This window comes from Giraffa tippelskirchi, chromosome 5, assembly GCF_054371585.1.
Source record: "Giraffa tippelskirchi isolate mGirTip1 chromosome 5, T2T-mGirTip1v1.2.pri, whole genome shotgun sequence".
NCBI classification, from domain to species: domain Eukaryota; kingdom Metazoa; phylum Chordata; class Mammalia; order Artiodactyla; family Giraffidae; genus Giraffa; species Giraffa tippelskirchi.
Window position 1 is genome coordinate 173,284,211 of NC_137279.1, and position 72,089 is coordinate 173,356,299.

A 72,089-nucleotide genomic window follows, 5' to 3' on the forward strand; every position below is an offset into this window, starting at 1 on the left:
CCAACTCTGCGACCCCATGAACCGCAGCACACCAGGCCTCCTTGTCCATCACCAACTCCCGGAGTCCACCCAAACCCATGTCCATTGAGTCGATGATGCCATCCAACCATCTCATCCTCTGTCGGCCCCTTCTCCTCTTGCCCTCAATCTTTCCCAGCATCAGGGTCTTTTCCAATGAGTCAGCTCTTTGCATCAGGTGGCCAAAGTATTGGAGTTTCAGCTTCAACATCAGTCCTTCCAATGAACACCCAGGACTGATCTCCTTTAGGATGGACTGGTTGGATCTCCTTGCAGTCCAAGGGACTCACAGGAGTCTTCTCCAACACCACAGTTCAAAAGCATCAATTCTTCTGCACTCAGCTTTCTTTATAGTCCAACTCTCACATCCATACATGACTACTGAAAACAACATAGCCTTGACTAGCCAGACCTTTATTGGCAAAGTAATGTCTCTGCTTTTAAATATGCTGTCTAGGTTGGTCATAACTTTCCTTCCAAGGAGTAAGTGTCTTTTAATTTCATGGCTGCAATCACCATCTGCAGTGATTTTGGAGCCCAGAAAAATAAAGTCAACCACTGTTTCCACTGTTCCCCATCTATCTGCCATGAAGTGATGGGACCAGATGCCATGATCTTAGTTTTCTGAATGTTGAGCTTTAAGCCAAGTTTTTCACTCTCCTCTTTCACTTTCATCCAGAGGCTCTTTAGTTCTTCTTCACTTTCTGCCATAAGGGTGGTGTCATCTGAATATCTGAGGTTATTGATATTTCTCCCAGCAGTCTTGATTCCAGCTTATGCTTCCTCCAGCCCCGCGTTTCTCATGATGTACTCTGCATGTAAGTTAAATAAGCAGGGTGACAATATACAGCCTTGACGTACTCCTTTTCCTATTTGGAACCAGTCTGTTGTTCCATGTCCAGTTCTAACTGTTGCTTCCTGGCCTGCATACAGGTTTCTTAAGAGGGAAGTTAGGTGGTCTGGTATGCCCATCTCTTTCAGAATTTTCCACAGTTTATTGTGAGCCATATAGTCAAAGGCTTTGGCATAGTCAATAAAACAGAGGTAGATGTTTTTCTGGAACTCTCTTGCTTTTTTCATGATCCATCGGATGTTGGCAATTTGATCTCTGGTTCCTCTGCCTTTCCTAAAACCAGCTTGAACATCTGGAAGTTCATGGTTCACATATTGCTGAAGCCTGGCTTGGAGAATTTTAAGCATTACTTTACTAGCGTGTGAGATGAGTGCAATTGTGCAGTAGTTTGAGCATTGTTTGGCATTGCCTTTCTTTGGGATTGGAATGAAAACTGACCTTTTCCAGTCCTATGGCCACTGCTGAGTTTTCCAAATTTGCTGGCATATTGAGTGCAGCCCTTTCACAGCGTTATCTTTCAGGATTTGAAATAGCTCAACTGGAATTCCATCACCTCCACTAGCTTTGTTCGTAGTGATGCTTCCTAAGGCCCGCTTGAAATCACATTCCAGGATGTCTGGCTCTAGGTGAGTGATCACACCATCATAATTATCTGGGACATGAAGATCTTTTATGTACAGTTCTTCTGTGTATTCTTGCCACCTCTTCTTAATATCTTCTGCTTCTCTTAGGTCCATACCATTTCTGTCCTTTATTGAGCCCATCTTTGCATGAAATGTTCCCTTGGTATCTCTAATTTTCTTGAAGAGATCTCTAGTCTTTCCCATTCTATTGTTTTCCTCTATTTCTTGCATTGATTGCTGAGGAAGGCTTTCTTATCTCTCCTTGCTATTCTTTGGAACTCTGCATTCAGATGGGAATATCTTTCCTTTTCTCCTTTGCTTTTCGCTTCCCTTCTTTCACAGCTATTTGTAAGGCCTCCTCAGACAGCCATTTTGCTTTTTTGCATTTCTTTTTCTTGGGGATGATCTTGATCCCTGTCTCCTGTACAATGTCACTAACCTCCATCCATAGTTCATCAGACACTCTGTCTGTCAGATCTAGTCCCTTAAATCTATTTCTCACTTCCACTGTGTGGAAAATAGATGGGGAAACAGTGGCTGACTTTGTTTTTTTGGGCTCCAAAATCACTGCAGATGGTGACTCTAGCCATGAAATTAAAAGATGCTTGCTCCTTGGAAGAAAAGCTATGACCAACCTAGACAGCGTATTAAAAAGCAGAGACATTACTTTGCCAACAACGGTCTGTCTAGTCAAGGCTATGGTTTTTCCCTGGTTGCTCAGCTAGGAAAGAATCTGCCTGTAATTCGGGAAACCTGGGTTCTACCCCTGTGTTGGAAAGATCCCCTGGAGAAGGAATTGGCAATCCACTCCAGTTTTCTTGCCTAGAGAATCCCCATGGACAGAGGAGCCTGGCAGGCTACAGTCTATCGGGTCTCAAAGAGTTGGACACGACTGAGTGACTAAGCACAGCCCATGGTTTTGCCAGTAATAATGTGTGGATGTAACAGTTGGACTATAAGGAAAGCTGAGCACTGAAGAATTGATGCTTTTGAACTGTGGTGTTGGAGAAGACTCTTGAGAGTCCCTTGGACTGCAAGGAGATCCAACCAGTCCATCCTAAAGGAGATCAGTCCTGAATATTCATTGGAAGGACTCATACTGAAGCTGAAACTCCAATACTCTGGCCACCTGATGTGAAAAACTGACTCACTGGAAAAGACCCTGATGCTGGGAAAGATTGAAGGCAGAAGGAGAAGGGGATGACAGAGGATGAGAGGGTTGGATGGCATCACTGACTCGAGGAGTTTGAGTAAACTCTGGGAGTTGATGATGGACAGGGAAGCCTGGCGTGCTGCAGTCCATGGTGTTGCAAAAAGCCAGACATGATTGAGTGACTGAACTGAACTGATTATCCCTTCACAGTAAATAACTGCCTTTGTCATATACAAATTGACAAGGAATCAAATTATTTATTACTCTTTTCCTTTGTCTTGGGTTCCCAGTAGACTGAGCTAGTAATTTGTACACAGTTCGTGTGTGTGCACTCAGTTGTGTCAGACTCTTTGTGATCCCATACACTGTAGCATGTCAGACTCCTCTGTCCATGGGATTTTCCCAGCAAGAATACTGAAGTGAGTTGCCGTGCCCTCCTCCAGGGGAATTTCCCGACCCAGGGATCAAACCCGTGGCTGGCAGGCGGGTTCTTAACCACTGAGCCACCTGGGAATCCTTGTGCAAAGTTCAAGGGGTGGCAATTTGAATGCTCAAGTCATTCAGATCCTGGCCCCTCCACCTCCCTATCTCTGTGGGAGGTTGTGGATGAGCACAGCCTGGACTTAGACTGTGTGGTGGCCCTGAACACTGGTTCACAGCCAAGGATCGTACTCTTTCTCTCCCAGACCCTGCAGGTCTATGCTTTCCTTCTCACCCTCATTCAGGTTAACTCTAAGTGTAAATGAGAGTGGGATTTTTTGAAGGTCTAACCTCAAATATGCGCTGGTGTTTTACAAGGCAAAGACTTTATAATGTTGCTACTTTAATGATTTCCAGTAACAAATTGTTTGTGATATATATCACAACTCAATGACTAGCTTGACTTTATGAATGAATGAAAGTGGGGTACAGGGTGGTTAAACGACACTGTGTCAGTAAACTAATCACATACCTTTTACTTCCCAAAAGGATATGTGTTTCTGTTGATGAGGTATCATCGTGGAACATTGGCAACTTTATAAGTGGGAAAATATTTTTCTTTTCTTTGTTTTATTTTTAAATATTTATTTATCTACTTGGCTGCCCTGAGTCTTAGCTATGGTACATGGTATCTTCTGTCTTTGTTTGCAGCATGCAGGATCTTTAGTTGAGGCATATGAACTCTTAATTGTGGCATGTGGGATCTAGTTCCCTGACCAGGGATCAAACCTGGGGTCCCTGCCTTGAGAGGGCAGTCTTAGCCACTGGACCACCAGGGAAGTCCCAAAGTATTTTTCTTTTAAAAGCACAGGAATTTTTTTTCTGTTTTCTCTTTCCTAACCTATGGATGATTGTTCTAACCATGCCCTCTACTGTGAATATCTTCTGTTCCCTCCTATCCTTGCTGACTATTTTAGATGCCACTGGGTGGAGTTTGGGACAGTCATACCTGAGGGTCTTCCCATATGGCAGGGTTGTGGTGAAGAGTCCAAATATTGAGAAACAGAGGCATTCCTGAGTAAACAGGAGGAAAAGTAGCTAAGATTCTGACCTGAAGAGCCGACTCATTGGAAAATACCCTGATGCTGGGAAAGATTGAAGGCAGAAGGAGAAGGGGATGACAGAGGATGAGATGATTGGATGGTATCACCAACTCAATGGACATGAATCTGAGCAAACTTTGGGAGACAGTAAAGGACAGAGAAGCCTGGCATGCTGCAGTCCATGGGGTCCCAAATAGTTGGACATGTCTGAGGACTGAACAACAATGATTCGTGACATTGAGCATCTTTTCATGTGTCTGTAAGCCCTCTGTATGTCTTCTTTGGAAGAATGCCTATTCAGGTCCTCTGCCCATTTATAAATTGGATTTTTTAAAATACTGAGTTGTATGAGTTCTTTATAGACTGTGGATATTAACCCCTTAGTAGACATCATTTGCAAAAATCTTCCATTCAGTATGCTTTTCGTTTTGTTGATGGTTTCCTTCCCTGTGCAAAATCTTTTTAGTTTGATGCAGTCTCATTTATTTATTTTGGCTTCTTTTTCCTTTACATGAGGAGACAGATCCAAAAAAATATTGCTAAGACCCATGGCAAAGAGCTCACTGCCTCTAGTGTTCTTCTAGGGATTTTATGGCTTGTAGTCTTCCTTTTAAGTCTTTAATTCATTTTGAGTTTATTTTTGTATATGGTATGAGAAAAGTTATCTAGTTTCATCCTTTTACATGTAGCTATCCAGCAAATGTATATATTGTTAAAGAAATTTTGAGTTGTACCAGTGGGTGAGTTTTATCAAGGAGGAAGTTTTTTGTTCGATATTCTCACACATGACTGTCAGTGATAGCTACCTAAGGATGAAATGACTTGCCTCCTGAATGAATGGGTACCTCCACTACTAGACATATCCATCTGCTAAGGTTCTCCCAGATATTAGGGCAAAGGAATGGCTCTCAATAGGGTCCAGAAATGGGCTGAGGAAGTCCACCGGTGTCACAAGATCATAGACAAACTCTTTTACTGGTGGTTGGAAAATATACATATTTCTGGGGGAAGATTTGCTATTTTCTTCAAATTTGTAAAATGATCAGTGATGCACCAAAGGTAAATAATAAAAACATGACACTTGATATGATTTACAACTAACTCTGTTGGGTGTACTGTCCTTTACAGAAAAACTTCAAGATTAGCGTTTTAGAAGTTGAGCAGTTTATTGCTTGTGTGCCATCTCTTGAGGGGGACAAGAAGAGAGAGTGATAGCATTTTGTTCAGGTTTATGTGACTCCTTCAAGATACTTGCCCACATCACCTATTTCTGACTTGAGACTGAATACTTATAGATTTACCTGTATGGCCTGCTGAATGGTGACCTTTAATTACTAAACTCTAAATGCTATGACACTCTTCATGGTCTCAGCACTATCCCTAATACAGGTTCTATTTTAAAAAGATCTGTCTTAGCCCATAGACAGTAGGCTATTTGTGGCTGAGATGACTCAGTGTCCCTTCAACATCTTTTCTCCACTCTTACAGAAATATCAGTAGTTTTAGCTGAGCACATGGTCCCAGTGAAAGACCATATTTCCTGGTCTCCTTTTCAGCTAAAGGAGGAAGTCGGTTATGAGCAGAGCTGTGAGCAGAAGGAACGTAAATTTCCAGCTAATGTCTTCAAAAGGAAAGGTGCATGCCTTCCCATTCCATCTTATGACCTCTCACTTGCTCAAAGGCAGATGCGGTGGCAGGAGCTGGCAACTATCTCAGATCATTAACTGAAAGCCACCTGTTGAAGATGGAGAACAAGAAGACTGGATGCCTTGACGGTCTTGTAGAGGAAACCATGCTACCAACTCTGGACCACTTGCCTCCCTGAGACTTCAATGTGAGAGAGAAAGAAATTTCTATCTGGTTTAGGTCCCTCTATTTGGGGATCTTCTTGTTAGAGTGGGTTATTATTGATGTGATCAGTGCTTTCTTTCCATTTACTGTCCACTCATATTGTCAAGATTAGTTTGCTTTTACTTGGCAGGGATCATGTTTCAGGGCCATTTAAACTGTCCAGCTACTTGCCATAATTTTGCTGCTATGAGGCACATGAGGAAAAGGAAGGCTAACTTCCATTACCATCTTTCAGGTTTCAACTTGTATGTCACCTTCACAAAGAAGATTTTCTAGACAACCTCATCCAAGGTAAATTCCCCTTAAAAATAAATACCATATGATATCACTTATATGTGAAATCTAAAATGTGGCACAAATGAACCTGTCTACTAAACAGAAACAGACTCACAGACATAGAAATCAGACTTGTGGTTGCCAAGGGGAAGAGAGGGGACGAGAGAGATGGACTGAGAGTTTGGGTTGGGTAAATGCAAGCTATTACATTTAGAATGCATAAACAACAAGGTCCTACTGTATAGCACAGGGAATTATATCCAACCTCCTGGGATAACCTAACTGTCATCCCTTAACATCGCCCCTACACAGCTTGAAGGGGTGTCCCTGGTAGCTCAGCTGGTAAAGAATCCATCTGAGATGCAGGATACCCTGGTTTGATTCCTGGGTTGGGAAGATCGCTGAAGAAAGGATAGGCTACCCACTCGAGTATTCTTGGTCTTCCCTGGTGGCTCAGCTGGTAAAGAATACGCTTGCAATGCGGGAGACCTGGGTTCAATCCCTGGGTTGGGAAGATCCCCTGGAGAAAGGAAAGGCTACCCACCCCGGTATTCATGCCTCGAGAATTCCATGAACTGTAGAGTCCATGGGGTCACAAATAGTTGGACATGCCTGAGCAACTTTCATTTCATTTTCCTGGGATGAACCTGGGAAAAGAATTTTAAAAATAATGTATATATGTGTAAAGCTGATACAGCAGAGATTGGCACAACACTGTAAATCAACTATACTTAAGTCAAAAAAATTAAGCTCCACTGGATTACTGTCTAGCTCATCCCACTCATTTCTTTCATGGCACTCAGTATTACTACAATTTGTATTTATCTATTTGGTATCCATTTTCCACTTTAGAATAGAAGCTCCATGAAGGCAGGGAGCATGTCTATTAATCCACTGAGTATCTAATATGTATCAAATATTTGGCACTTACACATCAAATAAGTGGTGAATCTCAAAATCAATAAGAAGTTCCTGTTCAGGCTTCACAAGAGTTGTTAGCATCAGGAAACTATGTAGAATATCTTGATAATATTCCAAAGAAAAACCTTCTTATCCCAGACTCAAATCCCATAAACCATAAAGAAAAGTTTACATATGTTACTCCATGAAAATTTAAAAGTCCCATATGATAAAAGACACCATAAATACAGTTTTCAGAAAGTAAAAGAATGGGGGAAAAATTACAAAGAAAAGTTATAATCAAGGATTATTATCCACAATATGTAAAGAACTTACATGAATCAATAAGAAAAAGATAACTTCACAGAAAAATAAACATAGATGACATATACATCACAGAGAACTAAACAAAGGTAAACATAAGTGGCCAATAAGCATGTTTTTGAAAACTAAAAATAACGTCTCCAATAGTAGGAAAAGAGCTAAAAAAATTATAGTATATTCACATTACAGAATTTCATGAAGTCATGATTAGAAATCAGATGTATTTTTATTGAGTGAAAAAAGCAAGAACAATATGGATATGATCCCATAGATAAGAATACATACATACATATGCATATATGAAATGTACAGGAAAAAATCTGAAAGAATGCATCCCAAACTATTCTGTTTTCATGAAAAGCAGTAGGATTGGGCAGGGAGGTGTGGCTATGTGAAATGGGATTTTTACTTCTTACTCCATAGCTTTTCTAGTGTTGTCAATCTTTCACCATGAGCATACATTCATCTATCATGAGTGCAATTCTGAAAAAGATTTAAAAACAGCAGAAAATATATGGAAGCCACTTACAGAAGTCTTGATATTTCACATTAGTAATCACCAGAATCAAACAGAAAAGATGAGAAAACCTCTGAATCATACAGAAACAGATCTAGGTGACACCCTATGTCACCATACTTTGATTACTCTCTGTTTTCCTGGACCATGAGCTGTGATTTATCTAATCATCATCTCCCAGGCTCTAACATTAGGGCAGTTTCTTCAGGTGCAAGTAGATGCCCTTTGTGGGTTTGATGAAAACATGGGGAATGAAGACAAGAGGCTTGGTGGGCTCCACTGTCATCCTGTAGCGGAGCAGAATCAAGGCAACGACCACCTTCATCTCCAACATGGCAAAATTCTGCCCGATGCAGTTCCTGCCGACACCGAGAACAAGAGAGACCTGAAGAACTGATACTTCTTCTGACTCTTTAAGAAGATACTAGAAACACAAATCTGATGTTCACAATACACTTTCATGTGAAATTCCATACCAACTTTTGGACTTTGGACTTCCCGTGTTCCCTGTAAGAATGTGAGCTGGAAGGTTCAAGTTGACGCCCTTCGGAAACAAGGTGGCACTTGGAGCTGCTCACAGAATTGTTCCTCCCCCACCCCCCACCCGCCGTGAAGCTCTAATGTATCATAAAACATGATGACCATAGCTGGTAACACACTGTATTGTAGAACTGAAACTTGCTAAGAAAGAAGAACTTAAATGTCCTCTCACACACAAAAAAGGACAGGTATGTGAGGTGAAGAATATGTTAAGGAACTACATGGGAAGGAATTTTCTCACAGCGTATATCAAATCATCTTGATGCATATTTCAAGTGTCTTACAATTTAAGATTCTAATATAAAGATGAAATAAAAGATGAAATAATTGTTTTTCTGAAAAAGAATCATCTCATCTTTACTGGGAGCGAACCTGCATTGAACCCATGAGCAACAGCTTGCCTTGCTGTTTAGCCTTCTGAGCCATGGCTGTATAGGATGCCATAGCAAAGGGTGTTGTCCTTCGTGAAACTAATTGACCCTTTCAGTGGCTCAAACAGGCACTGAGATCTACCTCACGGTCAGATGAGAAGATAAGTTTCCATAGAAGAACTTACAGAGCTGGGGGGCTGAAGAGAGAAGGCTGTTCCCAAGTAAACATTTTTGTGTTTTTAAAAACTTCAAATAGTCCTCACCTTGGTCCAGTTGAGAATGGTAAGTAGGCATGGGAGTGTCTTTTATTATTTTCCTGGGAGAACCTCAAGGGGTCAAAGACCTGAAATGAGAGGGTAACCCCATGACCATCCCCAAAACACCATTAACACATTTCTGAAGCTACTGCTTAGCACTGATCAACAGAAATATCCATGCACCACATATGTAATTTCAAATGCTCTGGTATTCACATTTTTACAAGGGGTAATGAATTTTATAATATAATTTATTTCACAGAAAATATGATCATTCCAACATGAATTCATATACATAATTACTTCCAGAAAATATTTCCTATTTTTTGTACTACAGCTGCAAAATTTTACTTTCCCAGCACATCTCAGTTCTAACCAGCCACATTTCAAGTGCTCCACACCATATGTGGTTAATGGCTACCACCCTGGGCAGCACACCTCTAGACCTGCTGACCTTGTCTGGTGATTAGTCTGCTACCCAGACTAGGCAAGAGGAAAGCAGAAATACCATGGCCGGTGGTAGTATTTTCACTTTGAAGGCACTTAGAAGTCAAGCCAAGATGACCTATGTGATCAGTTGTCCAACTTTCCATTACACATAACAGGTTTGAAACTAGCAGCATATAAAAAAGGAAGTATCTGCACACGTTGTGTTTAGAGTTTCAAGAGACTCGGGTACGCTACAAACCTTCTTTTTGCCTCTTCAGATCCTTTCTCCTCCCTTTCCCACCTTGCTCTGGGCTCCAAACTGACCCACAGGGTTTCCTGTTGGGTTTGACCAATAAAAGGCATTGAAAGGAAACCTGGAGAGTGGGACAGTCATACCTGTGGGTTTTCCCAGACGGCAGGGTTGTGGTGGAGACCCCAGATACTGAGAAAAACGGTCATTCCTGAGAAAGGAAGGAAATAAGAGATTGCAGAAAAAGGAGCAAGTTGTGAGCTCCTTTCATACTGCTCTTCAGTAACACTTTCCTTTTTGAAGGGAAAGACTTAGTTCCTGGCAGAGTTCTGTGGGCTGTAGCTGATGCCAGCACTGAAGGACCCATAAAAAGATGGGGTTCGGTAGCACCTTAGTTTTCAAATCAATGATCTATTTAATACCTGATTCTATCTTAAGGCGCTCTTGGTATCATGTCAAAATGACAGCCTATGTTTATGTTTTCCGCTATCCTTAGAAATTGTTTCTATATCTATTCATGGACTATAAAGTATCCAGGCACAGCAGCTTAGGTACATTTAGGAACAGGATTGCACTTCCACTGTGCAGATCCAATGACAAGTTTCTGTTGGTGCAGGTCATACACAGAGGTAGGGAATTTTGGCAAATGTTCATGTAGTATGAAGATTTTAAAAAAGAAGAAACAAAAATAAACAAAATTTAAAAAACAAAAAAGGAAAAAAGATAGAGGTGAGATAATTTGAGGATTCTTTGGTTATCAGAAATAATTCTAGATCTGTAAAGTAATTCTAGATCTGTCAACAAAGGGACAGTAAGTGACAGGCTGTTGGTACTGATACAAGCAATCCTGTTGGCTTGTTCCTAAGGGCAAGAGTTAATTGAACAAGGAAGCGGAGTAAGTGGAGGGTGTCTCATGTGATCTCTCTGCCTCCCACCTGCCCTGCTCAGATACTTGTGTTGTTCTGAAGAGCACTGGGCTCCAGACGTGGAACCTCTGAGCAAGTTCTCGCTCTGCTCAATGCACTTCGGGATCCCCCAGTGGGTTTTTGGCTACACCAAAAGTATCTGAAAGTGCTCTGTAAATTGCAAAACACATATAACCGTCTGCTAAGAGCATGTTCCAAGGTGAAAAAGATGAGATAATCTATTTGAAGGCTCTATGTAAACTTTAAGTGCTGCATACTAGTAATACCATAGTATTACTAGGGTAATACTACCATGATGATGAAGGCAAAGACCTTCTTTGGTTCTTCTAGATAAAGATAAAAGTGTTCATCTCCGGTGAAGTGTTGCCTGGTCTCAAATGCAGCCAAGCCACAATCATCTTAGAAACAATGTGCCATAATGGAAGAAACCCTGAGTTGGGATTCTGGTGATATAGGTTCTGTTCATAGCTTTGCTTCAAATGACTATGTGCCCTTGGGAAACTCTCAGAAACCCATATCTGGTCAAGGCATTACCCACCGAGAACTTAACAGGTGCCCAACCCTAAGCCAGCTATCCTGAGGTTTGTCTTTTGACTCTTCCAAGAGTTGAGAATCCCTCTGGTCTTTTTCACTGTGGTCCCCAGGATTCAACGGTCTTTAGAAACTGCTTAGGAAAAGAATGCAAAGACCTGCAGGCAAAGAGCATCCATCTGGAAAGGTAATGGGCTTGCTGAGTACTCTGGAAATGGACACGGCTGGAGGTGCCAAGCGGAGTGACTCCTTAATGCACATTGTGGTGTATGACATCTCACTCAGTTGGTCCCTGTGAGTACAAGAGAGGGAACACAGGGAACTCAGACTCTATATTCGGTTTGTAAATACTGACATATTTTTCTATTCAACCTTTGCTCCTGGTCAAAGTTGTTTTACCTGTTGGTTTATGTAACAGAATGTTAAAAAGGAACACTTTCTGCCTCAGGATCAGCTGAGGTCCCAGAGGACAAGGACCATACAGGTGCCACAGATCCTCACTGTGAATGTGGAGAAAAGGGAGGGAACCTCCTACACTGTAGGTGGGAATGCAAACTGGCGTAGCCACTGTGGCAAACAGTATGGAGGTTCCTCAAAGAACTGAAAACAGAGCTACCATACGACCTTGCAATCTCACCCCTGGGTATATGTCTGAAGAAAACTCTTATTTGAAAAGATACATGCACCCCAGTGTTCATAGCAGCATTATTTACAAGAGCCAAGATATGGAAGCAATCTAAATATCCATCAATAGATGAATGGATAAAGAAGATGTGCGATATACGCACAATGGAATACTGCTCAGTCATAAAAAGAATGAAACAATGTCATTTGCAGCAACATGGATAAATCTAGAGATTATCGTGCTAAGTGAAGTAAGTCAGAAAGAGGAAGACAAATAGTATATGATATCACTTACATGTGAAATTTAAAATATGATATAAATGAACTTATTTGTAAAACAGAAACAGACTCACAGCCAAAGAAAACAAATTTATGATTGTGCGTGCTAAGTCGCTTCAGTCGTGTCCCATTCTTTGCAACCCTGTGGACTGTGACCCAACAGGCTCCTCTGTCCAAGGGATTCTCCAGGCAAGAACACTGGAGTGGGTTGCTATGCCCACCTCCAGGGCATCTTCCTGACACAGGGGTCAAACCCGCATCTCTTTACCTCTCCTGCACTGCCAGGTGGGTTCTTTACCACTAGCACCATCAAAGAAAACAAAGTTACAGTTACCACAGGGGTTAAGTGAGGGGAAGAATATTAAAAAGTACAATCACTTTGTTGTACACCAGAAACTAACACATTATAAATTAACTCTACTTGAAAAAAACCCAAATATCCTCATAATAAAGTGAATCACTAAACTACTGGTAAAGGATTTGCTGAGAAGATTTCTGAAAACATCTTGCAACACTTAGCTCATCATATAAATCAAGGAATGGCTAAGGAATGAAGAGAGGAGGCCTCCAAGTTTTGAGAGGGAAAAAAGATCCTTTCAAAGAACCGCTGGAATGCTAGAGTGCTGTGGAGAACGCTGGAGAGGGTGTTCCCTTCATATTTAGCAAAGAGGGGATTAAAGAAGTTCACAGTAGATGTTCTGACATGTGCTCCTTAGAGGCTGGGAAGAACAGAACTAATAGGAAAGGCCGGGACTCACAACAGACAGAGAGGCAGGGAAAGGAGCAGGGACAAAGCAAGAACCCTACAGTGAGTCCTATGGGCCAGTGAACCAGCAAGGAGAGCTTCTGAATCAGCTTGAAGGACACTCTAAGGACAAGAATTTCTTTGCCCCATGAATCATCATCATAAAGTCCCAATGAGAGAATCTCCAAAAACCTCACTGAGAGTAAAAGGAAGCACCAAGTTTAAAGGGCAAGATGGTAACAGTATCAGGTGCCTTCTCCTCATCCTTTCTCCCTCCTGGGACCATTTCTGGAAGGGTCGGTAAGCAGAGGCCAACCACAACACCCTCTTTATTTTCTTGGGCTCTAAAATCACTGCAAAGGGTGACTGCAGCCATGAAATTAAAAGACGCTTGCTCCTTGGAAGGAAAGTTATGACCAACCGAGACAGCATATTAAAAAGCAGAGACATTACTTTGCCAACAAAGGTCCGTCTAATCAAAGCTATGGTTTTTCCAGTAGTCATGTAGGGATGTGACAGTTGGACTATAAAGAAAGCTGAGGGCCAAAGAATTGACGCTTTTGAACTATGATGTTGGAGAAGACTCTTAAAAGTCCCTTGGACTGCAAGGAGATCCAACCAGTCCATCCTAATGGAAATCAGTATTGAATATTCATTGGAAGGACTCATGCTGAAGCTGAAACTCCAATACTCTGGCCACCTGATGCAAAGAACTGACTCATTGGAAAAGACCCTGATGCTGGGAAAGATGGAAGGCAGGTGGAGAAGGGGACGACAGAGGATGAGATGGTTGGATGGCATCACTGACTCAATGGACATGAGTTTCAGCAAGCTCCGGGAATTGGTGATGGACAGGGAGGCCTGGCATGCTGCAGTCCATGGGGTCACAAAGAGTCAGACACGACTGAGCGACTGAACTGAACTGAACTGACTGACAACTACTTCACCCACCTCTGGCTTCCAGACCCAGAGAAGTACTGAGCTGGATAGATGGAGATGCTCCAAGTGGATAACAATTTGAAGTTTTTATTATTACACTGGACCAGACAGCTTAATTATTGAAATGAGACTGCTCTTGTGATTTAAATGGATGGGAACACTGTGAGATTCACTCACAGTTTCACCCCAGTGATGAAAAGTACTTGCCCACACAAGTTTGAAGTATCAGTGGGAGTAAATTTTTTATTTGATCATAGATAGTCAGGTTGGTTCAGTAAAATGACAGTGTACATTTGGTCTTTTTTGCTTCAGGTGTTTTTACTTGTTTTTCAGATTATTTATTTTGAATGCAGGCTTTGGCCATTCGTTAATGTGAAATTTTAATTTTGAACTCTTTCCTCCTCGAGCTCAGAATAAGAAGAGGAATTCTGCTTAGCCTAGCACTTTTCATACTTAAGAAAAATAATGTCCATCTCAGCCCTGGTGCAAAAAGATGAGAGGCCTATTAACCCAATGCAGAAATAGGTTGACAAGGAGGCAAATGGAGATGTTGAACAACTTTCTAACTTTTTCAGAAATTTGCTCTTTGCAGTGTGGTTTTATTAGAATTATAAATTTTGGACTGTTCCGTACAAATTTCATTAAATGTAACAAAAGGCCATTTTTTATTCTCTATAATATGGTTGCAATTTCTCTCATTAAAATAAATGGTGGCAAACAGCTCTACTGGAGTTTGTTTTATCACCTGGAAAAGGTTTCCTTATAGTTTTCACATTTCACATAGGCCAACAAGAATAAGAAAGTCAATATTTCAGTTGTGTATATACATCTACCCTAATCGAGGTTAAAATATCTGATTTATACTGGGAAGTGATAAACACTGTTTTCAAATTCAGTGAATGAATAAAAATTTACTAGTCAATACTGCATCTTGTGCTATATAGATTAGACTTCTGACTTATGGTATGAAATGACTAGCATTTCATTATAAAAAGTGAGATCCCTGCTATACCTATATAAATTCATATTTTCCTTTACAAATGTTCTAATTGAGCTGACTTTTGCATTTGAAACATGGTGTTTTCCCTCTAGTCACTGGGTTGGGTTGTTAGCATCTCTTTCTTTGACAACAAAACAAATACAATGGCTGCATTTTCCTTGCAAACAGTATGTCTAAGGAGCAAATCTATAACCTGGGCTTCACTAACAGAAACATGTGCTCAAAGTCTAGTCAAATGGAGTCGAAGTTTTCCACCTGACTAACTCCTGCCCATCCTGTAAGAGGCAGCTTAAGTGTCAGATCTCCCAATAAGTTTTCCTTAGCCTCCCATGCCAGATTAGGTGCTGGTCTTCTAAATCTCTGTGGTCACTAATGTATATCTCTCTCCTTACCCTCACCATGTTATACTGCAATCAACTATATGGGGATCAGACTTCCCTGGTGGTGCTGTGGATAAGCATCTGCCTGCCAATTCAGAGGACACAGGTTTGATCCTTGGTTCAGGAAGATTCCATATGCCATGGACATGGAAGATTCCATAAGTCCATGTGCATCACCACGACTGAGCCAGCTCTCTAGAGCCTGTGAGCAGCAACTACCAAAGTCAGCACAGGTCAATGAAGAATAGCCCCTGCTAGCTTCTACAGAAAGTCCATGAATAGCAAAGAAGACCTAGCGTAACCAAAAATAAATAAATAAATTTTGTTAAAGTTAAAAGAAATATATATATGGGGACCAGTCTTCTGTACTAGAGTATGAGCTCATTGAAGGCAGAACCAACATCAAATCTGGCACCTTTTTATAGTGCCTCAGTACTTAAAGCTTCCCTGATAGCTCAGCTGGTAAAGAATCTGCCTGCAATGTGGGAAACCTGCGTTCGATCCCTGGGCTGGGAAGATCCCCTGGAGAAGAGAACAGCTACCCACTCCAGTATTCTGGCCTGAAGAATTCCATGGACTTCATAGTCCATGGGGTCGCAAAGAGTCGACCACGACTGAGTGACTTTCAGTTTCACTTTCAGCACTTAAATGGTACACACTGTACTTGAGTTTAGCAAATATGGACTGAGTATGTTTATTACTTTGTTCTAAGTCCAAAGTCCATCCTGAGAAGTGAACAAGGGGATGGGAGAGAACGTCTCAATGAGGCTTAGAAATACAGATTTCACTCAGGTCATTCAGAAGCACAGCCTCACTTGAGTCCTACCATCCAAGCTGTGGATGCAAATCTAGGGAGATCATATCCCCATTTCCAAAGCACCAGGGCCTGAGTGAAAGAAAGAAATAGGACCTTTTACACATATACTGACTAAAAAGACAATGAAATAGAAAACTTACGGATAAGTGAGTGCAAAAGATCAAGGGATAATTTTGGGCCCTCTAGAGAAAGAGAACAATAGTAGCCTGCCTCTTCTACTCATATATATATATATGTGTACGTATGTATGTATATCAAACACTATTATCACCAAGAGGAAAGAATAAAGCAAAATCCCAGGAGGAAAACAAGGAGGAAATGTTTATGGATGCAGATCTTACCAGGTAATGGAAGACCCATCCCCCAGGATGGATCTGATCTCCTCCCGGCATCTCTCCTGATGCTCAGGGTACAGAGCTAGGTGGTAGAGGAGCCAGGAAGTGCCTGCTGCCACAGAGTCACGCCCTGCCATCATGAATGTGTTCACTTCGGACCATAGGTCTGAATCTGTGAAGCTATCATTTTCAGCCTAGAAAGAATAGTAGAGATATTTTTATGCAGTGTCAGTTTACAGATGTTTGAAGCCCCAATCAAAACAATGGTTTTAGGGGGAAAAAATGGCTATCAAATAAGAGTTTTCATTTTTATTCAGTTTAACAAATATATACTTTGAGTCATGATTTGCCCAGAGCATAAAGGAGAACCAAAGACAGATAAGAAAAGCAGGCCCTGCAATGAGTTCCTGCAATCATTTTGTCAGATTTATCCAGACTTTTCAGTATCTCTTCCTCATTGTTTTATCAGCTTAGCCTGTGATTCACTTTCCCATGTTTCCCTGAGCTATCATGTATCTTTATGATAATCACCAAATCCTTCTGAATTTGTAAAAAATTTAGTCTTATCTGATTCCCTCTGGTGACAGAATTGTAGAATTCAGTTCTTAATCTCAAACTGTACAGCGCCAACCATCAATTCAAAAGTACTGTTAAATTTAGTTGATCAATTTTGCTTGTGTCTTCCCTCCTCCCACGCATCTAACTACCCACACAATCAACTAGATACATGAGTAGGCTCAGAATTGGAAAGACTTACCTGAGCAGAAAGGACAATATCCAGGAGGTCCCGGTACTTCCTCTTCTGAGGGTTAGCCTGATTATTCTCATCCTTGAGGGAATTCCTTCTCTCCTTGACTATCTTGTCTAGGGTAGAATAAATATTCCCCATTACCAAAGTGACAGAAAAGTCAATCAAAGTAAAATAAATCACAGAAGAAGCCATGATCCCCTGGATAGTTTCAAATCTTGCCTAATTTCCTGAAGTTAGAGTGAGTACACTACATTTACATAGACTTAATTTATGCAGGGGGGCTTCCTTGGTGGCTCAGATGGTAAAGAATCCACCTGCAATGCAGGAGACCCAGGTTCGATCCCTGGGTCAGGAAGATCCCCCTGGAGAAGGGAACGGCTACCCACTCCAGTATTCTTGCCTGGAGAATCTCATAGACAGAGGAGCCTGGTGGGCTACAGTCCATGGGGTCACAAAGAGTCGGACATGACTGAGTAACACTTAATTTATGCAGATGTGTATTTTCCCATCAGGTGACAACTTTTGTTCAAAGTTCCAAAGACAAACAGAACAGACGAAAATATACTTTATATAACTAAGTAGGCAATGTAATTAAAATAATTAAAAATGTAGGTGCAAGTAACCAATCATTCTTTTCTTTCTCAGTCTGATCTCTCATTTTCAAGGAAAAGTTATCACATGAAATGGAATGAAAAGAAAAAGACCAGCAAAGAAATGCCAACCTATATATGACTGAAGGGGCTGAAAGGAAAAAAGTATGGAACAGAATGTTTAAAATTATAATCCAAGAAAACTTTCTGGAAATAAGAGAAAAATTAAATCTACATATTAAAGGGCTCATACTATTCCTGGAAAAGTTGGAATAGAGTAACCAATTCCAATATATATTATATCTTAATAAAACTACTTGACATTAAAGGCAGAGAAAAGGAAATTCTCAGAGATTCTAGACAAAAATATCAACTGACTTTTAATGATGACGAATTAAGCTAGCATCATACTTCTCAAGAACAATAAAAAAAATCAAGGCAAGGTTAGAGTAATTAGGGAAAATCTCAAGGAAACAAAGTGTGAGGCAAAATTTTTATCCAGCAAAACTATCCTTCATGTATCAAGTCTACCAAAAAACCGTTATAAACTTATATGAACTCAGAAAATGCTTTGCTCATGAAGCCCATCTTGAGGAATCTATAGTGGATGAGTTTCATCCAACTAAGAAATTACTGGAAAAACTGTATTAAAATAACTGAGGTGGGCCTTTCAAAGATTTAATTCTAGATATCAGAATAAAATAAGGATAAAGATGTGGGCAGAAGAGTAACACATAAGCATTAAAAGTGAAAATAATGCTGCTAAAAATAGGAGGAGTAGGGAGGGAAAAAGGTTACTTAAAACTCAACATTCAAAAAACTAAGATCATAGCATCCAGTCCCATCACTTCATGGCAAAGAGATGGAGAAATAATGGAAACAGTGACAGACTTTATTTTCTTGAGCTCCAAAATCAATGAAGATGGTGACTGCAGCCATGAAACTGAAATACACTTGCTCCTTGGAAGAAAAGCTATGACAAACCTAGACAGCATGTTAAAAAGCAGAGACATTACTTTGCCAACAAAGGCCCATCTAGTCAAAGCTATGGTTTTTCCAGTAGTCATGTATGGATGTGAGAATTGGACCATAAAGAAGGCTGAGTGCCAAAGAATTGATGTTTTTGAACTGTGGTGTTGGAGAAGACTCTTGAGAGTCCCTTGGACTGCAAGGAGATTCAACCAACCCATCCTAAAGGAAATCAATCCTGAATATTCACTGGAAGGACTGATGCTGAACCTGAAGCTCCAATACTTTGGCCACCTGATGCGAAGAGCCAACTCATTAGAAAAGACCCTGATGTTGGGAAAGGGTGAAGACAAGAGGAGAAGGGATGACAGAGGACAAGATGGTTGGATGGCATCACCGACTCAGTGCACAAGAATTTGAGCAGGCTCAGGGAGATGGTGAAGGACAGGGAAGCCTGGTGTGCTGGAGTCCGTGGAGTCCATGTGCAATGAGTCGGACACGACTGAGTGACTGAACAACAAATAGCAACAATCACTTTAAACATCAATGGTTTACTACACCAATTAAAAGACAAAGAAGGTCAGAATGCACCTAAAAAACAAGATCCAACTGTATGTTGTCTGCAAGTCCACCTTAAATAGATAAAGATACACATAGATTAAAAGTAAAGGGATAGAGAAAGATATACCATGCTAACTAATCAAAAGAAAGTTGGAGAAGCAATATTAGTTTCAAACAGAAGAGATTTCAGAGAAAAGAAAATATTAGGGATAAAGAAGAGCATTACATCATGATAAAGGGGTCAATTATCCAAGAAGACAATGATCTTTAATGTGCATGTGCCTAACAAAGGAGTCTCAAAATGCGTGAGGCAAAAAGTAATAGGACTCAAGAAGAAATAAATAAATCTACTATCATAGTTAGAGACTTCAATATCCCTCTATCATAATGGACAGATCCAGCAGGCAGAAAACAAGCAAGGATATAGTTGAACTGAACAACATCAACAATCAACTGGATCTGTTTGACGACTATAGAATATCTTATTCAACATGAGAACACTGACCAACATAGACCATATTTGGGGCCATAAACCATAATCTAGACTTTAAAAAATAGAACTCATAGGATGTATGCTTTCAAACCACAATGAAATAGAAATCAGTAATGGAAAGATAATCGGAAAACTCCAAATTATTTGGCAAGTAAACCACACACTTCTAAATAACACACAAATCACAGAAGTAGTCTCAAGAGCAACTTAAAAAATATTTTAAATTAATGAAAATTCAAATACAACTAATCACATTTGTGAGATGCAGTGAAAGCAGTGCTTAAAGGGAAATTTATAGCATTGAAAGAATTATAAGAAAAGAAGAAAGATGTAAAATCAATAATCTAAGCTTCTCCCTTGGGAAACAGAAAAAGAAGAAAAAAATTAAGTCCAAATTAATTAAAGGAAAAGAAATAATAAATATCTGAGCAGAAAGCAATAAAATTGAAATAAGAAATACAGAGACAAAATCAATGAAACCAAAAGTTGGTTCTTAGAAAAGATCAATAAAGTTGATAAATCTCTAGCCAGATTAACTAAGGAAAAAAGAGAAAAGATAAAATTGCTACTATTAGATATAAGAGGAACCATCACTTCTTATACTATGGATATTAAAAAGAGAACAAACAAATATTATGAACAACTCCATGCTTACAAATTTGATAACCTAGTTGAAATGGGTCAATTTCCTGAAAGACACAATCTACCAAAAGTCAAAAGAGAAATAGCTAATCTGAATAGACCTCTATCTATAGAACAGTTTAAGTCAATAATTAATAACCTTCCAAACCAGAACGGACCAGACCTAGCTGATTTTCTTGGTGATTTCTACCAAATATTTGGGAAAGAAATCCTTCCAATTCTCTACAATCTCTTCCAGAAAAATAGATGCAGAGGGAGTACTTCCTGACTTATTTTATGAAACCAGCCATTATTCTCACTCCTAAACTGAGACCGGCCTGGGACCTGGGACCCTTTGCTGCAGTGCTGAAAAGCTTGTACCTGGACACATCTCTTCTTAAGCTACAAAAAAGCTATGTGGGACTAAAAATTATTGTGTGCCTGTGCAGTTAGGGCAAACTCTGGACCAAAAGATATAAAAAAGACAAAACAAAACCAAAACCTATCTGCCATTTCTGAAGGACCTGGAGCAACAACTGGGTGTTAGGAGCAAAAGCAGGGTGTTCTGCAGGGGCCCCTGCACTCAACAACACAAAGGACAGGCAAACCACCTAAATCACCCTCCCATCCAGACCCCTGGACACACTCCTATCATCACCCCATGTAAGAAATAAGCTCAGCCACCCACCTTGGGGACCAAGCAAGGGAGCTTGTCACTTGTTTCTGCTCCCTCCGGGAGCCCCAGTGAAGGCTTGACTGAATTGCTTGTCTGGGTTCTAGTCAATTTCTATTGATTGAGGAAGACCAAGAACCCCGGTGGGTATCAAAACCAAATAAAGATGTTACAGTAAAGGGAATATTTTGGAGGATAATTTGGTGGATTCTTACAAAACTAAACTTATCCTTACCGTGAGATCTCTAATCATCCTCCTTGGTATTTACCCAAAGGAGCTGAATACTGAAGTTCATACAAAAACCTGTGCACAAATGTTTATAGAAGCTTTATTCAAAATTGTCAAAACTTTGCTTTTTGAAAGCAACTAAGATGTCTTTCAATAGGTAAACAAACTGTGATACACTCATAAGTGAAAGTGCAAGTTGCTCAGTCGTGTCCGACTCTTTGTACCCCATGGACTTAACAGTCTATGGAATTCTCCAGGCCAGAATACTGGAGTGGGGAGCCTTTCCCTTCTCCAGGTATCTTCCTAACCTGGGGATTGAACCCAGGTCTCCCACATTACAGGCGGATTCTTTATCAGGTGAGCCATAAGGGAAGCCCTCATAGAATAAAATATAATTGAACAATAAAAATAAATGCACTATCAAGCCATGAAAACACATGGAAGATCTTTAAATGCATATTGCTAAGTGAAAGAACCAATCTAAAAAGGTTACATACAGTATGATTCCAGTTAATGACATGGAAGAGGCCAAACTATAGACAGTAAAAAAAATTAGTGGTTGCCAGGGGTGTGGCACAAAGAAAGGAGGGATAAGTAGGTGGAGCACAGGGGAGTTTTAAGGGCAGTGAAACTATGCTGTATGATACTGTAATGGTGGAAACATATCATTCCATATTTGTCAAAATCCAGAGAGTGTACACATACAGAATGAACCCAAAACTATGGACTTCAGTTAATAATAATGGCTCGAGGGCTTCCCTGCTGGCCCAGTGGTTAAGAATCTGCCTTGCAACACAGGGGACACCATTGGTCCAGAAAAATCCTACATGCCAGAGGCCAACTAAGCCCATGTGTCACAACCACTGACCCTGTGCTCTGGAGACCACCAGCCACAGCTATTGAGCCTACGTGCCACAACTACTGAAGCCCAGGTGCCTAGATCCTGTGTTTCTCAACAAGAGAAGCCACTGCAATGAGAAGCCCAGGAAGCACAAGTAGAGGGTAGCCCCTGCTGGCCACAACTAGAGAAAGCCCGTGTGCAGCAGTGAAGACTCAGTGCAGCCAAAAGTAAATAAGTAAAATAAATAAAATAAATAAATACATATGTAAAATAATAATGGCTCACCCATTATAAGAAATACACTATATTTATGCAAGATGTTAATAAGGGAAAGTATGTATATAGGAGGTGGTGAAGAAGTAGCAATATACGGGAACTCTGTGCTTTCTGCTCAATTTTTCTATAAGCCTAAAACCCCCTGAAAAATACTTTATTAATTAAAAAAAATACTACAAAGTCTCCTTAATTGATGCAGTGTGATTTAGCACGCAACTAGATAGATCAATGGATAGAAAAGTAAGTGAAGAAATAGGTCCAAGTACATATGAAGAAATAGGTCCAAGTACATTAGAATATGATAAAAGTGGTTACCTCAAAGTGACTGGAAAAGACGGAACTTTTTAATAAATGGTGATGGGACAATTGGATAATCATTTGTAAATATTAGAGGAACTCTGTCAAGAGCCCTACTATCATCAAGTGGGTATATGTCAGGGATGCAGCTGAACATCCTACAATGCACTGGACAGCTCCTCACTGTCTGCATAACAAAGACTTAGCTATGGCCCCAAATGTCATTAGTGCCACAGTTGAGGTATTCTGGAATAGGGGGAGGCTTTTGACTATCACTCAAAATCTAGATGCAGTAAAAGAAAATATGGATAAATTTGACTAGTGGAAAATTTTGAAATTTGAAAAGTTTTTATTTTTGACCATTTCCTCCTAACGTTCTGCATTTTGTTTTTTCATCATAATTATGGAATAGCAAGAGAATGTGAAAAATTTTTTTCACTAAGTTCTGTGTAGATGCCTCCAAATCCACTCGTCTCCTCCAATATTTAAATATTAATATTTTTGGTGTGGGCCATGATACAACCAGGTTTGATAACTACTGCTATACAGAAAGCCCATTTGTATCTTAGATGACTTCTAATCTGCTTATCTGTATGTCCTTATAATATCTATATTTGTGTGTGTCCATATGTATGCATGTGTAGGTGTGTCTTGCAAGTTTCTTGGAACAAATGTATTTTTTTTTATATATATATAAATTTATTTATTTTAGTTGGGGGCTAATTACTTTACAATATTGTAATAGTTTTTGCCATACATTGACATGAATCAGCCATGGGTTTACATGTGTTCCCCTTCCTGGACCCCCCACCCACCTCCCTCCCCATCCCATCCCTCTGGGTCATCCCATTGCCCCGGCCCTGAGCCCTTGTCTCATGCATCGAACATGGAATGGTGTTCTGTTTCACATATGATAATATACATGTTTCAATGCTATTCTCCCAGAACGTCCCACCCTCACCTTCTCCCTCAGAGTCCATAAAATTGTTCTATGCATCTGTGTCTCTTATTCTGTCTCGCATATAGGGTTATCGTTACCATCTTTCAAATTCCATATATATGCATTAGTATACTGTATTGTTGTTTTTTTGGGAACAAATGTATTTTATATTTAACATTTATTGAGTTCCAGGCACTGTCTTAAGTGCTTTACATATATTAACATATTTAATCATCATCACAAAACAATGAGATAGGTTTTTTTTTAATCTTCATTTTACAGATAACCCTGAGACACAGCAGTAACTTGCCCAAAGTCATACTGCTACTCAGTGGTGGAGCTGAGGAAGGATTAATTAATGGCCTGATATTCTCTGTTTTGGTGTTCATGAAAAGTAGTATTGAATTGCTTAACAACTTAATCAATTTCAACTTTTATGTTTATGTTTTGCTAAAACTATTTATTTTTGAATGAAGCTTCTTTTATTTTTTTATTGAGGTAAGAATACTTAACAAGATCTACCTACTTAAATGTTTAAATGCACAATATTGTTCACTATAGGTACTATGTTGTACAGCAGATCTTTAGAACTTATTCATCTTGCATAACTACTTTATACGCATTGAAGTGTCCCCCAGGGGGTCTTTTTCTTGAATGTATGTCCATGTTTACTCTGTTCCTCCATTTATTCCTATGTTGCCTGAATATTTTTAGCTTGTCATTACTATGACAATCACTATGCAAAAAGCCATGCCATGTATGCTATAAAATGTTAAATGCCCACTTGCTATGTTATATTTGTATTAATAAAAACTGCATATAATAAAAATGGTGTAATATATAGAAAGGGCTTCTCTTGTGGCTCAGCTGGTAAAGAATCCATCCACAATGTGGGAGACCTGGGTTCAATCCCTGGGTTGGGAAGATCCCGTGGAGAAGGGAAAGGCTACCCATTCCAGTATTCTGGCCTGGAAAATTCCATGGACTGTATAGTCCATGAGGTCACAAAGAGTCGGACACGACTGAGTGACTTTCACTTTCACCTACGTAGAAAAATTCAGATAAGACTATTACTGTGGATGTAGCAAACTCTTCTATAGGAATTGTTTCATTTGAGCAGTGTTCCTATAAAAGCTCCATTAAGAACAAGAATTCTTTCTCTTTTCACACTGAGACCTGTTCCTCTAGAGAGACACAATACAACTATGACAGTGTATGGACTTGGACAGTCCAAACTCAAGAAATACCTGCATGCTGATGCAATATCTTCTTTGCCTCCCGCAAGCGGTGGCCCAGCGGGCTTAATTTGAAAATTAGGTCAGAGTGGTAAAAGAAATTGAACACGCATTTCAAAAGGATAATGCTGCCTTCACTTGTTGCTTTTACATAATAATCATGGGAGCTAGAAGAGAGAGTGGGGATAATATGTGAATAAATGGCTTAGATAATGCAAACAAGGTTTTTTTCCCCCTCCTGTAACTGACCTGTCTGTTTGGCAGTTGGTTTCCCAGCTGAAAATACATTTCATGAGTATGTCCAAGGTCATCAAGTTGATGTGCTCATAGATATCCATAAGTGTATCCTGAGAGCCACAAATCTTCTCCCACTTACCCTGGCATAGGAGGTCAAGATCAACATCATCATCATCATCAAAATGCTTTTATCTGAAAGTTCCTCCCTGACACTTCTCTTAACTATGTGACAGAGACAATTCTGACTTAGCAAGGGTCAAAGGTTGTATAAGTAAATGTTAACCTGAAATAGCTGCCCCTTATTTCACTAGTAAAATGGGTTTATTTAGGCACAGCAAAGAACTGAAATTCAGGACACGCAATCATGGTGCGTGCATGCTCAGTTGTGTCCAACTCTTTGTGACCCCATGGACGTAGCCCACCAGGATCCTCTGTCCATGAGATTTCCCAGGCAAGAATACTGGAGTGGTTGCCATTTCCTCCTCCAGGGGATCTTCCTGACTTCAGGGATCAAACCTGTGTCTCCTGCATCTCTTGCATTGCAGGTAGATTCTTACCACTGAGTCACCTGGGCAAGTCAGGAGAACAAAGGACAGGAACAGTTATAGAGCAGAAGGAGGAGCTGGGGGGAGCTGTTATAAACAGAGTCCATTGAAGGAAACTGGGAGATTAGAGTGCAGTGGTTTTTCATTGTCCAAGTTGTGATAGTCTCATTAACCAGGCTGTTGCGGGTAAGGAGAAATTCTTCCTTTCTTTTGCTGGATAGTAAAGTAGTAACCTTCTTCCTGTTGGATATGCAAAGGGAAGTTTCTTCCGATTGAGTCTGCAATTGACCACTAGTAGTAGGATGTGAGAGCTCCCTTTTCTGGCTTCCTGACTCCATTTAAATGAGATTTCTGTTTAATAATTTTCACATAAATAAGCCAAGTGCTTACTTGGCATGAGAAAGAGAAAAATGCACCAACTAAATGAGAAAAAGCATGGAACAAACCAGGTATCTGGTAAATGGCTGAGGTAAGTATCTTTGGCCTTCCAATTATTATCACAACTCTTGTTTTAGAACAGATCAGGGTTCCAGTAAAACAGATAATCTCACACAAGACCCATAATTACAAGGGTTCTCCCCAGGGCTTCCTCCTTCTTTAGTCCCCAGATTGCTAGATATCCCACCCATCACTATTCTCAACTACTATAGCTACACTTAAAAATAAACTTGGAATTAAAAATAATTTTTTTTTTAATTTAGAAGTGGGGAACAGAGATAAGCAGTGAATAGGAGCAGCTGCTGGGAGGTGGCTCTCAGCCAACCACTGCCTGTGTCCACTCTACTTCTGCCCCCAAATGACCCACTTCCACTACCCAAGATGTTTTGTGCCTTAAACTGTTACAAAGTTCCTTGCTGAAAATGTATTCATCATAATAAGCATTCTTTATGTACAAAATAAAAATAAATCTACATGTCAACAAGCTATATTTGTTGAGCACCCATGCCTACAGCTGGGTGCTAAGGATTCGGAGGCCACAGGAAAAAAGGCAAAGAAATTAAAACAAATCTTTTACCCAAATGTCAATTGTTTAGTCAGTTGCTTTCATCCTGAGGGCTTCCCAGATGGCACTAGTGGTAAAGAATACACCTGCCAATGCAGGAGATGCAAGAGACACAGGTTTGATCCCTAGGGAGGGAAGATTCACTGGAGTAGGAAATGGCAACCCATTCCAGGATTCTTACCTGGAAAAGTCCATGGACAGAGAAGCCTGGTGGGCTACAGTTCAGGGGGCTGCAAAGAGTCGGACACGACTGAGGATTATGTAAGTTTTACTGAGTACAAAAAGTGAGTTTGCTGATACAATATTGTTAATCAATTATATTTCAAAAAGAATTCTATAAAAATAAATAAAATAAAATGAAACCTGCAAGAATACCAAAAAAAGGGAGTCTAGAAGAAATGAGAACAAAAGAGGCTCTCTGGAGATACTTTGCAACAATTCAGCAGGGGAGTAGCTGTAAGAGGAGTCTTGGGGAAATAAGCAACTGAGAAGCAAGAAAGATAGAAATGGTTCATCAAACTGTTGATAAACTCAAATATCACCACAAGCTGATTTGCAATTATGCATAAAACTGCACAGCACCAGACTTGGAAAGTGAAGGAGTCTTTTGGGCCTAGAAAAAAAAAAACAGTCTCAAAGGCCCTTCCTGAATCATCTAACTTCAGAGAAAACAAAACAGAACTTTAGGTCCCACCCTGATGCTTCAGGCTGGTTGCAACTACGTGAGATTTATCACCCCCTGTCCAGAAACCTTCCACCCCCTACACCTGCCCAGAAGACTTATCACCCCCTGCCCAGAAACCTTCCACAGTTCAGTTCAGTTTGGTGGCTCAGTCGTGTCCGACTCTTTGCGACCCCATGAATCGCAGCACGCCAGGCCTCCACATCCATCACCAACTCCCAGAGTTTACCCAAACCCATGTCCTTCGAGTCAGTGATGCCATCCAACCATCTCATCCTCTGTCCTCCCCTTCTTCTCCTGCCCCCAATCCTTCCCAGCATTAGCTTCTTTGCCAATGAGTCAACTCTTCGCATGAGGTGGCCAAAGTATTGGAGTTTCAGCTTCAACATCAGTCCTTCCAATGAACACTCAGGACTGATCTCCTTTAGGATGGACTGATTGGATCTCCTTGCAGTCCAAGGGACTCTCAAGAGTCTTCTCCAACACCACAGATCAAAAGCATCAATTCTTCGGCGCTCAGCTTTCTTTATAGTCCAACTCTCACATCCATACATGACCACTGGAAAAACCATAGCCTTGACTAGACGGACCTTTGTTGGCAAAGTAATGTCTCTGCTTTTAAATATACAAACCCCCTATAAATATGGAGCCCCTCGATCCCTCTTGGTGCTCAGCCTGGTCGTTAGGCCGACTGTCGCCCCTCCTTGCCTGAATAAAGGTAACCTACTTCCGTTGGGGTCGTCTTTCCTTTTCTGCCTCGCCCGAACTATACCCTACATTCTTGGTGCTGAAACCCGGGAGGGGGCGAGGCACTCGTCTCACTCTCACTCTCTCCCTCTCCCTCCCACTCGTTATTTTCCCTTTTCCGGGAGTCTGGGAGCGTGAACACCGCGGAGCACACTTTTCTGCCAGGGCTCTTAAGCCCCCCTTGGGGACACCTAGTGCCTACGTGAGTGGTGCAAGCCTTGTGCAAAGACTTTATTGGTGATTTGCATACCCCCAGGCCTTGGCTCTGCCCGCTTTCCCTCTCTCTCTCTCTCTGACAACCTCCGGAATAGAGAACTCTTGCCATTAGACTGCTCTACATGCAACACTCTACTCAAGCCGGCCCCTAGATTAAGGTAAGATCTGGACGGTGTTCTAGAGGCGCCCTAGAACTCAGTCCTCTCCAGGTCCCTGGGACCCCCAGCCCAGGGCCACTCTGTAGGCGACGGTGGGGGATGCTCCACCTTGATCAACACAGAGCTCTCTTCTCGTAACTCCTGTTGTGACTACGGGTGACAACTCGAGTTCCCAATAGGAGCTGCTGCTTGCCTTTCAATTATGGGGTCTGGCCAATCTGTCCCAAAAGATTCCCCTCTTACCTGTGTTCTCAAAAATCTCAAACCACTCTCACTCACTGAACTCAAAGCTGACTGCTTAAAACAACTCTGTACACAGATTTGGCCTCAATACCAATTAGACAATCAAGACTGCTGGCCTGACGCCGGCACATTTGACTTGAACATTCTTCAAAATCTCACCGACTTCCTTAAACGGAATGGCAAGTGGTCGGAGATCCCATATGCCCAAGCCTTTTGGGCCCTTCAGAACAGGCCTTCCGTATGCCAGGCCTGCTCCACCCACGAGGTCCTTCTATGCACCTTGCCTCTCAAGCAAAAGGGCTCTTTTTCCTCAACTAATTGTGGACTGCGACCTTCCACACTCTGGAAGTTCGACCCCGCAGACGAGCCCCCTCCCTACCCACAACCCCACCAACCCTCTCCTTCCCCTTCATCCAACTCACCTACTGACCCCAAACCTCTCCTGACTCCCCCTTCCCACTTCCTTCCCCCTCTGCCACACGGTCACGTACCCAACACATTTCCCCTGAGAGAGGTGGCAGGACCAGAGGGCCCCATCCGAGTCCATGTGCCATTTTCATTGTCAGATATGAGCCAGATAGAAGAAAAGTTAGGATCATTTTCTAAAAATTCTACCAGATACAGAAAAGAATTCCTGAGACTCTCCCAGGCCTATAACCTCACATGGAGTGACGTATATTATATCCTAAAGGCCACTCTCACCCCAGATGAAAAAGACCGTATCTGGTAAGCGGCAAAAGTCCATGCTGAACATTTACATAACCAAGACTGGGATAGCCCAGTTGCTGATGAGGCGGTGCCTCAGTTAGATCCCCACTGGACTTAACAGCCTGGTGACCCAGGTATCAGGAGACTCAATCATATGATTACTTGCATTCTAGAAGGAATGCAGAAAAATACTCATATCCATGTCAATTATGATAAAGTCAGAGAAATCACCCAAGGGGCAGACGAAAATCCAGCCTTATTCTTGGCACGCCTAACGGAGGCAGTCCAGAAATATACCAACCTAGATATCACTACCCCTGGTGGGTTACTCTACCTTCACGTTCAATTCATCAGCCAGTCAGCCCTTGAAATCAGATGCAAGCTTCGACAACTAGAAAAGGGCCCTGAGACCCCCTCAAAGAGACCTTCTAGAAGTAGCCTTCAAGGTGTTTAATAATAGAGAAGAGGAGGCTAAGAGAGAAAAAGAACATGAGAGAAAAGCTAAATATGCCTTTTTGGTGGCAGCAATTAAGGGAAGAGATCAGCCTGGCCCAAGTCATCCCAGAACGGGACTTAAGACCCCCCTCCCCCCAAACCTGGACCCTGTTTCCGATGCAACCAGTCAGGACACTGGGCAAAGGCATGCCCAAACCCCTAGCCCCCCATAAAAGCATGCCCAATCTGTGGCCAATGGGAACACTGGAAGATGGACTGTCCCTAGGGACACCCTGGCACCCCTGGGGAGGTCCCCACCTCCCAGACCTGGAGAGTGGAATGTCCACAGGAACGCCCTGGTGCCTCTGGAGAGATCCCCACTTCTCCCCAGAACCCCAGCCCAACTCTACGAGACTTGTTCCAATGATGGGGTCTGGGCTCCAGCCCCCCAGCCCGTGTCCTAGACACGAGCTTGGAACTTAGGGTAGACAGGGTAGTGGCCGGGAAAAAGACCTCTTTTATAGTAGACACTGGAGCCACTTTCTCTCTCTTAACTTCCTACTCGGGCCCAACTCAAGACTCAGAACTCACAATCAAGGGAGTGTCTGGAGTTCCCCTAAGGCCAAAAATCAGCCCTCCATTACTCTGTCAATTAGGAAAATCGACCCTTATACACTCATTCCTCATAATGCCTCAGTGTCTGATGGCACTCCTAGGGAGAGATTTGTTATCCAAATTGGGAGCCTTTATTAGCATACCCATCCTCGAGACAGTCTCTATATTCTGCATGCAGATGGCACCTGGACGGTCCCTATCCTTCACCCCTGACCTTCCCTTAGATCTACCCACCTTAGACCCCCAAGTCTGGGACACTGATCACCCATCCATAGCCAAACATCAACCCCCAGTCCACATTAGCCTAAAAGACCCCTCAACTATAATCACCCAGCAACAGTACTCTCTCACCCCGGAGGCCCAGAAGGGATTTAAGCCTATCATAGACCATCTTCTTCAAGCCTCTATCCTAATTCCTACCCATTCACCACACAACACCCCTATTCTGGCAGTAAGGAAGGGACCAAACTCTTGGAGACTGGTCCAGGATCTGCAAAAAGTCAATGAGGCCATCACGTCGACATTCCCAGTAGTCCCTAACCCTCACACCCTTCTGTCTACCATACCCCCGACTGCAACCCACTTCAGGGTATTATATCTCAAAGACGCCTTTCTCACCATCCCCTTCCACCCCCTCTCCCAACCCTTTTTTGCCTTCACCTGGCAAGACCCTGAGACACACGTTTCCCAACAACTAACATGGACAGTTCTCTCCCAGGGGTTCAGAGACAGTCCCCACTTTTTTGGACAGGCTTTACAACAGGACCTACAGACACTTGACCTAGGCCTGAGTCATCTCCTCCAATACGTAGATGATCTCCTCCTTTGTAGCCCAACCTGAAAATTCTGCCTCCAACATACTGCCAAACTCCTTGGGGCCCTGAGATCCTGAGGTTATCGGGTATCCCAATCTAAGGCTCAAATAGCCCAGACAAACGTCACTTACCTGGGGCTCTCCATATCCCATCAACAGAAAACTATTCCCCTAGATAGAATCCAGGCCTTAATTAACTGCCCACTTCCAAAATCAAAAAGAGAACTCTTGTCTGTCCTCGGCCTCCTAAATTTTTTCTGTATCTAGATCCCTAACTTCTCCCTCATTGCAAAGCCACTCTATGAGGCAACTAAAAGATGTCTGGATGAGCCCCTCTTTAATCCCTCCTCGCTGGCCAATCCTCTTCGCCAGCTCACCCAGAGCCTCCTCTGAGTGCCAACTCTCCACCTGCCAGATCACACCAGACCATTCTTTCTCTTTGCAATTCCAACCAAGGACAGGCCCTGGGGCTTCTATGTCAGCGAGCTGGAGACACCTGGGCTGCCATAGCTTATCTATCAAAACAGCTTGACATGGTGACCAAGGGGTGGCCTCCCTGTATACAGGCCATGGCTGCTATCGCAGCCCTCATACCCGAAGCAAATAAACTCTCTAGACATGCCTCTTTAACAGTCTGTTCTCCACACACCTTCTGGGACTTACTATCACATCGGGCTTTCCTCTCCCTTCCCCCTTCCAGGGTACAGGTCCTATATGCCTTTCTCCTCGACCCTCAGCTCTCATTATTACCCATGTCCTCTACAACAGACTCCCTCCTACATAGCTGCAGCCTAACAGTAGATCTTACCCAAAACCCCTTCCAACATTTAACAGATCAGCCCATCCTAAACCCAGACACCCCACATTGGTTTGTTGATGGCAGCTCTCAAAAATCCCCACCCTTTGCAGCAGGATATACAATCATCCAGGGGACCTTCGTCACAATCACGGAATACAGACAATTGAAGCTTCATCTCTGCCACCTCACACCACCTCCCAACAGGCAGAACTGATAGCTCTCATCAGAGTTTTAACTCTGGCTGAAAATCTAAGGGTTAACATCTACACAAATTCCAAATATGCCTATAACATACTTCACTCAAACATCCTAATATGGAGAGAAAAAGGTTTCTTAACCCAAAAGGGATCCCCCATTATTAATTCAGACCTGATCCACAAATTCTAGAGGCAGCACTCTTACCAAACCAAGCCGCCATCCTCCACTGTAGGGGACATCAAAAGGGAAGTCTCATATCAGCCTACAACAATGCTGCAGACCAGAAGGCAAAGGAGATAGCGCTGTCCCATCCTTCCCTCCAGTCCCCTGTCATCTTAGCTCTGACTCCACTTGACCCTCCCACCACCAGAGAAATTCTCTCTTTTCTACACTCACTTTTTCATCCCTCCTCCAAGACACTCCAACAGTTCCTCCGTAACCACTTCCCCATATCCAATGCTGACCAACAATATTTAGATAACCTTACCTGCTCCTGTCAAACATGTCAACGTACTAACCCCAATTCCAACCTTAAACTGACATCCTTTCCAACCCACCAAATGCAAGGCAGCCTCCCAGCACAGGACTGGCAGATAGACTTACTCATATGCCCCCTGTCCGGAGAGTCAGATACCTCCTGGTCCTTGTGGACACCTTTTCGGGATGGGTAGAAGCATTTCCCACTACAAACAAAAGAGCTCACACCGTGGCCCAGATCCTCCTCACAGAAATTATCTCCAGGTTTGGCCTACCTTCATCCCTACAGTCTGATAATGGCCCGGAATTTACATCCAAGGTCACCCAGCAACTTGTCCAATCCTTACAGATACCCTGGAAATTTCACATTCCATACCATCCCCAGTCCTCAGGAAAGGTATAAAGGATGAATAGAATAATCAAAGAAACCCTTACCAAACTAACCCTCGAGGTACATCTGGATTGGACTAAACTTTTGCCAATTGTTCTCCTCAGAATACGGGCTTTGCCCAGAAAGCTCCTGGGGCTGAGCCCCTTTGAGGTGATGTATGGAAGACCCATGCTCCCTCTTGGACTCCCCTCTGAACCTCCTCCCATACCAAGCTTCCTACACTCCCCTCTGCTGGTGGAATTCTGCAATGCCCTCTGGAAATACATTAACCACAACTTGCCTGCCCCTGACCCCCAAGCCTCCCTACTCCCTTTACAAATTGGGGACATGGTCTATCTGTCTGATAATCCCCAGGGTGACTTAACCTCAAAGTGGCAGGGACCATTCAAAATCATCCTCCTTACCCCAGCTGTAGCCAAACTTGAGAAGGTCACCTCCTGGGTACACCTCTCTCACCTAGAATGGGTCGCCTCCGATCCTGTGCTACCCTCCTTAAATGACACCTATCAGGTATCCCTCACAGGACCTACCTCCTTAAAATTCACCCAGCAACAACCTCTGTCAACCATCCAAGAAGACACTGAATGACCCGGACTCTCTTCAACCTACAACTGTTCCTGACTCAACTACTACAAGATCTCTAGACCAGTGCCCCGACAGGAACCTCCTTCAAAGACCTGACTACACTGGTGTCTCAACTGTGGCTCCAGGGAACCTTCTACAACCTGACTCCAGACGAAATTGATTTCTTTACTCTCATTCTCTACATCATTCTACATCCTAATGAACACTGTTCCTCCTCAGATTCAAACAACCACCAACTTGGGACCTTCGGCCCCTCGCCCTGACTGGCCTCTCCCTGTCTCTCTAACTATAATTGCACTCTTAGTCTTAATCCTTGCTATAGGCCTAGTAACTGTCTCCCCTCAAGACTGGCCACCTATCCTTCGTCTTTACGTGGGTATCGCCTACGTCGCTAGCTGTGTTCTACTCCTAGGGTGCTATTTCCTCTGCACCGCCTAACTAACAGCCCCATGACTCCTCTGTTCCTTATCCTTGCTGCACTCCCCAGTCTTCTGGCTACTCCCTGCTCGTGCTCAGAAATTTATTCCTACGTACATTCCTCATGTTATAATACAGCTCCAAAACCATGCACCATGAACCTCGGGGGCGGGAAGTCCAAATCCCTACTCACTGTTAAAGTACAAAAGAGAGTTTCGTGAGTACCTGCCATAAGCCAAATGGAAGAAACATATGTTTCTATCCCATTACCCACTGTGGGTACTCAGACGGGGGCAGGGTACTAGATCAAAATCGGGAAGAGAAACAAGAACAAGTCATAAAGAACATAATTTCCTGGTTACAGGTGACCCCTGAGCCTTATAAACACCTAGACCTCCTTTCCCAATTACGGCCTCTCCTAAAACCTCCCTCTGGCAACCAACCCCTTACCCGCCTTCTCAACTCTTCCTTCCAATTCTTCCAGTACACACAACACACATCCCAGTGTCGGATATGCATGTCACTGTCTCCCTCACCGCATATAGCAATTCCTTTACCTTCAACCTGGCTGTTACAGGGCAACTATACCTCCCCTTCTCAACAAAAGACTACACAACTCATTGGGCCAGTCTCTGACAATGTCCTACTCTCAGCCTCTTCAGACCTAACCTGTATTAACTTCTCTAGTCCCAACTACACTGGTCTTAAAACTCCATTCCCTCCTTCTGTTCCACTTGGGTTCTCTAGAACAGCACAAATAATTGCACCAATCCGGGAATCTTCATTCTCTGTGGCACCTGTGCTTATTCATGTCTCCCCTTGGAGCCCCCTGGACCCTGCATCTTGGTCTTCCTGACCCTGGGCCTAATATTCCTCAAAGAAGAAGAGGTAGAACAAATAGTCTACCCCCAAGGGGAACTTTCCCACAGAAAAAGACGAGCTGTCATAGCCCCCCTTCTGATTGGGACTGGCATAGCAGCAGCCCTAGGCACTGGGATTGGAGGCGTCTAGACCTCTGCCCATTTCTATTACAAGCTGTCCCAAGAACTTAATGAAGACATGGAGCAGGTAGTGGAGTCCTTCGTTTCAATCCAAAGACAAATTAACTCATTAGCTTCTGTGCCCCTACAAAATAGGCGAGCCCTGGACCTTCTCACCGCAGAAGAGGGAGGGACTTGCCTTTTTCTAGGAGTGGACTGCTGCTATTTTGTTAATGAAACGGGCATAGTCCAGGACAGAGTCAAAGAACTTAGGGACAGAATTGAATGCCACAGAAAAGAGTTACAAAACCTTTACAGTCCCCAAAACCTATTCCAACAGATCCTCCCTTGGTCATTCCTTTTCCTGGGATCATTGGTACTTATCATTCTATTCCTCTTATTTGGACCTTGTCTCTTCAATCTCTTTCAAAGGTTTCTCCAAGAACGGATTCGGGCCATCTCTCAAGATCAGGTCAAGACCATCCTTCTTCTTGAGAGCCTCACCCCAAGCTCAGAAAAAGGAGGCCCTGGGCCCTAGGACGATCCTCCATTCCAGATCCAAAACCGTCGCCTCTATCCAGCAGGAAGTAGTCAGATAGATACGGCGCCCTTTTCCCCATTTTTTTATGATGTCAGGGTCTGGAATGAAGGAGTCTTTTGGGCCTAGAAAAGAAAACAACAGTCTCAAAGGCCCTTCCTGAATCATCTAATTTTAGAGAAAACAAAACAGAACTTTAGGTCCCACCCTGATCCTCCAGGCTGGTTGCATCTATCTGAGATTTATCACCCTCTGTCCGAAAACCTTCCACCCCCTACACCTGCCCAGAAGACTTATCACCCCCTGCCCAGAAACCTTCCACAAACCCCCTATAAATATGGAGCCCCCCTGATCCCTCTCGGTGCTCAGCCTGGTCGTTAGGCCGACTGTCGCCCCTCCTTGCCTGAATAAAGGTAACCTACTTCGGTTGAGGTCGTCTTTCCTTTTCTGCCTCGCCCGAACTATATCCTACAGAAAGCATGCCCCCTTCCTCTCTAGCTTGTACTTCTAGGTTTCTGCCTTAAGAACGCACAACGGACATTTTCATCACAATCCCAGTCAATTTCAGGTTAAATTCGCTTTGTGAGCTTGGCTGAGGACCCAGCCGACCAGGTAGCAACAGTGGTTCTCTCTTGGGAAAGGGATGGGTTTGCAGATGATGTAGGTGGAGGGCAACTTGGCTCTGTTTGCGGTGTTCGAAGCGTTATGATGAAACTGTATTAATGAATTACTTGTCTAATTTTCAAGAGTGTACAATTTAAAAATCAAAAATATGCCATGTACAAGTGGAATTTTGGAATAGAACTCATTTATAAATCAGGGACCACCCACAGGAATATTCTACAACATCCTTCTGCCCCTTTGGAAGAGCACAAGTCAGCTCCTAATGATACTCCACTACCTGCAAGAGGAAACTCACATCTGGGACTTCATGTAGACGCATTCTTTCTAGGTCCTTTATGGCCTTCAGGCAAGTCTATTCCAACCTTCAAACTTTTACTCCTGCTAACTCATTGTGCCTAAAATGCCCTCATCCGTATTATCCACATATTCAAGTCCAGCTCATAGTTCATAGTAAATTTGAGTCTCCTCTGAATCTGAAGCTATAGTTGCTTCTAGTTTCCTTACTTGTCACCACAGCACTTATCATCTGAATCTTACCACTTGGTTCTTGGTTTACTGCCATAAGATCTCAAAATATACCTAAGATGGATGACCAGATCTTCATCTTCTTTTATCATCCAAAGAATGATTGCAAAGGCTTACATGGACACTCATTGCTCGGTGGGTACTTGTACATTGGCTAATTTCTAGAATCATCCCCATTTGACTTTCACTACCCACTAAACAGATATCTGATACATTCGCTGTAGCGTTTTGCAACACGCCAGAGCACTTTCATCCCTTCACTTACCAGCATGATGTTTGCAGATTGAGCCATCACCTTGACAAACGATTTCAAGGTATTAAAATGGAATCCAGGAGTTAGTAGGCGACGGTGCTGAGACCATTTGGGTCCATTCAAAGTCACTAGTCCTCTTCCTTGAGAAATAAAAGGCGCAGAACCACATGCCATTTTATTAGGTGAGATGGGGAAGGACAGGTGAGGAACATAGATATCGGGAGTGACTGTTGGTGCACAGACAGTGGTGACACAGTGCAATGTCAAAGTAGTGCTCGTACATTAAGGTTGAAGTGAGTTTTGATGCTTACACATGGGATGGATGTATTTAGCACTGTAAGAAAGACCCTGAGTTTTGAAGCTGGATAAGCATGCTAATCCTGAAACCACCAGTTACTACCTGGTAGTAATTAAGTCATGTAACCTCCCTGGAGTTTGGTTTTCTCCATGAGAAACTGTGATAATAAATACCTACTTCACTGGGTCACTGTGCAGATTAAATGAAGGCATATACATAAGGCGCCTAGCTTGGTCCCACTAAAGGCACAACAAATATTTATCTCCTCTCCATTCTAAACCAATCCATATACTGCTGTCTTTACACAAAATTCACAAGCAACTAGATAAGAGGTTTCAGTCTGTCTTCAGCTATCCTCTCCTTCAATGTTAGTCTGTGCTTCACACCTGTAAGTGATGCAAAGTGAAAAGACTCATCAAACCTAATGCCTCATAATCTTCTGTTACCCGACAGGTAAAGATTTGGCTTTAAAAGGACCTTAAAGTTTATTAATATACAATTGCCATCATTCATTGAGTGCTTATAACATGCCAGGCTTGCAATAGATACATGCTCCAACGCTGATATAATGCCAGCCATTACACTAAAATGGCTAAAATGAAAATATGTGTTTCATTCAATTCTCACAATAGCTCAGAGATGTTACTCTCATCTTTATTTTCAAAGATGAGGAAACAGAGGCTTAGAGAAATTAGATGACTTCCTCAAGATCACTCAACTAGTTAGTGGGGATGGGGAAGGGCAGGATTCAAATTCAAGTAGCTCTGAATCCAAAACCTATATTCTTTCATTTAATTCCTTCTTTGTCTAACATAAATGCCAATTATATAACTAAAAAGCTTAATTTGTCTGCTCATGGAATATTTTCAAACTGCATTTTGAAGCAAAACTTTACTGATTTGCATATGGAAACACAGAAACTCCAAAAAGAAAGAGGAAGATCTAAGAAAACAAGAGAGAAGAAAGAATAAAATAAAGAATGTGGAAGGTAAGGCTGCAGTTTTAAAGACAAGAGATGGGACAGATTTACAGACAGGCTGTCTTGCAAATGAGACTTTGGCAGAGAAATTGACAAGGAGGGTTCCTAGGAAGTTGCACTATGCTGACCTTAGGGCTTCCTCTTGACCTTCCCCCTAGAAAACTCATACTATAGATCTACCATATTCTCAATGCTTTTGAACTCTAATTTGAGTTTTCTTGGCAAGCTCTACTATACAAATGCGGCTTCAAGAAAGAGTGGGTCACCTCCTTCATTTGCACATACATACCAATGCATGGAATCATGAACTTATACAGGAGGCTGGACTTGGGATCTGCAGAGTCAAGCAGAGGAAATAAAAGACAACATTAGAGGAAAATCACCAAAGTTGGGGAAGGTTCTCTTCATTTGCCTAAACTAACCACAAACAGTGAGCAAAAGGAAGCCTGGGGCTCACTCCCTACAGCCCTTGGCTGTCTTGACTCAGGAAGCTGACAACAGCAGCTCCAGGAGGCAGACAGGTACACAATTCCAGATTCTTTCCTTGTTTCCACTTCCTCCAGCAGAAACAGAGATTGCCCAAAGGTTGCAAAGTGTCCAGGACAGGAGTTGGGACAATACATCACATCTTTTTCGGAAAGCAAATTAACTATTAGAGCCAGGACCTGCAGAACCCGGAGAAGGGTTCTCCTGAAATCTAACATGAGGGTGTTTTACAGCTCTTGTCCTTTACAAGATGAATATGAGACAAATCAGAGCTGTGGGACTAGGAGACATGGAGGCTTTCAGGGAGAGGCTGCTGTCTTCTATCAGGTTTTACTAAGAGTAAGGGAAGTAACGGGACTTCCCAGGTGGTGCTAGTGGTAAAGAACACACCTGGCAATGCAGGAGATGTAAGAGACGTGGGTTCAATCCCTGGGTCAGGAAGATCTCCTGGAGAAGAACATGGCCACCCACTCTAGTATTCTTTCCTGGAGAATCCCATGGACAGAGGAGCCTGGCAGGCTACAGTCCATGGGGTCGCAAAGAGTCGGACACGACTGAAGCGACTTAGCACACACATGCACGCAAGGGAGGTAATAGCACAAAGAAGCTGAGCCTATCATTAGCTTTACAAAGTTGGGAGAGCAAAAACTGGACATTTGAATTTTGTGGTATGAGATGATCTACCCTGGGAACATTTCTCCTGAAGACTTTATACTCAAGAAAGGGGCTGAGGGTGGGGAGTATTACTGATGCTGAAGTCACAAAACCAAGAGAGGAAAGGAAGGCCCTGGAGATCTGATGGTACCGTCTACGCTTTAAGATACACTGCCCTAAAACGGTCCATGGGAGTGTGAACAAGACAAGGGACCAGGGGGACGTGGGAATCCCCTTCAGGATTGGTGGGAAACCGCTTGACACTTCCGCCCGTGTCTCTTAAAGGCCCAATACCAATCTTTGCTTCAGAATTCCTTTAGAATCCTGCCTATGGGTTGTGTCATATCACTCCTAGGAGGATTAGGACCCTGAGATTCATCCCTTTTCTTACCTGTTCTGCTCAGAAATGTCTTTACATAGTCCGGGTCATAGATATAAAAATATGTCTGAAAGGGCCCAACCCAGCGAGGAAAGGCACAAGGGTATTTTTCTACAATCTTCTCAAGGGTCTCCATTTCACCATCTTTAAATAACTGCAATGAACAAGTGAAAGAAATTAGAGAAGTCAGCCAGTCTGGACTCCCCCCTCTACAGACACAAGTTGAGCTCAAGTCCCGGATGAGGTCCCACAGGTAGAGGGGCTTGACCCTTTTTCTGGAAGTGAGTGAACACACTTTCCTTGGGATTTCTAAGCCTAGAGTATAATTTTCTAACCAAACAGTATATTCGTCTTTTCAATATAATATGTTGTATCACCAGACAATGTTCCTGTTGAATGATATATATTGTGAGCTATTTCCCCAAGTGAGAAGGTGCAGTGAATAGAGTCACGCACTCTGCCTCACCTGCCAGCATCACATATTTAGATTAGGAGTGGAGTCTGGAAGCTGAAAAAAATGTTTTTAGGTGGGAAGGAAAAAATGTTAATAGATTGAACATGACCCACCATCCAGCTCACCATTCCGTTTCTATAAATACTGATGACTGATTTTTTCTCATGACTTAATAGTAAATGCTCTCTAAAAATCTGCCAATGCCATCTGCAAAGAAAACCCAATTCTGTTCCCTTGTAATAGTAGAAGGCACATTTATATAGGTGTGTAAATCTTGCTGCTGCTGCTGCTGCTAAGTCGCTTCAGTTGTGTCCAACTCTGTGTGACTCCATAGACGGCAGCCCACCAGGCTCCCCCATCCCTGGAATTCTCCAGGCAAGAATACTGGGTTGCCATTTCCTTCTCCAATGCATGAAAGTGGAATGTGGAAGTGAAGTCGCTCAGTCATGTCCAACTCTTCGCGACCCCATGGACTGCAGCCTACCAGGGTCCTCCGTCCATGGGATTTGCCAGGCAAGAGTACTGGAGTGGTTTGCCATTGTCTTCTCCAGTGTAAATCTTGAAGCAAGCTCAAAAACAAAACTCTCAGCCTCCAACATTTATACATTAGTGTACAAATACTGCCATCAGAGATGAACTTCTTGCCTTGATAAGCAGATTACTATGGCTCATTTAAATAGTTCTTCTGAGGTAGGAGGTAGGTGGGTCTCAGGCTGAGCCACTGGAGCTTGTCTCCTGCTGACATTTCAGAGAAAAGACAGGGGCAGAGAGGAGCTGAGCTCTGCTAGAACAAAAAGATAAGATGACAACATATTTTTGGAATCAAGAAGATCTTCCAGACCACACGTGTGCAGAAAAAATCCTCAGGGGTCAGGGAAGGGAGGAGGCACCAATCCATAATATGTCCTGCCAACCTCGCAGAGACTCTTGCGTGAATCTGTCTTGGCTAAAAGATACGCATGCACATCTGAAGGACCCTGAACCAGACCAGATATGAGCAACAAGCAAGATGGTTGGCCAGAGGAAACCTACAAGGTGACTGGCTAGAGGAAACCTGGAAAATCCACGCCCTCATATAAGCAATTTAAGTCACCCCCAAAGCCCGACTGTCTGAGCCCACCCATGTGTTCTTTTCACATGTACTCTGCTTCTTATAAATGCTTTACCCACCTTACTATCTTTTGCTCTTTGATGAATTCTTTCTTCAAAGAAGACAAGGACTGAGGTCCCATTTTAAGCCCACTGGCCCTCAGGGTCTAGTGGTTAAGGATTCAACACTGTAACCACCATGGACCAGATTCGATTCCTGGCCAAGGATCTAAGATTCTGCTTCAAGCTACTGCACCCCAGCGGCCCCCAAATCACTTCTAAATCACTGACAATAAGATCCATTCACATCTGCTTGTTGTACAAAGTGGGAGGGTAGAGAAGCACCTGTGTGTGTGTCTGGATGTGCCTTGCTATGCATTTGAGCACAATTGTGAGGGGCCTGACTTGCAAAGAAATCTTTAAAAGAATTTTTTTTAAATTTTATTTATTTATTTAAATTTTTGGCTGTACTGAGTCTTCATGGCTATGTCCGAGATTTCTCTAGTTGCAGAGAGCAGGGGCTACTCTTCGTTGCAGTGTGTGGGCTTCTTATTATGGTGCGCTTGCTTCTCTTGTTGCAGAGCATGGGCTCTAGGGTGTGTGGGCTTCAGTAGTTGTGGTACACAGGCTTAGTCAGCCCTCGGTATGTGGAATCATCCCTCCTCTGCATTGTGTCCCCTGCATTGACAGGTAGACTCAACCATTGGACCACCAGGGAAGTCCTGTAAAGAAATCTTAAAGCTGGCAAGTTCTTTCTTGTGTGACCAATCAGAATTTGCTGTGTGATTGTGAAAAGGTGGAAAACTTCAGCTCCCAATTTCCTGTTACCAGCTAGTAGCTCTAACCCATGAAATGTTTCCTGGATACCTTAGGGCCCCGAAAACATTTGAGGTTCCTGAAATACTGCAGACTCTGTTTTGCTAACATTCCCACAATCAAGCCAGTGATAAGAGCCCACTGACAATGCAAATGGTATTTCCTAACAATGTAAATATTTATTCATTTGAAACAATAAACAGATAAGTATTTATTAAGTGCCTATTATATGTGCCAGGCCACAGAGATGCAGAGAAATATAAAACAGGCAAGTTCTTTGCCCTGGTGGAACTTGCAACTTAATATGAGGATTATTTTTTTATATTTGAAATTGCCATGGACATCCTCAGCCATAAGCTTTCTGGTTGTACTTTTAGTAACTCTTGTCCGGACAAAAAGGAAAGAAAGCTATTGTGAACTTTGTAATATATGAATTTATATTCCTTCATCCACAAATCTAAACACATTTGAAATTATGTATCACATGTATTTAGGAAAGATGCTCAGAAATATTAATAAAAGAGCTTAGTCCCCTGAGATATAGTAATAGCTAACATTTACCAAGCACTATGATGAGCTAGGTGCTGCTGTCAACAGGAAAAAAAAACAGCACAGCCGGAAAGTTGAGAATTATGTTTTATATGGTGGACAAAACTGAGGACTTAAGCCCAGGATGCAGCTTCTCAGATAGCTCTGAGAGATTGCTCTGAAGAGGTGAAGGAGAAGTCAGGATATATAGGAGTTTTTGCAAAGACCAGGTAGTCAAAACTTCAAAAGATTACTGTTAGTTAAATAAAACTAGATATCTTAAGTTAAGGAATTTAGTGCTTTTCTGTGCTTTATATTCTTTACTCTTTACATCAGGAACCCTATAAAGCAGATACAATTGCAATCCCATTTTACAGATGAGGAAATTGAGCCTTAGAGAAGTTAAGTAATCTCTTCCAGATTGTGTAAGAAATGGAACTTGAAGTGGTCCATTTTCAGAACCTAGTAGCTGGCCTTGGGTGGAAAATTATTAACAAATGGTTTAGAGCTAGCTCGTTTTGTCTTGAAAATTACTGGCAAGCTAGTCTTGGCTTACAGCTTACACCTGAAGAGTCCCTAAGCTAACAGGATGTTTGGGAAGGTATAAACAAATATCCTTGTTGAGAAATGTGGACTTAAGATGGGAAGGGAGAAGACAGAATACCCTATGAGACTTGGGCAATTCGGGGAAGATTGTAACCGCTTGCTGCTGCTGCTGCTAAGTCTCTTCAGTCGTGTCCGACTCTGTGCGACCCCATAGATGGCAGCCCACCAGGCTCCGCCGTCCCTGGGATTCTCCAGGCAAGAACACTGGAGTGGGTTGCCATTTCCTTCTCCAATGCATGAAAGTGAAAAGTGAAAGTGAATTTGCTCAGTCGTGTCCGACTTGTCGCGACCCCATGGACTGCAGCCTACCAGGCTCTTCTGTCCATGGGATTTTCCAGGCAAGAGTACTCGAGTGGGGTGCCATTGCCTTCTCCTTGTAACCGCTTAGGACTCACCTAATGAGGAACCAGGGAGGGATCTGCGAGCCAGGGAATAAGTGCTTGCTGTAACTGTCCCGGGTGTGCCTGCTCACCCGACACCCGATCTTACAAGACTGTCATTATAAGTCTTGCTTTCACTGGGCATTGTGTCTCCAAGTCCATCCCTTGGTTTTGGGCTGGTTGAGTGTGTTTCTCACAGATTGTATAGCCAGCCACTAGTAGTAAGGATTCAAACTTGCATTGAACTATGGAACCCAAGAACTACTTAGTTACACAGACTTTCCCTGAATTATGTATAAGGATACACACGCACATACCCGCATAAACTAGGGGTGTTTACCCACATAAACACTAGGTTCTCCACACTTACTGGGATACACTGGTCTACTGAATAAGTGTCAGTCTACCTAGTCGGTTCTTTATAGTCAACAGATCTTTGAACGAATCAATTTATTCAGCATCTAATATATGTGTGCATTCAACAAAGTAGTTTTTTAAAATTATAGTTGATTTACAATAGTGTGTTAATTTCTGCTCTTTAGCTAAGTGACTCAGTTATATATATATATATATATGCTTTCTTTTTTCTGTTCTTTTCCATTATAGTTTACCTTAGGATACTGAATATAGTTTCCTGTGCTATACAGTAGTACCCTGTTGCTTATCCATTCTGTATGTAATAGTTTACATGCACTAAACCCAAACTCCCAGTCCATCCCTCCCCCACAGCAACCACAACTCTGTTCTCTATGTCTGAGTCTGTTTCTATTTCATAGATAGGGTCATTTGTGTCATATTTTAGCTTCTACATACAAGTGATATCATATTGTATTGTCTTTCTCTTTCTGACTTACTTCACTTAGTATTGTAACAAGGAAGAACAAAATCTGGTTCCATATTGGATCTGTTTCTTTTACTGTAACCTTTGCTTTCCATTGTTTTTGTTACTATAATCACTAAAAGGATGATATCCATAGCTATGAGCATACATAACACTTGCCTCAGGGAACCCTGCCCTTCTGCCTGAATGTTAAACTCAAGTGCCTTTGTTCAGCTCACAGGGAAACAACCTGATCCCGCCCACCTGTGAACAGCTGCAGGAAAGAAGAAATTTACACATCCCCTCCCCAGGCTGGCCAAACTAGGAGGTATTTTGCAAGGCTTGTGGCCTTTTTACTTACTTCTTCACCTCCTCCCCATCTCTGTTCTATAAAAGAGATAAGTATCCAGATCCCTACAAGATGGAACTCGAGTCTGCCACCTTCTTGGACACGCAGTTTTTGTACCATTCCTTGCCTCAGTGCCTCACCTCCTGATTTATTGGCCTGTGTGTGGCGAGCAGACCCAGCTAGGACTCAGTAACAGTATGATAATCTCTCATTCCATCCGTGTTGCTGCAAATGGCTTTATTTCATTCTTTTTTTGTGGCTGAGTAACATCCTATTATATAATGTACCACATATTCTTTATCCATTCATCTGCTGATGAACAGTTAGATTGTTTCCATGTCTTGGCTATTGTGAATACTGCAGCTATGAACACAGGCATGCATTATCATTTTGGATTACACTTTTGCTTGGATATACACCCAGGAGTGGGATTGCTCGATCCTATGGTAATTCTATTTTTAGTTTTTACTTATTTATTTATTTAATTTTGGCAGTGTTGGGTCTTTGTTGCTGTGTGGGCGTCTCTCTAGTTGCAGTGTGTGGGCTTCTCGTTGCTGTGGCTTCTCTTGCTGTGGAGCATGGGTTCTAGGCATGTGGGCTTCAGTGGTTGTGGCACAGGGGCTCAGTAGTTGCAGTTTCTGGGCTCTAGACCACAGGCTCAGTTGCTCTGGGGCATGTGGAATCTTCTCCTGCCTGCCCCCACCCCGTCAATACTGTTTCCCATAGTGGCCACAGCAACTAATGTTCTCACCAACAGTATAGGTGGGTTCCCTTTTCTCTATACCCTCTCCAGCAACAACGTAGCTATTGAACACCTACTATGAGTCAAGAACTGGGTTTATAGTGGTGAACAAAGACTCTCCTCTCACAGATCCTATATTCTAGTGGGGAGAAGGGGAGTGTGGATGAAAAATGTTGCCTGCCATATCAGCAAACAAAGAATGTTGCAGCCATCAAGCCATCAGTTGCTACTGCTGCCCCCTCACCGTGAGCCTGACTATTGGGAACTCAGGATGGGGAAGTACATGATACTAGCTGTAGATAGCTAAGGTGCACATCAAAGGAATAATTTCAGTGAATCCAAACTCTTGCATTTTCTCATACACAGAAAAGCGCTAAACTCCTTAAGTTGAGATATTTAGTTTTCTTCATTTTATTATCATTATTATTTTGGCCACACCACACAGCTTGTGAGATCTTAGTTCTCTAACCAGGAATGGAACCCATGCCCCTTGCAGTGGAAATGCAAAGTTCTAATCAGTGGACTGCCAGGGAATTCCCCTGGTTTTCTTTAATTAATAGTAATCTTTTGATGTTCCAACTACGTGATCTTTATTGCCAAACTCCTTCATACCCTGGCTCCTTGCTTACCTTTTTGAAGCAGTCTCTCAGAGCTATGTAGCCTCAGAAGTCCTCAGAAAGTCCACCAAATTAAACATAAGGAACTTATATTTCATTTAACACTTACAGGGCACTTGCAAAGTGCCAGACATGGTCTTAGTTCTTTTCAAATATCTAGTAAGTTTATCTTCTGAAAAAGTCAATAAAATATCAGTAATTATATTACAGGTAAATAACCTAATTATTTCAAGTAAAAGACAAAAGATGTCAAATTATGTTTTTTAAAAGGCTAACTATACTACTGACAAAAGACACAAGATAAAAAGTTCAAAAAGTTAGAAACAAAGGATTAAAAAAGTACCATTTGAATACTAGCAAAAAAGTTTGCATAGTTACACTAGTATCAGATACAGTAAAATTTAAGGCAAGAAGTCTTTCTAGATATAAAAAGGAACAATTCTTGTATAAAAAGGATTAGTCTACCAGAAGATATAATAATTCAAAATCTGTATGCACACCATACTATAGCTTGAAAATTGATAAAACAAAAAAAGACATTAAAACTAAAATGAGAAATAAAGAAGTTCACAATAAGACCGGAAGACTTTACCACAATGCTACTCAAAGTGTCATCCATAAACCAGTCCATAATTACAGCAACTGAGCACAGCACTTACAAATTTTTATAGTAATTTAACATTGCTGAAATTTCTTACTTTAAAAAAAAAATGAAAACAATTGTCTACAACAGATTAGAAAAAAATGGCTCTTCACCACAAATGCTTTGAGAAGCACTATGTTAATATATCATTCTTAATAGCTGGTAGAACATATCTCTTGGGCCATTTTTAGTTTTCCCAATTTCTGATTGATGGCTCCTTCTCAATTCCGGTTTGTGGAAGGTGTAGAGGTGAAAATTAAACTCTAACAAGAAACAAAGGAAATGGAAGTTGAGGATGAAAAGTTTAGAAAAAGTTAATCAGGTTAAAGGGAAAAAAAAATCTAGATATAGAGCAATAACTTACAGGCTGGTTCAACCCCAAATCTCTGCCCTCTCCCCATGCAACACCCCTTCAGGTCCCACAACAGATCAAAGCTTTTATTTTCTAGAAAAACTAAACCAGAGAGACTCTAAGACTTGAAGAAACCAGACACTGTGGAGGGCAGGGATGAATCAGTGGACGAAAAATAGAAGGATTCAGTGAAAGACTGCATAACAAATGATTAGATCCCCAACTCCCTTCCTTTTTCTGCTCCCAGAATGCCAGGAGTCACCTGGCAATCTAAGTAACAGAAAGGTAGGTTCATCTCCAAGAAACTGAAAAATGAACAAATAGATACTGACAGGTTGAGTCCTCCAATAGGTTTGCTCGCAGGGAAAGTTCTTGCCGTGTACACAAGACTTCAAACATCTTTAGAGCCTCACTCTAGAAAATGAAATGACAGCCAAAAACCATCTCTCATTTTTGGAGATAGCCTCCAAGAAAGGCATAAAGCAAAACTAACAAACTGTGGTAGCCAGCCTCCAAAATGGCCTCCAATCATCCCCCACCTTCTTATATTGTCCCTTCCTACATTGTACACACATTTGTCAATGTGCCTGATTGCTTACAGTAGAAATGATGGAATAAAAATTTCAAGATTAGTTTATAAAAGACTGCAGTTTCCATCTTAGATTCTCTAATTCTCACTCTTGTTCTCTCATATCTTACTCTGAGGGAAACAAGCGGCCATGTTGAGAGCAGAGTGACTAATCTTTCCAGCTTGCCTGACTGAATGGGTTGCCAGATGCAAAACCTTCAGAACTAAAATCAGGGGTCAACCAGGAAACCTGGAATGAGTTGGTCACCCTAGTTGTGAGCAGCCTTATGGAAAGGTCCATGTGGGAAAGAACTGATGCCTCTGGCTAATAGCCAATGAGAAACTGTGGCCTGTCAACAACTGTGTAAGTAAGCTTAAGAGTGGATCCCCTAGCCCCAGTGGAGCCTTGAGATGACTACAGCCCCAGCCAATCCCATGCAACCTTGGAAGAGACCCTGAGTCTCTCACAGGGAGATTCTCACAAACTTCACAGATTGTGTGAGATAAAACCGTGTATTGTTTTAATTTGCTAAGCTTGAAGGTAATTTGCTAGGCTGCAATAGATAACTGATACACAACAGAAAAAAAAACAACCTGAAAAAGTTAACACTTCAAAAAAGATATGATATAGTATTTCAAGACCAGGATCCTGTAACAAAGCAGAATGTGTTAAATTGACTGTAGTAATGGCCTCAATACGTTAAAGCCCCCCTGAATTCAACACTTTGATTGTCAGTTCTCTCACACTGATTTGGCCACGTGTCTTGCTTTGGGAGAGTAGCAAACATGACCCAGAGACTTAAAAAGCACCTGCACATTGAGACTTGCTCTCTTGCTATTCTTGAGACGCTGATACCAGGTGGGCAAAGCTAGGCTAACTAGCTGAAGGATAATAAACCAGATGGAAGAGAATGAAGGCACCCAAGATGACAGTCAGCCTTTATCTGCCCCAGTAGCTGACTGCAGTTGCATCCAAACTGAAGTCAATTGAGACTGGCCATAAGAGCAGAACCGTATAGCCTAGTCTAGCTCAAATTGCTCACCCACAGAATCATGAACTAAATGGCTGGCTGTCATCTTAAGCCACTAAGCTTTAGCTTTAGAGTGTTTTTTAAATTAATTATTTTTGGCTGCACTGTCTCTTCATCACTGTGTGTGGCTTTTCTCTAGCTGCAGCAAGCAGGGGCTACTCTTTGTTGTGGATCACAGGCTTCTCATTACTGTAGCTTCTGTGTTGCAGAGCACAGGCTCCAGGGTACACAGGCTTCAGTAGTTGTGGCTCATGGGCTCTAGAGTGCAGGTCAGTAGTTGTGGCACATGTGCTTAATTGCCCCACAGCATGAGTATTCTTCCCGGACCAGGAACAGAATCCATGTCCCCAGCATTGGCAGGCAGATTCCCAACCACTGGGCCACCAGGGAAGCCCCTTAGGAATATTTTTAAATGCATCATAAGGTAATTGATGCAATAATAGATGAAGAATAAGACAGAGCTCTTGGAAATCAAATTATGACAATCAAACTTTTTTAATGTTTTAGTAGAAATTCTAGGAAGATAAAATCAAGAAGAAAAGATTTAAAAAATAGCTCTAGAAGGTTTATATCCAACCAATAGGAGTTCCAGAAAGAGAGAAAAGAGAAATTGAGAGAGCTGGGGGATGTACTGAAGAAATTGTACTATTCACTGTTAATGTCCTATCCTAATTCTTCATCCTTACCACCTTAATATATATCATAATTAGCACCTGCATTTATTAACCTAAGGGTTTTTTCCTTGGGCATTTGAGCCTGCTTTGATGCTTGACTGTCAAAGAAAAATTAATAACTTAGGAAGTGAAACCTCCTCCTTTCCAAGTATTGGAATTATGTATTTCCAAACAAAAGTGAAAGACTTATTCAGTGAAAATCATAAATCATGTTGAAAGAAATTTAAAAAGGTGTAAGGAGCCTCCTGATGAAAGTGAAAGAGGAGAGTGAAAAAGTTGGCTTAAGACTCAGCATTCAGAAAACTAAGATCATGGCAACCGGTCCCATCACTTCATGGCAAATAGATGGGGGAACAATGGAAACAGTGAGAGACCCAATTTTCTTGGGCTCCAAAATTGCTGCAGATGGTGACTGCAGCCATGAAATTAAAAGATGCTTGATCCTTGGAAGAAAAGCTATGACCAACTTAGACAGTATCTTAAAAAGCACAGACATTACTTTGCCAACAAAGATCCATCTAGTCAAAGCTATGGTTTTTACAATAGATATGTATGGGTGTGAGAGTTGGACTATAAAGAAAGCTGAGTGCTTTTGAACTGTGATGTTGGAGAAGACTCTTGAGAGTCCTTTGGACTGCAAGGAGATCCAACCAGTCAATCAGCCATTCAGTGCTGAATATTCACTGGAAGGACTGATGGTGAAGTTGAAACTCCAATACTTTGGCCACCTGATGCAGAGATGACTCATTTGAAAAGACCTTAATGCTGTTCATTTCCAAGGCAAACTGTTCAATATCACAGTAAGCCAAGTCTATGCCCCAACCAGTAACACTGAAGAAGCTGAACTTAAACGGTTCTATGAAGACCTACAAGACCTTTTAGAACTAACACGCCAAAAAGATGTCCTTTTCATTATAGGGGATTGGAATGCAAAAATAGGAGGTCAGCTAACACCTGGCGTAACAGGCAAATTTGGCCTTGGAGTACAGAATGAAGCAGGGCAAAGGCTAAATAGAGTTTTGCCAAGAGAACGCACTGGTCATAGCCAACACCCTCTTCCAAAAACACAAGAGAAGACTCTACACATGGACATCACCAGATGGTCAACATTGAAATCAGATTGATTATATTCTTTGCAGCCAAAGATGGAGAAGCTCTATACAGTCAGCAAAAACAAGACGAGGAGTAGACTGTGGCTCAGATCATGAACTTCTTATGGCGAAATTCAGACTTAGATTGAAGAAAGTAGGGAAAACTACTAGACCATTCAGGTATGACGTAGATCAAATCCCTTATGATTAGACAGTGGAAGTGACAAAAAGATTTAGGGGACAAGATCTGATAGGCAGAGTGCCAGATGAACTATGGATGGAGGTTCGTGACATTGTACAGGAGACTGGAATCAAGACCATCCCCATGGAAAAGAAATGCAAAAAAGCAAAATGGCTGTCTGAGGAGGCCTTACAAATAGCCGTGAAAAGAAGAGAAGCGAAAAGCAAAGGAGAAAAGGAAAGATATTCCCATCTGAATGCAGAGTTCCAAAGAATAGCAAGGAGAGATAAGAAAGCCTTCCTCAGCGATCAATGCAAATAAATAGAGGAAAACAACATATTGGGAAAGACTAGAGACCTCTTCAAGAAAATTAGAGATGCCAAGGGAACATTTCATGCAATGATGGGCTCTATAAAGGACAGAAATGGTACGGATCTAACAGAAGCAGAAGATATTAAGAAGAGGTGGCAAGAATACACAGAAGAACATTACAAAAAAGATCTTCACGACCCAGACAATCACTATGGTGTGATCACTCACCTAGAGCCAGACATCCTGGAATGTGAAGTCAAGTGGGCCTTAGAAAGCATCACCACAAACAAAACTAGGGGAGGTGATGGAATTCCAGTTGAGCTATTTCAAATCCTCAAAGACGATGCTGTGAAAGTGCTGCACTCGATATGCCAGCAAATCTGGAAAATTCAGCAGTGGCCACAGGACTGGAAAAGGTCAGTTTTCATTCCAATCCCAAAGAAAGGCAAAGCCAAAGAATGCTCAAACTACCGCACAATTGCACTCATCTCACATGCTAGTAAAGTAATGCTCAAAATTCTCTAAGCCAGGCTTCAGTAATATGTGAACCGTGAAGTTCCAGATGTTCAACGTGGCTTTAGAAAAGGCAGAGGAACCAGAGATCAAATTGCCAACATCTGCTGGATCATCGAAAAACCAAGAGATCTCCAGAAAATCATTTATTTCTGCTTTATTGACTATGCCAAAGCCTTTGACTGTGTGGATCACAATAAACTGTGGAAAATTCTGAAAGAGATGGGAATACCAGACCACCTGACCTGCCTCTTGAGAAACCTGTATGCAGGTCAGGAAGCAACAGTTAGAACTGGACATGGAACAACAGACTGGTTCCAAATAGGAAAAGGAGTACGTCAAGGCTGTATATTGTCATCCTGCTTATTTAACTTATATGCAGAGATCATCACAAGAAACGCTGGGCTGGAGGAAGCACAAGCTGGAATCAAGATTGCTTGGAGAAATATCAATAACTTCAGATATGCAAATGACACCACCCTTATAGCAGAAAGTGAAGAAGAACTAAAGAGCCTCTTGATGAAAGTGAAAGAGGAGAGTGAAAAAGTTGGCTTAAAGCTCAACATTCAGAAAACTAAGATCATGGCATCTTGTCCCATCACTTCATGGGAAATAGATGGGGAAACAGTGGAAACAGTGGCTAACTTTATTTTGGGGGGCTGTAAAATCACTGCAGATGGTGATTGCAGCTATGAAATTAAAAGACACTGCTTACTCCTTGGGAGGAAGGTTATGACCAAACTAGATAGCATATTTAAAAGCAGAGACATTACTTTGTCAACAAAGTCCATCTAGTCAAGGCTATAGTTTTTCCAGTAGTCATGTATTGATGTGAGAGTTGGACAATGAAGCTGAGCGCCGAAGAATTGATGCTTTTGAACTGTGGTGTTGGAGAAGACTCTTGAGAGTCCCTTGGACTGCAAGGAGATCCACCGAGTCCATCCTAAAGGAGATCAGTCCTAGGTGTTCATTGGAAGGACTGATGTTGAAGCTGCAACTCCAATACTTTGGCCACCTCATGTGAAGAGTTGACTCACTGGAAAAGACCCTAATGCTGGGAAGGATTGGGGGCAGGAGGAGAAGGGGATGACAGAGGATGAGATGGTTGGATGGCATCATCGACTCGATGGACATGGGTTTGGGTGGACTCCGAGAGTTGGTGCTGGACAGGGAGGCCTGGTGTGCTGCGATTCATGGGGTCGTAAACAGTTGGACATGACTGAGCAACTAAACTGAACTGATGCTGGGAAAGATTGAAGGCCGGAAGAGAAGGGTATGACAGAATATGAGATAGTTGGATGGCATCACTGACTTGATGGACGTGAGCTTGAGCAAGCTCCGGAAGTTGGTGATGGACAGGAAAGCCTGGTGTGCTGCAATCCATGGGGTCACAAAGAGTAGGACATGACTGAGCAACTGAATTGAACTGAGGTGGAGACACATCCCGTTTTCATGGACTGGAAGATTTAAGGTGTGAATACTACCCAAAGCAATCTACAGCTTCAATGCAATCACTATCAAAATCCCAATGATGTTTTTGCAGAAATAGAAAAACTCTAGAAAATTCATTCTAAAAATCATGTGGGATAACAAAGGATTGTGAATAGCCAAAACAATCTTCAGTAGGAACAAAGCTGGATGACTCATGTTTTCTGATTTCAAAATTCACTGCAAAATTATACTAATCAAAATAGTATGGTTCTGGTTTAAAAACAGACATATAGACAAACAGAAAAGGATAGAAAGACCAGAAATAAACCCTTCAAAATATGGTTAAATGATTTATGACGAAGGTGCCAGGACCATTACATGGGAAAATGTGCTGGGAAAATTAGATATTCACATGCAACAGAATGAAGTTGTACCCTTACCTAAAATACAAAAGATAACCCAAAATAGATCAAAGACTTCAGTTCAGTTCAGTTCAGTCACTCAGTCATGTCCGACTGTTTGTGAACCGATGGACTCCAGCACACCAGGCCTCCCTGTGTGTCACCAACTCCTGAAGTTTACTCAAACTCATGTCCATTGAGTCAGTGATGCCATCCAACCATCTCATGCTCTGTTGTTCCCCTTCTCCTGTCGCCTTCAATCTTTCCCAGCATCAGGGTCTTTTCAAATGAGTCAGTTCTTTGCATCAGGTGGCCAAAGGATTGGAGTTTCAGCTTCAGCATCAGTCCTTCCAATGAATATTCAGGACTGATTTCCTTTAGGATGGACTGGTCGGATCTCCCTACAGTCCCAGGGACTCTCAAGAATTTTCTCTTGAGAGAAGACTTCACTTCAGTTCAGTTCAGTCGCTCAGTTATGTCCAACTCTGCAACCCCGTGAACCTGCAGCATGCCAGGCCTCCCTGTCCATCACCAACTCCCAGAGTCCACCCAAACCCATGTCCATTGAGTCGGTGTTGCCATCCAACTATCTCATCCTCTGTTGCCCCCTTCTCCTCCTGCCCTCAATCTTTCCCAGCATCAGGGTCTTTACAAATAAGTAAGGTCTTCACATCAGGTGGCCAAAGTATTGGAGTTTCAGCTTCAACATCAGTCTTTCCAGTGAACACCCAGGACTGATCTCCTTAGGATGGACTGTTTAGATCTTCTTGCAGTCCAAGGGACTTTCAAGAGTCTTCTCCAACACCACAGTTCAAAAGCATCAATTCTTCTGTACTTAGCTTTCTTTATAGTCCAACTCTCACATCCACACATGACCACTGGAAAAACCATAGCCTTGATTAGACGGACCTTTGTTGACAAAAGAATATCTCTGCTTTTCAATATTCTGTCTAGGTTAATCATAACTTTCCTTCCAAGGAGTAAGCGTCTTTTAATTTAATGGCTGCAATCACCATCTGCAGTGATTTTGGAGCCCAGAAAAATAAAGTAAGCCACTGTTTCCACATCTATTTGCCATGAAGTGATGGGACCAGATGCCATGATCTTAGTTTTCTGAATGTTGAGCTTTAAGCCAACTTTTTCACTCTCCTCTTTCACTTTCATTAAGAGGCTCTTTAGTTCTTCTTCACTTTCTGCCATAAGGGTGGTGTCTTCTGCATATCTGAAGTTATTGATATTTCTCCCAGCAATCTTGATTCCAGCTTGTGCTTCCTCCAGCCCAGCGTTTCTTGTGATGATCTCTGCATATAAGTTAAATAAGCAGGATGACAATATACAGCCTTGACGTACTCCTTTTCCTATTTGGAACCAGTCTGTTGTTCCATGTCTAGTTCTAACTGTTGCTTCCTGACCTGCATACAGGTTTCTCAAGAGGCAGGTCAGGTGGTCTGGTATTCCCATCTCTTTCAGAATTTTCCACAGTTTATTGTGATCCACACAGTCAAAGGCTTTGGCATAGTCAATAAAGCAGAAATAAATTATTTTTCTGGAGATCTCTTGGTTTTTCGATGATCCAGCAGATGTTGGCAATTTGATCTCTGGTTCCTCTGCCTTTTCTAAAACCGGCTTGAACATCTGGAAGTTCATGGTTCACATATTGCTGAAGCCTGGCTTGGAGAATTTTAATCATTACTTTACTAGCATGTGAGATGAGTGCAATTGTGCAGTAGTTTGAGCATTCTTTGGCTTTGCCTTTCTTTGGGATTGGAATGAAAACTGACCTTTTCCAGTCCTGTGGCCACTGCTGAGTTTTCCAAATTTGCTGGCATATTGAGTGCAGCACTTTCACAGCAACACCTTTTAGGATTTAAAACAGCTCAACTGGAATTCCATCACCTCCACTAGCTTTGTTAGTAGCGCGGCGGCTGCGGCGGCAGAGAACCGCGGCTGAGAGGAGCTACTCCACATCCAAGGTCAGGGGTGGTGGCCAAGAGGAGCTATGCCACGTCCAAGGAAAGGAGCAGCGTCTGTGCTGTGCTGGAGCAGCCATGATGAGATACCCTACTTCCAGTTAAGAGAAACCCAAGTAAGACGGTAGGCACTGAGAGGGCATCAGAGGGCAGACAGACTAAAACCACAATCACAGACAACTAGCCAATCTGATCCCACGGACTACAGCCTTGTCTAACTCAATGAAACTAAGCCATGCCGTGTGGAGCCACCCAAGACGGATGGGTCATGGTGGAGAGGTCTGACAGAGTGTGGTCCACTGGAGAAGGGAATGGCAAACAACTTCAGTATTCTTGCCTTGAGAACCCCATGAACAGTATGAAAAGGCAAAAAGATAGGACACTGAAAGATGAACTTCCCAGGTCGGTGTGTGCCCAATATGCTACTGGAGATCAGTGGGGAAATAAATCCAGACAGAATGAAAGGATGGAGCCAAAGCAAAAACAACGCCCAGGTGTGGATGGGGCTGGTGATGGAAGCAAGGTTCAATGCTCTAAAGAGCAATAATGCATAGGAACCTGGAATGTTAGGTCCATGAATCCAGGCAAATTGGAAGTGGCCAAACAGGAGATGACAAGAGTGAACATTGACATTCTAGGAATCAGCGAACTAAGACGGACTGAAATGGGTGAATTTGATTCAGATGACCATTATATCTACTACTGTTGGCAGGAATCCCTTAGAAGAAATGGAGTAGCCTTCACAGTCAACAAAAGAGTCCAAAATGCAGGACTTGGAGAGAAGACTTAAAACTATAAAATTCTTAAAAGGAAACATAGGACTAAAGCTTCACAACTTTGGATCTGGCAATAATTTCTTAGATATGACATCAAAGGCATAAGCAACAAAAGAAAAAATAAACAAATGGAACTTAATGAAATTAAAAAATTTTTGTACGTGAAGAGACAGTATCAACAGAGTAAAAAGGCAACCCAAAGATTGAGAGGCAATATTAGGAAATCATACATCTGGGATTAATATCCAAAATATATAGAGAACCCCTAAACTCAACAACAAAAAACAACCTGATTCAAAATCAACAAAGGACTAAATAGACATTTTCCAAAGAGGAAATGTAGATGGCCAACAGGTACACGGATGCTCAACATGACGAATCATCAGAGAAATGCAAATCAAAACCACAATAAGAGATCACCACATGCCTGCCAGAAAAGCTATCATCAAAAAAAAAAAAAAACAAATAACAAATGTTGGCAAGGATACGGAGAAACCTGGAGAACACCCATGGCCAGAGGAGTCTGGTGGGCTACAGTCCAGGGGGTCACAAAGAGTCTGTCACAACTGAGCAACTAAGAACACCACAGCACAGCAAACGGTGTACCCTCACATACTGTTGGTGGGAACTGTAACTTGGTGTAGCAACTGTGAAAAACAGTATGGAAGCTTCTCAAAAAACTAAAAATATAACTACCGTATGACTTTTCCACTCCTGGATATATAGCCAAACAGCCCCAAAAATACTAATTCAAAAAGATATGTGCACTCCAATGTTCGTAGTAACATTATTTACAACAGCTAGGGTATGGAAGCAACTTGTGTCCATGAACAGAAGAATGGATAAAGCAGATGTGGTGTACATATATGTAATGAAATACTACTCATCTATAAAAATGATGAAATTTTGCCATTTGCAACAACAAAAATGGACTTGAAGGGCATTACGCAAAGTGAAATAAGTTGGTCAGAGAAAGACAACTATTGTACGATATCACTTAAATGTGGACTCTAAAGAATACAACAAATTAGTGAATAAAACAAAAAAGAAGCAGACTCACAGATATAGAGAAGAAACTAGTATTGACCAGTGGGGAGAAGAAAGGGGGGATGGGAAATACAGGGGTAGGAGGAAAAAAGGGTTATTATGGATTATATGAAATTATATGTATGAAACTTTTGAAAAATGTAAAGCACTGCAGAATTTAAAAATTGTAAAGCACCCTTTCATGGATCACTGCTTTGCTGTGGCAAAGGGGCTCATGTAACTCGATGAAGCTATGAGCCATGCCATGTAGGGCCACCCAAGATGGAAGGGTCATAGCAGAGAGTTCTAACAAAACGTGATTCACTGGAGGTGGAAATGACAAACCACCCCAGTTTACTTGCTGTTGAGAACTTCATAAACTGTATAAAATGACAAGAAGATATAACACCAAAAGATGAGTGTTCCCAGGTCTGAAGGTGTCCAATATGCTACTGGGGAAGAGTGGAGGAGAACTACCAATAGCCCCAAAAAGAATGAAGCAGCTGGGCCAAAGTGGAAACAACGCTCAGTTGTGGATTTGTCTGGTGATGAAAGTAAAATCCAGTGTCACAAAGAACAGTATTGCATAGGAACCTGGAATATTAGGTCCATGAATCAAGGTAAATTGGATGTGGTCAAGCAGGAGACGGTAAGAATAAACATGGACATCTTAGGAATCAGTGAAACTAAAATGGATGGGAATGGGTGAATTTAATTCAGATGACCATTATACCTATTACTGCGGGCAAGAATCCCATAGAAGAAATGGAACAGCTCTCAAATCAACAAAAGAGCCCAAAATGAAGTACTTGGGTGCAACTTCAAAAATGACAGAATGATCTGGGTTCATTTCCAAGGCAAACCAATCAACATCACAGTAACCCAAGTCTATGCCCCTACCAACGATGCTGAAGAAGCTGAAGTTGATCAGTTCTATGATGACACAGAAGACCTCCTAAAACTAACACCAAAAAAAGATGTTCTATTCATCATTGGCGATTGGAATGCAAAAGTAGGAAGTCAAGAGATACCTGGAGTAACAGGCAAGTTTGGCCCTGGAGAACAAAATGAAGCAGGGCAAAGTGTAACTGAACTCTGTCAAGAGAATGCATTGGTCGTAGCAAATGTCCTTTTTCAATGACACAAGAGACGACTTTACACATGAACATCACCAAATGGCTAATATCGAAATCAAATTGATTATACTCTTTGCAGCTGAAGATGGAGAAGTGGCATACCGTCAGCAAAAACAAGACTTTGAGCTGACTGTGGCTCAGATCATCAACTTCTCATAGCAAAATTCAGGCTTAAACTAAAGAAAGTGGGGAAAACCACTAGGACAGCCAGGTATGATTTAAATCAAATCCCCTATGAATATGCAGTGGAGGTAACGAATAGATTCAAGGGATTAGAACTTGTAAACAGGGTGCTTGAAGAATTATGGATGAAGGTCCATAATATTGTACAGGAAGCAGTGAACAAAACCATCTCAAAGGTAAAGAAAAGCAAGAAGGCAAAGTGGTTATCTGAGGAGGCCTTACAAATAGCTAAAGAAAGAAGAGACGTGAAAAGCAAGGGAGAAAGGGAAAGGTATATCCAATTAAATGGAGATTTCCAAAGAACAGCATGGAGAGACAAGAAGGCCTTCTTCAAAGAACAGTGTATAAAACTAGAAAAAACAGCAGAAGGGGAAGACCAGACGTCTCTTTAGGAAAATTGGAGATATCAAGGGAACATTTTGCCCAAAGATGGGTACAATAAAGGACAGAGGCGGTAGAGACCTTTTGGACACTGAAGAGATCAAGAAGAGGTGGAAAGAATACAGAGAAGAACTGTATAAAAAAGATATAGATGAACTGGATGACTACGATGGTATGGTCAGCTACCCAGAGCCAGACATTCTGGAGAGTAAAGTCAAGTGGGCCTTAGGAAGCTCTGCTGTTAATAAAGCCAGTGGATGTGATGGAATTCCAGCAGAACTATTCAAAACACCAAAGGATGATGCCATCAAGGTGTTGCATTCAATATGTCAGCAAATCTGGAAGACCCAGCAGTGGCCACAGGACTGGAAAAGGTTAATCCTCATTCCAATTCCCAAGAAGGATAGTACTAAAGAATGTGCTAACCATCAGACAATTACACTAATCTACCATGCTAGTAAGGTCATGCTTAAAATCTTGCATGCTAGGCTTCAGCATTATGCAAACCAAGAACTTCCAGATGTCCAAGGTGGATTTAGAAAAGGGAGAGGAACCAGAGATCAAATTGCCAACATTTGCTGGATCATAGAGAACGCTAGGGAATTTCAAAAAAGAAATCTACCTCTGTTTCATCAACTATGCCAAAGCTTTTGACTGTATGGATCATAATAAACTGTGGAAAGCTCTTAAAGAGATGGGAATACCAGACCATCTTACCTGTTTCCTGAGAAACCTATATGCGAGTCAAGAAGCAACCTGTATGCAAAAGCAAACCCTGAATGAAACAACTGATCGGTTCAAGATTGAGAAAGGAATACAACAGGGCTGTCTGCTGTCACCCTGTTTGTTTAATCTACATGCTGAGCACATCATGAGAAATGTCGGGCTGGAAGAGTTATGAGCTGGAATCAAGATAGGTGGGAGAAACACCAACAACTTCAGATATGCAGATGATACCACTCTAATGGCAGAAAGTGAAGAGGAACTAAAGAACCTCTTGATGAGGGTGAAGGATGAAAGTGAAAAAGATCCAGCTTGAAACTAAATAATAAAAAAACACACCTAAGATCATGGCATCTGGCCCCATTAACTCATGGCAAATAGAAGGGGAAAAGGTGGAAGTAGTGGCAGATTTCCTCTTCTTGGGCTCTAAAATTTCATGGTGACTGCAGCCATGAAATCAGAAGATGTTTGCTTCTTGGCAAGAAAGCTATGACAAACCTAGACGGTGTGTTGAAAAATAGAGACATTACTCTGCTGAGAAAGGTCCTTATGTCAAGGCTATGGTCTTCCCAGTGGTCACGTACAGTTGTGAGAGCTGGACTGTAAAGAAGATGGAGCGCCAAAGAATTGACGCTTTCAAACTATGGTGCTGGAGAAGACTCTTGAGAGTCCTTGGACAGCAAGGATATCAAACCAGTCAATCTTAAGGGAAATCAACCCTGAATACTCGTTGGAAGGATGCTGAAGCTGAGACTCCAGTATTTTGTTCATTAGATGTGAACAGCTGACTCATTGGAAAAATCCCTGATGTTGTGAAAGATTGAGGGCAGAAGGAGAAGATTGCGTCAGAGGGTGAGATGGCTGGATGGCATCATCAATGCAATGGACATGAACTTGGGCAAACTTTGGAGATAGTGAGGGACAGAGAGGCCTGATGTGTTGCAGTCCATGGGGTTGCAAAGAGTCAGACACAACTGGGTAACTGAACAACAACAATGGATTATAAGAAATCGTATGTATGTAACTTCTGAAAATTGTAAAGCACTATAGAATTTAAGGAATCTTTCATTCAGTAAAATTTTTAAGTTAAGAAAATGAACAAGAGACTTAAACAGACATTTCTCTAAGTAAGATATACAAATGGAAATAAGCACATGAAAAGATGTTTAAGTTCAGCATCACTGATCATTAGGGAAATGCAAATCAAAATTATGAGATACTATCTCACATCCATTAGGATGGCTGCCATTCAAAACAAGAACAGAAAATAACAAGTTTTGGCAAGAATGTTGAGAAACTGGAATGCCTGTGTAGTTCTGGTGGAAATGTAAAATGGTATTACCACTGTGGAAACCAGTACAGTGGTTCCTCAAAAAACTAAAAATAGAATTACCATATGGTCCAGCAATTCCATTTCTGCACATTTACCCAAAAGAATTGAAAGCAAGGTCTCAAAGAGATATTTGTACACTCATGTTCACAACTGCTAAAATGTGGAAACAACCTAAGTGTCCACCAACGAATGAATGGATAAAGAAAATGTGGTATATACATACAATGGGATATTATTCAGCTGTAAAAAAGAAGGAAATTTGGACATATGCTATGACATGGATGATATGATATGACTGGGAATCTGTGTGCCAATGCAGGGGACAAGGGTTTGATCCCTGGTCTGGGAAGATTTCACTTGCTGCGCGGCAACTAAGACCCTGTGCCCCAACTACTGAGCCCACATACAGCAACTACTGAAGCCCGCCGCCCCCCTCCACCCCCGCAGCCCTAGAGCTCATGGTTTGTGACCAAAAAAGCCACCGCAATCAGAAGTCTGTGCAGGGTACAACTAGAGAGTAGCCCCTGCTCACTGCAAATAGAAAAAATCTATGCACATCAATGAAGACCCAGCACAAACAAAAATAAAGAAATAATAAATAAAAAATTTTTAATTAAAAAAAATGCTATTTAGGATAACAGACTATTTTTTAGCAAAGTATGTGGAAGGCATTTTAAAACGCGTACATAAATGCAAGAGATGAGCGAAGCAATTTAGACAGAACTGAATTACACCACGATATCCGCTGGATCATCGAAAAAGCAAGAGAGTTCCAGAAAAACATCTATTTCTGCTTTACTGACTATGCCAAAGCCTTTGACTGTGTGGATCACAATAAACTGTGGAAAATTCTGAAAGAAATGGGAATACCAGACCACCTGACCTGCCTCTTGAGAAACCTGTATGCAGGTCAGGAAGCAACAGTTAGAACTGGACATGGAACAACAGACTGGTTCCAAATAGGAAAAGGCATACCTCAAGCCTGTATATTGTCACCCTACTTATTTAACTTATGCAAAGAGTACATCATGCGAAACGCCGGGCTGAAGGAAGCACAAGCTGGAATCAAGATTGCCGGGAGAAATATCAATAACCTCAGATATGCAGATGACACCACTCTTAGGGCAGAAAGTGAAGAAGAACGATAGAGCCTCTTGATGAAAGTGAAAGAGGAGAGTGAAAAAGTTGGCTTAAAGCTCAACATTCAGAAAACCAAGATCATGGCATCTGATCCCATCACTTCATGGGAAGTAGATGGGGAAACAGTTGCAAGAGTGGCAGACTTTATTTTGGGGGGCTCCAAAATCACTGCTGATGGTGATTGCAGCCATGAAATTACAAGATGCTTACTCCTTGGAAGGAAGGTTATGGCCAACCTAGATAGCATATTTAAAAGCAGAGACATTACTTTGTCAACAAAGGTCCGTCTAGTCAAGGCTACGGGTTTTCCAGTGGTCATGTATGCGTGTGAGAGTGGACTATAAAGAAAGCTGAGCGCTGAAGAACTGATGCTTTTGAACCGTGGTGTTAGAGAAGACTCTTGAGAGTCCTTTGGACTGCAAGGAGATCCAACCAGTCCATCCTAAAGGAAATCAGTCCTGAATGTTCATTGGAAGGACTGATGCTGCAGCTGAAACTCCAATACTTTGGCCACCGAATGCAAAGAGCTGACGCATTGGAAAAGACCCTGATGCTGGGAAAGACTGAGGGTAGGAGAAGAAGGGAATGACAGAGGATGAGATGGTTGGATGGCATCATCGACTCAATGGACATGTGTTTGGGTGGACTCCGGGAGTTGGTGATGGACAGGGAGGCCTGGCGTGCTGCGGTTCATGGGTTTGCAACGAGTCTGACGTGACTGAGCGACTGAACGGAACTGGAAATAGTCTGTCACTGTTTTCATTGTTTCCCCATCTATATGCCATGAAGTGATAGGATCAGATGCCATGATCTTAGTTTTCTGAATGTTGAGCTTTAAGCCACTTTTTCACTCTCCTCTTTCACTTTCAAGAAACATAATTATTAATAATCTCAAGAGCATAGATAATAGTAAAAGATAGTAAAATTAGAAAACTATGCATTTTTAGTACTTATTAATCATCAGATATGGGCTTCATTGGTGGTTCAGTGGTAAAGAATCCACCTGTCAATGTAGGAGAGGCAGGTTCAATCCCTGGGTTGGGAAGATGCCCTGGAGAAGGAAATGGTAACCCTCTCCAGTATTCTTGCTCTGGAAATCCCATGGATAGAAGTGCCTGGTGGGCTACAATCCATGGGGTCGCAAAGGGTCAGACACAACTGGGCGACTAACACAACGACAACAGCAAAACCATCAGGTGGTGAATTAGGATTCAAGAGACCTAATTTCTCAAGCTGCTGTCCCTCACATCTAGCCTTCTTTTATACATTCATTTATTTATGCTAAAACAGGCAAATGTAAGGTGTTGGATTCACAGCCCAGAATAATGAACCCAGTCTCTGCTGCAACTCCCTACCTGCCTCTCCTCACTACCGCCCACTCCTCAGGCTCCCACCCCAGTCTCTGCAGCCAGGTTTTACTTGGCAAGGTAACTTGGCAAGGTTACGACAGACTCCGGTGAAGACAATTTCACCTGGACCAAGTGCCGGCCCCTCAAATCCATTGTGCACCACACGTGAAGTGTTTCAGTTGCCTCTTCTCAGACCTTACCACCTCCCACTTATCTCTGTCTCTCAACCAGAAACTGCTATTTAACAGTGTATCAGAATCTTCTGGTTTACAATCTCTCCTGGGAGATTCATGGCATTTTCATTTTTCAGATTCTTTCTCTGTGCCTGCTCTTTCCCCAGATCATGGTGAGTGTATGGTGGCCTTCATAAGACTGCATCTTAGTGGTCTGGCTGAAGACCTCAGATTCACACCTAGGTCCTGGGTAGTCTCAGCTTTGTGAGATCTAGTCTGGTCTGGTCCTTGGGTTGGTGAACTTCTAGTTATTTCTCTCAGCAGGGTCAGGGCCTGAGGACACCTTAGCTGACCCAGTCCCACCCAGGCTTTTGCTGGAAGTGTTAGCTCTCTGAGACCTGGCCAGCCTATTACCTGCATTCCATGTCCGTCCTTGCAGACCAAAGGAACTTTGGGCTTTCTGCCAATATACCCTAAGACGCGTGAGGGTGCTAGCTCAGGTCTTCTTTCTCCTTCACTGCCATTTTCATTCTGCTTCCTCCCAAAAAAGAACTCTTGTGCTATCAACTTTTCTGTCATCTCTCCAAAACTCCCCTTCCCTCAATTTTAGCCTAGATGGGAGAAATCAGTTACTCTCCTGACCACTGGCTTCCTGACCTCTGCCCATTCTTTCCCCAGCCCGGTAGGTTGGAAGAGGTGGCTTTTCTACAACCTCCATTTCATGTAGGAAGAACCTTCCTTATGGTATTGCCTGTGTTCTGTCTACCTTCAATTGAGAGTGGAGATCTACCATTCACTCCAACAGTGGGGAAATAGAGAAATTTAGAAACTTATTCTGGTTAAAGACTGGCTTTCCATACTTAGTGCCACTCAAAAATCCCATTTTGGGGGAGCAGTCCCTTCCTTCTCTTGGCATTCTTATGCAAATAGCCACTGAATTAAACTTCCTCAGCTGCAGTACAGGGGACAGGGGTCATTGAAAAAGTCCCCAGCAATACAGATAATGATGCTTGGCAGGTCCAAGTAAGTAAGGACTTCAGGCTTTACCTAGGACGTAAGGATCCACTGAAGGGATTTAAGATGGAAAGTTACATGGTTAGCTAGTAGAGAACTCTGATGACTATTTGGATGATAATAGCAGGTAAATATTTATTGTGTGCTTACTAAGTGCCAAGTACTATTCTAAAGTGATTTAGAAGTAGTAGCTTATTTAATTATCAAATTAAAAATTTGAGATTGGTATTAGTGTTTTATATATCCTCATTTTATGTACATAGAAACTGGGACACAGAGAGATTATGCAATTTGTCCAAGGACACTAGAGGGTAAGGAGGCAATCTCAAGAATCCAGGTCTCAAGATCTTAACATTTATAGGAGCAAATTATGTGTGTATATAGAAGGATATGGGTTTCCCAGGTGGCTCAGTGGTAAAGAATCCTCCTGCCAATGCAGGAGACACAAGAGACGCAGGTTCGATCCCTGGGTCAAGAAGCTGCCCTGGAGAGGGAAATGGCAACTCACTCTAGTGCTCTTGCTTGGGAAGTCCCATGGACAGGAACCTGGTGGGCTCTAGTCCATGAGGCTGTGAGAGTTGGACACAACTTAGGGACTAAACCACAAAAATAGAGGGATATAGGACCTGAACTAGGAGAACGGTTCAAATGCTATTGTTGTGTTCAGGCAAGATGTGAAAATGGCCTGGACTGCCAGTATCATGGGACAGAGAGGCAGAATGAGTGGGAGAAATGCTGGTGTATTTTTTACGGGAATTGGTAACTGACTGGATGTGGGCACAGCAGGGAAGAAATCTAGGATGATCCCTACGTTTCTATTCTTGAGACAGACAAAGCAAGAAGAATTAATATTCCCTAACGTCCCATAACATCACCCAAATCAGATTGATTATATTCTTTGCAGCCAAAGATGGAGAAGCTCTATACAGTCAGCAAAAACAAGACCGGGAGCTGACTGTGGATCAGATCATGAACTCCTTATTGCCAAATTCAGCCTGAAATTGAAGAAAGTGGAGATAACCACTAGACCATTCAGGTATGACCTAACTCAAATCCCTTATGACTGTAGTCACTACAGTGGAAGTGAGAAACAGATTTAAGGGACTAGATCTGATAGACAGAGTGCCTGATGAACTATGGATGGAGGTTTGTGACATTGTACAGGAGACAGGAATCAAGACCATCTGCAAGAAAAAGAAATGCAAAAAAGCAAAATGGCTGTCTGAGGAGGCCTTACAAATAGCTGTGAAAGAAGGGAAGTGAAAAGCAAAGGAGAAAAGGAAAGATATACCCATTTGAATGCAGAGTTCCAAAGAACAGCAAGGAGAGATAAGAAAGCCTTCCTCAGCGATCAACGCAAAGAAATAGAGGAAAACAACAGAATGGGAAAGACTAGAGATCTCTTCAAGAAAATTAGAGATACCAAGGGAACATTTCATGCAAAGATGGGCTCAATAAAGGACAGAAATGGTAGGGACCTAACAGAAGCAGAATATATTAAGAAGAGGTTGCAGGAATACACAGAAGGACTGTACAAAAAAGATCTTCATGACCCAGATAATCACTATGATGTGATCACTCACCTAGAGCCAGACATCTTGGAATGTGAAGTCAAGCGGGCCTTAGGAAGCATCACTACGAGCAAAGCTAGTGGAGGTGATGGAATCCCAGTTGAGCTACTGCAAATCCTGAAAGATGACGCTGTGAAAGTGCTGCACTCAACACGCCAGCAAATTTGGAAAACTCAGCAGTGGCCACAGGACTGGAAAAGGTCAGTTTTCATCCCAATCCCAAAGAAAGGCAATGCCAAAGAATGCTCAAATTACCACACAATTGCACTCATCTCACACGCTAGGAAAGTAACGCTTAAAATTCTCCAAGCCAAGCTTCAGCAGTAGGTGAACCATGAACTTCCAGATGTTCAAGCTGGTTTTAGAAAAGGCAGAGGCACCAGAGATCAAATTGCCAACATCCGCTGGATCATCGAAAAAGCAAGAGAATCCCAGAAAAACATCTATTTCTGCTTTATTGACTATGCCAAAGCCTTTGACTGTGTGGATCACAATAAACTGTGGAAAATTCTGAAAGAAATGGGAATACCAGACCACCTGACCTGCCTCTTGAGAAACCTGTATGCAGGTCAGGAAGCAACAGTTAGAACTGGACATGGAACAACAGACTGGTTCCAAATAGGAAAAGGCATACCTCAAGCCTGTATATTGTCACCCTACTTATTTAACTTATGCAAAGAGTACATCATGCGAAACGCCGGGCTGAAGGAAGCACAAGCTGGAATCAAGATTGCCGGGAGAAATATCAATAACCTCAGATATGCAGATGACACCACTCTTAGGGCAGAAAGTGAAGAAGAACGATAGAGCCTCTTGATGAAAGTGAAAGAGGAGAGTGAAAAAGTTGGCTTAAAGCTCAACATTCAGAAAACCAAGATCATGGCATCTGATCCCATCACTTCATGGGAAGTAGATGGGGAAACAGTTGCAAGAGTGGCAGACTTTATTTTGGGGGGCTCCAAAATCACTGCTGATGGTGATTGCAGCCATGAAATTACAAGATGCTTACTCCTTGGAAGGAAGGTTATGGCCAACCTAGATAGCATATTTAAAAGCAGAGACATTACTTTGCAAACAAAAGTTCATCTAGTCAATGCTATGGTTTTTCCATTGGTCATGTATGGATGTGAGATTTGGAGTATAAAGAACGCTGAGGGCTGAAGAATTGATGCTTTTGAACTGTGGTGTTGGAGAAGACTCTTGAGAGTCCCTTGGAGTGCAATAAGATCCAATCAACCATCCTAAGGGCGATTAGTTCTGGGTGTTCATTGGAAGGACTGATGTTGAAGCTGAAACTCCAATACTTTGGCCACCTCATGCGAAGAGTTAACTCATTGGAAAATACCCTAATGCTGAGTAGGATTGGGGGCAGGAGGAGAAGGGGACGACAGAGGATGAGATGGTTGGATGGCATCACCGACTCGATGGACATGGGTTTGGGTAGGCTCCGGGAGTTGGTGATGGAAAGAGAGGCCTGACGTGCTGCAATTCATGGGGTCGCAAAGAGTCGGACACGACTGAGTGACTGAACTGAACTGAACTGAACTGATGCTGAGCACATGAGACAATGAGGACCAAACATAAAATATGTGTCTTGGGGTTAGCATCATGGAAGTCAGTATTAACTGTGGAAGAGATATTGAAATTATAGAAGCCAAAATAATGTGGGTCAAGAAGTGAATATGATGGCAGTTCAGTGAGACAGTGGAGAAAGCATTCACCACCCTGAAAAGTCTGGCTCTGAGAAGGAAAAAATTAGAATGTTACCCACGTGTAGGGATGGGGGGGGTGCTACCCAGGTGACTCAGTGGTAAAGAATCTGCCTGCAGTGCAGGAGACACCGGAGACATGGGTTCAATCCCTGGGTTGGGAAGATCCCCTGGAGGAGGAAAATGGCAATTCCATTATTCTTGCCTGGAGAATCCCATGGGCAGAGGAGTCTGGGTCGTTACAGTCCATAGTGTGGCAAAGAGTCAGATATGACTGAGCACACACACAGCCACATAGAGATTTGAGACAGGAAGTTAAGGTCTCCCCACTACCCAGTTCCTAGAAGAGAGAGAGGTTGGGATCCTTGATGCAATCACTAGCCTTGAACTAAAAAGAAGGAAAGGTTAGGGTAGATGCAAAGTTTCACATTTTGTGTTATTTCAAACCACAACAGAGAATAGCACAAAATGTAAATCTCATAAAAATTCCATAAAAATATCTCTAGATCATGGATAGCTTTGAATTATATCCATATCACTAAGTTTTGCAATTTCAAGATCCAGTCTCTATCTCCTTTTTTTTAAAAAAATATAAATGTTGAAATAGTTTCCAAACTATTTTAAATTCAAAATACTTGAATTTCAGAGTATATTCAAGTCATCTGATCAAAAGTATTCTTGCATAATATCAAGGTAAATAAACTGCTGTCAACAGTAAGTTGAACAAATGTCTTCAGCAATCCCTCATATTTGTTTGAACTGGGTGCAATTCAAAAAATATTAATTGCATTTGTGCAATTACATCAGTAACGTAACTATAGGGCATAACAGCCTAGGCCAGGATAGACTCTCCCCTGGAATAATAATAATATAAAATAATATTGAACTATACTACTTGCCAGGCACTTTATATGCACTGTCCCCATTCTCCTAAGCAGGTCTGACTTACCATCCCTACATTACAGATGAGCAAATTGAAGGTTCGAGAAGCTAAATCATGACCTTAACCTCTCCTCTGTATCTAATGGTGTCTCCGGGGTATCATAAGATCCCCTCCCCTGACGGTTCTTCTCATTACACAGACACACAGTGAGCCGTAAGTGGACCAAAATTTTCTGATATCAACCTGCACTCATTATTGACTAAATAGTAACATTTTACCCTGGTAAGAAACAAAAAGGAAAATTGGCCTGAATTATACATTTTGAAGTGTTCAATATTACCAAATTAAAAAATCTATTTCTAAGTATTTTCCCACATGGCCACTATTCATCTTTCCTTGAATTCCTGAAAGTCAGAGTAGAGTTAATCTACACCAAATACAATGAATTCTGGAGCTTATTTAAAATTAGAAAAATATATCCAAGTTCCTATATTCTTATAAAATAGGAACTAAACTTGTCTCTGGACAATGAAAAGAGCTTATTTTTCTATGAGTAAATATCACAAAACTTTATTCATAAAATGGTATCCATTTGACAAACAAAACCACTGTATAAGCAAATATGGAATCTTAAAACTTTAAGGAAAAACTTGATGAAGACTAAAGACTTTGCCTTTACAAGCAAATTTAAAATTTTATTAAGCTTAAAATATTCTTCCTTGTAATCTGACATTAGCAAAATTATAAATATGTTACTGCTTCCGTTTTCTCAATTGCTTTAGCTTCCATGGTTAATAGCAGTAGCTCTATTAATCATGGTTATCCCATTGTGTTACTTAAACGGCTTTTAATTTTTAAGATGGAGAAAGACATTCTACTGTAGAGACAAAGATGGAAATTGTCAAACTAAAATTAATTAAGAACCTATTCTGCAAAACTCACACATATATTGTATTTATGATAATGATCTCAGCAGATCTGCAGAAATATTTTTTTCCAATTTCATTTTTAATGATTTTATTCAAAGCCTTCATTGTATTGGTAATAGTTCTGATGGGTCACTTGATTTTTTTTTTTTGCAATCTTTATATTTTTTACAATAGATTTTCCTCCACTGTAAATAATTGGGTTGGAGGAAGAAATGTAAGTATGTCAGCATCAGTAGGTTAGTTCTTGAAATATTAAAATTGCTGAGCAATCATTGTATCAGTTGTGTAACAAAATTGATGCTTTATAATCCTGTTGCCTAAAACTCTGCCCAGAGTTGGGAACATGGCATCTGGATCTCACTTAGTGGAAAACAAAACAAGAGAAGAAATCAGCCTGCATGCCCTACATTAAACCTTCCCTAGTTTAAGAAAGAACCGAGCCGGTAAATGGGAGCAGGAAAAAGGGATATGAGGATTCATGTCTCAAAAATTATCTTGCTTTGTGTTGGATCTACTTACAGATCAAATTCTGACCCACTTCCTGCAAAGCACTGTTCTGTGGATGTAACATAACTCCTCGACTCACATGGAACTTAAACCAGTGGCAATGTCTCTAAGCCTCAGTTTCCCCAACTGTAAAACATGGCAGTGACAATAGCAAAGACTGGTTCCAAATAGGAAAAGGAGTACGTCAAGGCTGTATATTGTCACCCTGCTTATTTAACTTATATGCAGAGTACATCATGAGAAACGCTGGGCTGAAGGAAGCACAAGCTGGAATCAAGGTTGCTGGGAGAAATATCAATAACCACAGATATGCAGATAACACTACTCTTATGGCAGAAAGTGAAGAAGAACTAAAGAGCCTCTTGATGAAAGTGAAAGAGGAGAGCTAAAAAGTTGGCTTAAAGCTCAACATTCAGAAAACTAAGATCATGGCATCTTCTCCAATCACTTCATGGGAAATAGATGGGGAAACAGTGGAAACAGTGGCTGACTTTATTTTTCTGGGCTCCAAAATCACTGCAGATGGTGACTGCAGTCATGAAATTAAAAGACGTTTACTCCTTGGAAGGAAAGTTATGACCAACCTAGATAGCATATTTAAAAGCAGAGACATTACTTTGCCAACAAAGGTCCATCTAGTCAAGGCTGTGGTTTTTCCAGTAGTCATATATGGATGTGAGAGTTGGACTATAAAGAAAGCTGAGCACCAAAGATTGATGCTTTTGATCTGTGGTGTTGGAGAAGACTCTTGAGATTCCCTTGGACTGCAAGGAGATCCAAACAGTCCATCCTAAAGGAGATCAGTCCTGGATGTTCATTGGAAGGACTGATGTTGAAGCTGAAACTCCAATACCTTGGCCGCCTGATGGGAAGAGCAGACTCATTGGAAAAGATCCTGATGCTGGGAAAGATTGAGGGCAGGAGGAGAAGGGGACAACAGAGGATGAGATGGCTGGCTGGCATCACCGACTCGATGGGCATGTGTTTGTGTGGCCTCCGGCAGTTGGTGATGGACAGGGAGGACTGGCGTGCTGCAGTTCATAGGGTCACAAAGAGTCGGACATGACTGAGCGACTGAACTGAACAGAACTGAACTGACGATCGACCCTACCACTGTCAGTTACTGTGAGAACTAAATGCACAGCACTCAGCACTGCACTGGAGCAGTGGGTTACACATGTGTTTTTAAATATTTTGACTATCAGGGAAACCAGGGCTCTAGCCAGGGAGACCTAAGGAAGTGAAGGAAGGAGTATGTCGTTCAGCCATTAAACACACATATGTTTAACAATATGTATACTAAACAAACATATCCCATCAATAAATAAATATGCAGGCAGCTTCTTTACCACTGAGCCACGTGGGAAGCTCTTTTAGTTGACACCACCTCACATTTCAACCACTGTGCCTCAAAGCACTGCACCAGGGAAGGCTATTAGAACCAGCCACAAACCAAGGCAAAAATCATTCCTTCCGTTAATAAAATCCCAGGGCCTCATGTTGAATGTAGTGCCTCATCTAGAATGTCTCTTTGCATAAGGTAATTTAATTTTAATGGAATCACTGTCATCCCCTGTCACTGAGATTGTCAAGATCATGTTGTTGATCCTCCCAAATCTCCCTCAGTTGCAATTATGCAGCTGAGGAAGGAGTGTTTGTCCCTTCTGTACCTGTCTGTGTAAAGAACTTTGACTCAGAGACACAGTTCTTGTCAAATGCCATAAAAAGAAGGGCCCACAAACACCTCACAGATATAGAGAAGAAA

The 72,089-nt window shown here is 42.0% G+C and overlaps 1 protein-coding gene across 1 annotated transcript; it reads right to left on the reverse strand.

Annotated features, from left to right (window-relative positions):
• Positions 1-7,722: 7,722 nt before the first annotated feature.
• Positions 7,723-40,074, reverse strand: CYP4X1 (cytochrome P450 family 4 subfamily X member 1). The gene is made up of 11 exons (XM_081492853.1): positions 39,936-40,074; positions 38,694-38,738; positions 37,140-37,267; positions 25,187-25,314; positions 24,950-25,104; positions 17,219-17,325; positions 16,468-16,655; positions 11,501-11,634; positions 10,032-10,096; positions 9,213-9,292; positions 7,723-8,397 (listed from the first exon to the last, which is right to left on the reverse strand). Exons 1-11 carry the CDS (start codon positions 40,057-40,059, stop codon positions 8,229-8,231), a joined length of 1,323 nt encoding a protein of 440 aa, XP_081348979.1. The 5' UTR covers positions 40,060-40,074; the 3' UTR covers positions 7,723-8,228.
• Between the last annotated feature and the right edge of the window lie 32,015 nt (positions 40,075-72,089).

Coding starts and splice junctions, on each gene's coding strand:
- CYP4X1 (XM_081492853.1), bottom strand. CDS start 40,059: ATGGAGACCCTTGAGAAGATTGTAGAAAAATACCCTTGTGCCTTTCCT. Junction 38,739..39,935: donor GACATTTCTGAGCAGAACAG/GTAAGAAAAGGG, acceptor TTGACTCTGCAG/ATCCCAAGTCCAGCCTCCTG. Junction 25,315..37,139: donor AATCTGCAAACATCATGCTG/GTAAGTGAAGGG, acceptor CTCCTATGCCAG/GGTAAGTGGGAGAAGATTTG.